The sequence below is a fragment of the Calidris pugnax genome, unplaced genomic scaffold (genome assembly GCF_001431845.1).
Source record: "Calidris pugnax isolate Ruff unplaced genomic scaffold, ASM143184v1 scaffold17, whole genome shotgun sequence".
Lineage (NCBI taxonomy): Eukaryota > Metazoa > Chordata > Aves > Charadriiformes > Scolopacidae > Calidris > Calidris pugnax.
In genome coordinates, this window is record NW_015090794.1 from 8,610,842 (window position 1) to 8,682,770 (window position 71,929).

The following is a 71,929-nucleotide window of genomic DNA, read 5'->3' on the forward strand; positions in this document are numbered from 1 at the left end:
TTAATGAACTCTACCAGTCAGAGCAATATGGTGAAGAAAATGGTAGCCCTAGGTCACTCATCAATGGGTAAAACTTGTAACTAAATGAAAAAAGGACAACCTATATGAGACTGAAGGTAAAACACAGCTGTTACTAAATCTAGGAGGTAGTTCTTGATGCACTTAGTTTTGTTCTATAAGTATCCTTTTGAAATCTGTGTTTCGTCTAACTTTGAAAGCATGGTTGACACAAGACCTTCCTATAGCCAGTGGAAAATCTAGCATCACATGCAAATGAGGCTGTAATTTGAAAAGTACTTCTCTAAAAGTCACCATGACAGAGATTCATATCCTTGCTGGAGAAGCTCACAGAAAGAAGCTTCTCTGGGTGTTTACCCACTAGGGCCATCCCGCTGGCAGGTGGCAAAACGCGCCTCTTGGCTTCATTTCAAGTTGTGATTCATTTTAACACCGGTGATACTAGTTATGTATCAGATATAACAACCAGAAAGCTGTTATGCTGATGTAAACACTGATTAAGTGAAATCTTTTATCTCTGGAGAAAGAATGTGTGCTGTGGACACAAACTGTGTACAACGTTCCCGGCTCCGGCAGCACCCGCTCCGAAACACACCCACGCTGACCTTCACCGCTCACAGCCACAGCGAAGTAGTGTAATGACAGGTTGATCCATTGACAGCTTTTAAAGACTGTTCATATGTGATCTTATTTTTAACAGATTTATCTCCGACTAGAGCCCCTACAGATCAAGAATGTTGATTCTTCTGGCTTTCATTATTGTGTTCCACATAACCTCAGCAGCGCTGCTGTTCATCTCAACTATTGACAATGTAAGTCTCCTTTATGCTCTTGTTCTCTCAAACATGCAGGTGTTTCTTTGCTTCATAAAAATGAAGTTGTTCTTCTCTAGTTGAAGACAACTTGCTTATTGAAAGCAGGTAACTTTGTTAGGCACACTAGTCTCCTTTTGTACCTTTTTGTAACAAAAATGCCTTGAGGAGGCATGTTGCTGGTATCTGTGGGTAAGACGACACAGGAACTTGCCACACATGTTCTAAGCCCGTGTTACGCAGCTCATCTTCCCCCCTGTGAGAAACTTGGCCAGGGAGTATATTTACAACTACGACCACGCTTTGCAGGGTGGGGCTGTAGGCTGGGTTCAGCCAGATATGAGGGAAAGGGCCGGGGGAAAAATCTGTCCTCCTTCTGTGTCAAGTCCATGAAGTCAAATAGCTCATCATTAACGCACGGGGATAATTTCAGTCAAGGTGTGCTTTGCCTCAGAAGTGGTTGTCCAAGATTCCCAATTAAATCATTAAAGAGACACCATGAATTTATCTGTTTCCATTCAGTTGAAGCAGTTTCAGCACAAAGTTTTAGAGTAATGAATGTTGCATCCTTTTCAAATTTCCTTTTTATTTTTGTGACTAGAAAGAATTTGCCTTTCATTATTTACATCGAGCTCTTAATTGAATTTTCCTCTTTCCAAAACAGCCTGCTAACCTGATTGGTACTTTTAACTGTATCTTTCTTTCCCTAAGAGGTATGGTGTATGTAGGCTTTTAGGATTAAAAAAATTGTCTGCTGAAAATACTTTACCATACTCAGTGAAGCTGGTTTGAATCCCATAGTCTGGTTTCCAAGACTGTGCTCCAAGTGAAATGATGTGTTACCCACAAAGTTATTGCAAAACTGTACAAACTCAGATGTTATCTCTCGGCTGGCTGGTTGATTTATTCCACTGAAGCAGGTCGTTAATTGAGCACTAAAGCAGGTTGTCTTACCCTGCTCCTTTGAATATTTAGAAAGCTGGGACAGTGGACAATGCCACTTATTCTTAGTTCCGAGCTGCTACATACAAACCAAATTACTATAGAAATAAAGCCCCCTGTACTCTGCTTTGTGTCATTAGCAACTTTTAAACAATTATGAATTTAAACTGTATAACCACCTTCTATTAGATTTTAACATCTTCAGGGGCATTTTATAGTCATGAAAATAACTCTGAAAGGTTTTTATAGTGCTCAGAGCTGAAAAGTAATATATTGAACTTGGACAGCAAAATCCAAATGAATGGCATCCTGAGCAAGTAATGCTTTTTCTTAAAACACAGTTACTTTTACACATGTGCCTGCTGTCATAATACGGCATAGTTTTTATTGCAGTATTGTTTGCAGAGCTGCACAGTGAGCTGTGAGGCTTCTGGAATGTCTGTTTAAGAAGCAGATGCTACCAGGAGTCATATTTAAAAGTCATATTTTTCCAGCGTTAGTCAAAACAAAGGCCTGGGTAGCTATCGGAACGGGAATGGGTTTCCTGAGGAAATGCCACTTGTGTGGAGTGCTTGCAGCATTTCCCAGGCTACTGTAACAGTCTGTGCAGACTCTGTGGTACTGGTTTGCAATAAACGTTAAAACATCCAAAAAGAAACACCACAGGAGGATCTTAATTCCTCTTCCAGCCAGATGCCATGGTGTGCATACTGCATTTGCACACTGACAGCACAATTACATTGAGATTGATTCAATTCAGTGTCAGGAACCAGAAAACTTAAATGGCTTCGGTTTCAGGGATGTATCCCCTGCTATTTCCTGCAAATTAAAAAATGCTGTGCCTTCAGAGTTGTGTGTCCTAAACAGGGTCAGGAAGAACAAAGCAGATCTTGTCTAGATATCTTAAGGAGTGAGCAATCACTGACTATCCGAAATTTCTGCCCACACAGTGGAAAATCCCTTGTGCTTTGGGATGTTTGAGATTGCCTTTTCTGCTTTACACAGGTCTAAAATGAAAATGACATAAGGAATAATGATACACCCTTTCTTCTAAAATGCCATTAGATCTCAAATTTAGTTTGAATAGTTAAGTATCAAAAATGAACAGAAATTTGTTCCAGCTGAAGTATCAGATCAGGAGACACTTGGAGAAGTCAGGAGTTTTGTGGTTTTGTGGTGTTTATTTTCCCTATAAGAGCCCTTTATTTTTATTTTGCAGGCCTGGTGGGTAGGAGATAATTTTTCTACAGATGTCTGGAGAGTGTGTGCCACCAACACTAGCACCTGTATGGCCATTACGGATCAATTCCAAGGTGAATGTCTCTCCCTGCCTTTGTCTCAGTTCCTTTAGCAGGAGATCTAGTGAAATCGCTACAAAATTTGCAGGGGCAATAATATATTTGTTCAAAAATCTGTGTGCTCTAACTACTGAGGTTTTCCCAAAACCTTAATACGGGCTTTTCATTTTGGAAAGGCAAACTGTTCCAACGGTTTCTGTAAGAGGAAAATGGAGAACTGTCAGGTGCACCTGAAAGCCCGAGTGTTTGTGTTGAATAAACAAATAACTAACAATGAGTGCTAGAGATTTCTTAAAAAAATAGGTCAGGTAAAAACAGTGGAGTCATCTGAAAGTGGAGCTGATGTGATAGAATTTGCTTCAGAATTGAACTTGAACTTTCAAAGAACCTAAAAATACTGGCTGTGCAGAGAAATGGGGGAAAAGCGGAAGAAAGTCGGACCACAAGCTGAAGTTTTAACAAAGAGGACTTAATCTACAGCACAGCCTAATGTCCTACTTTACAAATAATGAAATTATCAAATGTTACATTTATTTTATTTACACACTTTCAATCTTTGTGTATATCAAAGAGGTAGATGATTTGAAGAGCCGTGTGCCCATGAAGTACCTTTGCTTTCCAAGCGTCAGGTTGGTTTGGAGCGTGTCTGTGCTGCCCTGAGAGAATCGTGTGGCACAGGCCTGTCTAAGGTGACAAGAATTTAACAGATGATGATTTAACATTTGATGTCTGTATTACTGTGCAGTTACTGAAGTCAGGGCCCCGAACTAGGTAGGTTGTGAGTAGCTGGGGTATGCCTGCTGCTCAGGGCCCTGCTGACCCCAGTGCAGCTGTGCCAGAGGAGAGGTGCTGCGAGGAGCTGGCTGTGCAGCTTGGCTGTGCCAATGCAGCACTTACACAAAGCAGCTACGTGTAGTTACACCTCTGTTGGGTACTTCAGCTCCTAGTTACAGCACAGGAACTGACAGGATGACAAACCTCAGTCCAAGGAATCTTCTGTGCCAACGTTGATATCCCCTCTGCTCACATCCTGTCGGGTAGGGGTCTCCAGCTCTGGTGGGAGGCTCAGGTCAGCGTTTGTAAGCCCTTTGGGACACCTGGCAGTTTCACTGTGGTTTTGGTGTGTAGATGGTAGCAAGGGACGTGGTCTGGGAGAAACAGTCTCCTCAGCATTTTTATTTAGTTTTGCGAAAGGCTTTTAAAAGTCCATAAGCCCCTGGCTGTATTGCTAGGGAGGCTGCAGAGGAGAATGGCTGCTCAACTGCTCTGCTCCTTCAGCTGAGCTCCTGCTTACGGGACACGGCCCTGCCCCCCTGCTCGCAGCAGAAGTAGGCAAAGAGAGAAACTGTATTTCTAATCAAGGCTGCTTTTGTTTTTGCAGAGTATCAATCAATTCAGGCTGTTCAGGCTGCCATGACCCTATCTACTATTTTCTGTTGTGTGGCATTTCTGGTTTTCATTCTCCAGCTCTTCCGCCTAAAGCAAGGAGAAAGATTTGTGCTAACCTCTATTATCCAGCTCCTGTCATGTGAGTGATTTTTCAACACTTGTGGCTTTAATAATGTTTACATGAAAGTAGGAAAGGGAAGGGGAAAAAAGTTTCAAAAAGAATGAGCTGCATGAGAAATTTGTGGGGCATTTGAGGTCATAGCTTATCCTTCACATTTGGTTAAACAGTGAACTGCTCCCTTCTGTACTATTTAAGCAGTTAAAATGTGGACGATATCACTGCTCGGAATAAAGTCATTTGAACTTTGAAGGGAAAGAATCCGAGAGTCTGAACTGCTTGATCAAATTAAATAACTCTGTGATTGTTACAGGCAGGTACTTCCTTAATTTTTTATTATTCTTTAAAACTATCCAGATGTTTAGAATCATTTTTTGTTCATTGCAAATGCCATAAATACACGACAGCATTTGAAATGTAATCCGTGCCAAAGAAACTGAAAACGTGTCCTGAAATGCTCCGACTTTAGTTTGAGGATGGAAAACGAGTGTCTGCAACAAATGGACCTCGGTGGAAGAAGCTGACAGAAGGGAGACAGCGAGTAGTTGTTACGCACATTGATAGTATTTTAAGATGCTAAAATTTACTGTTTTCTTCCTCCTGCAGGTCTGTGCGTTATGATTGCAGCTTCCATTTATACAGATAGGCACGAAGAACTACACAAGAGCAATGAATATAGGATTGAAGTTACTCAAGGCCAATACGGCTACTCCTTCGTCTTAGCCTGGATTGCCTTTGCCTTCACCCTCATCAGCGGCGTGATGTACCTAGTATTAAGGAAGCGTAAATAAATGTCAGCAGCTAGTTATGTCTGTCACTACAGTACAAAACCAAACTCCAGTAACCATTTTGTATATAATCATTTACATGGTTTTGTAGTAAAGGTATTGTTTCTCTAAAAATGTACTGTGTTCTTGATACAAAACAGAATAAAAACCCCGGCAGGTTCACTGGGCTGCCTGGCACCTACAGGTCAGGGGCTGAGCAGGACAGAGCCACGCTCTTTTTTTTACATGTTTCATCGTCATAAATGGTTTTCCCTTTACTGGCCACTGGCAGTTTGTTCCTGGCCTCTAGCAGATTACAAACAAAGCCCGTGCAAATTAATTTGTAAGCAATATGCTAATGCATTCCTGGACCAGATGTATCCCTTTGGAATGGGTTAAATGTAGGGGGAGTAAAAAATGAGGCCCAGATCACAGTGAAAAGCAAACAATTATAAAAGCCCAAAGCTGCACTCGGTGCGTCTCTTCTGGCAGAGGACGAGTGTTCTGCTATTTATAATGTGCAGTAAGTGTCAGCAAGCTTTTATTAAAACCACTTGCTTTGCAAAAGTAAACAACTCCTTTTTGTACTCCAGCGAATGATTCTCTTGATTCTCTTTCCCATTTAATTTAAGCACACAGAGCCTTTGGCGGGAGAACTTAACAGCAAATTCACTGCTCCACTTGGGACTGGAGCAGTCTGGGCAGTCAGAAATACCCCAGCGGGAGTACCCATCAGAAATACCCATCAGAAATACCCATCAGAAACAGAGTTTCACATCGTGCATAGTCTTTCTGGAAGGAAGAAAAGGCTGAAAAAAATTAAAGCATTGCCTTCCCTACATCTGCAAATTTTTAAGCAAATTAGTGATCAAGCAATGTCAAATTTAGGTTTTTACAGCCAAACTCAACAGGTTTATTACACTGGGCTTGTATTATCTAGTGGTTTCATGGCTAATATATCATTTACAAAAGCATTCCCTGAGTCTGTCCATTAGGAAATTGGCCTTTAAAAAATTCATTCTAAATTCCTGTGTGGATTTTACTTGAACTAAACACTCCTACTAAATAAATCAGAGTGCAATTACGATGCTTATGAATTCCAGGATAGTTTTTCAAGATAAAATGACTTGGTGATTTTTATTTTTCAATAATTTTGTGAGAGAAATCTGTAGTGTAACACCAGGCTCGACTGCTCAGCAGTGTAATACTGGCTTTGGCTGACAGTGATTTTGGAGCTGGGAGATCAGCGTGGAGAATGAATGAAGTGGCTTTTTATGTTTAGTCACAGCTTTGATGCTTAAATATAGATTCGACTTTGTAAAAGCACTAACCACATATTTATTTCAATATATTCACTACAGCTGGCCCAATACACCAACAATAAAAAAAGTAATTAGGGTTTGAATGAGTTTTTGCGCTTAACGTAGAACAAATTCATGATTACAAAGTAGTGTAGCTCTCCCAAAGTCGATACTTCCTGCATTATCCATCAGCTGAGGGGCTGACCCGTTCCTTCAGAGAATTCATCCTCCATTAGTCACGAGGTACAAGTCCAGGTGCGTAACTGTATAGGAACGGTCTCCAACATGAGTAATGGGTCGTGTAGTTCCATCTCCATTCCTGGAACTGCTTTGGGACCTACTACTTGTCTTTTGGGAGCAAAGCAAGGCCAACACATTAAAAGTAATAATAATAGTAAGAAACCCAAATTGATCTGAGCAAAATGCATTCTCACCAGTCTAGCATGATGCTAGCATTTTGTCATTTTTTTTTTCTCTGAATTTTTTTGCTCTGAATTTCAGGAATTATTGCCCTACTTTTTAAAAAAGTGTTTCTACAGTTCAGTGGGAATGCTCTGAATTTCAGGAATTATTACCCTACTTTTTAAAAAAGTGTTTCTACAGTTTGCTGAATACATTTCAGATTCAAAACCTGAATTTTGCTAGCAAGCAGAATTGGTCTTAAAGAAGCAGATGTGGGTTTAAGGTTGAAAGTAGCTAGACTATTAGCTTGGCATTTTGCTAGTTTTATTCAAAAATGAAATATTAAGGGAAATTCTTAGGCAAATATGGATTTAAAACTATCTTACATCTAGAAGACAGTCCTGTAAAATCGTAAGTTAAGCTGTTATGCCACTGACTTGAAGAGATGCTTCTTCATTTTCTTGTCTTGATAATGCTCGGGTCATTTATAGAGCAAATATTTAAAATAAAGATGTATATATAGATGAACACACAGCTTAATTCCACAGTAAAAGCTCTGTCCCTTGAGTGAAAAGCGGAACGCACACACACCACGGTGTACAAACAGCAGTGTACGCGTGAGACCACATAGAACAGATAGGAATGTTCTGCATACCAAGAAAACAAATGCCAGAACAGTTTGAAATAGAGTTTTAACAGGACAAATATATTTTGGATATTCTTTCTACCTGATATGCCTTTAAAATATACCTTTTTCTATGCTCTATATATTCTGAAACTGTACATGAAAATAAAGTTAAAACAAATTCTTGTACTGTAATAGCAAGCTCGATACATTTAGCAATCTGGCGTTGTCTTTAAGCTTGGGATATATTTACACAATGTTGGATGAGAAATAGTTGAGTATTTGTGTGAACAGGTAAAATTAAATTTTTCCTGCCTGTACTAGAACCACAAGCTGGTTATTTTTGTCCTTTGTTGTCAAAGACCTTCCAGGGTAAGCAGAGAAAATATTAGTGTATGGAACATTTAAGTGTCTGGTGTCAAAAGAAAAGCTCCTGAGTAATGCAAGATCCGCAGATGCTCTGATCAGTAGTTACTTGTCAGGGTTTTTCTCCACCATTTGCAGAAAGAGCTGTGTATTTAAGATCAGGTCGAGCGCCTTGACCACGAGAGTAAAAAATGTTAGGGACAGGCCAGTGACTTCTCTATCTGCTGCAGTCCCAGCTTCAGGTTTGCACTGAGATGGTAACAACACAGATGGGTTTTTATAGATCGATCCAAAAAAAATGCCAACTTCCCAGAAACAATTTCGCAAACCCCATAAAACTTCTGCCTTCTGATCATAGTGAAGAAAAATGAAAAGTCCAAACTATTAAATCATTCACCAGCAGCTGTGACTCTACTTTTCTACCCAGCAAGAAACCATCTGAAAGGAAATATAGGAAACAGCCTTGGAAAACAAATCTAGAATATTTATGTCAACACACATTTTCTTTTTAAAAAATATGTATTTTTTGAATTATTCCATCCAGGACAAGAGAAAATGAAGTTCTGCACTACTTTGCTATGAGATAACTTTTTTAAAAAATGCATTGTAGGTGATGGGAACTGTGCTGCTTAGCCATTAACTATTTAATTACCCCAGGTACATCAACAATTCGTTTTATGTGCTTTTTAACTGTTTCAAAATAACAAAGGGACTACAGTAGTACTTTCTTAATCTTCAGCATTGTAGAAGCTTAGCTAAACAGACAAAACAAAAGAATCTTTCCTGTAATTTCTAAAAATAGGAGCAAGATGAGCCACTACCTTTCCAAACACTAAAGAGAGCTAAGATCCCTAAAATCCTGGTTCATCAATGCTGCTGAAATAAAGAAAATAGTGAAGCTGAAATTCTATTAAGTTTCTCATTTCTTTCATATGTGCCATAATACTCTCTGAAGTAATAAGAGGAAAGAGTGAAATGTGGAAGTAAATTAGTTTTAAAAACAAGCCTTCATTTTCAAGGCTGTAGAAACAAGATTACAGAATTAACGGAATAAAGTTCATAACAGACTGTAGCAAGTCGGAAACATAAGGAAATGAATTCTGACTGCTGTACAAATAAGGCTTTGATTTGGAACTCACCGCAAGTAACAATATAGTACCTCAGGGCAGAACAATAGCAGACCACTTGTTAAGGTACTATGGGTCTCCTAAAGAGTTTTTTTAATGAGTGATAGATTGCATGTTACCAAATGGTCTGTAACGTCCATGTATATCCTCTCACTCAGTGGCACAGTAGTGCTTCTTTGGGGCAATAACCTGGGATACACAGCGAGCTATTGAAAGTGGCAAAGCCTTTATTTTGCCTGGTTTCTTCCAATGTGATGCAAAATTGTTACTAAGGTTTTGATGAAACAGATACAAGTGGTAACTGTGTAGGGAAACATACTTGGGATCAGTTTCTGAAAGGTCCATGACAGCGCAATCCCGTTCGGATTTTGCACACCAGCCACTTAAGTTTCAGGATTCTGAGGAGAGTCTTTGAATTCTTCAGTGAGCTCTGGACAATGGGGGATCCTTGGCAGTGCAGGAAGATGTGGAAATTGCTTGAAAGTCTAGGCACCAAGACAAAAACAGTTGTTACTTAAACAACAGTAACATATAAGCCAGTTACACTACTTTTCATTCATACTAACTAACTTAGCTTCGTGTAATTATATACATTTCTGAATTGCTAGTGTCTCTATAGTTTCCAAAGTAACAGCAGTGTCACAGTGTAACTGATGTTCATGTATCAATATTTGGTATCTTGCCGACATCTATTTCCTCTCTGTCCAGTGACATTTTCCCCAAAGTAGAAAATACTCCTTACCCGCTAGTACTAACAGCTTAGAACAACTTGTGTGCTGTCCAAAGGAGTCCTGAAGAGGTGCAGATTGCATCTTGAGGGATATTTGTTTAGGCTGGATTATTACTGCGCTGGCTTAATTTCTAGATGGGGGGGGGGGGGGGGTTTGGTTTTTTTTCCCCCTCACTTAATAAATTTAGCCAAAAAGCCACAAACCTGTGCCTGTACCTAGTTGCTTAGTTTTAAAACAGGTGTACATTGCACAGATTATAAAATTTCATGTACCTTCATGAAATTCAGTTACTATAATAAATTTCAACAGATAGGAAACAATTCTGATAATATACAAACAATACCATGGTGCAGATTTTGGTCTATTTTACTGCTGCTATTTGGAGAAGACAGCTTGTGTTCTATTTCTTTTAAAAAAAGCCCACAAAAAATTGAAACTCAATTTCTAAAAAAGGCAGTGGTGTTGCTGTCATAAATGCTAAAGTTCAGAAAACTTCATTTAAACCAAATATGCACACATTGCTACAAAGGGTAGGAATATAATATGTGCGCACTGCTTCACAGACTCGACTTTCCTAATATATTATCAACAACAAATCAAGAAGGTTTTTCTTGAGACAGTTTCTTTAATATTAATTTAGAAATTTTAAATTATGTTTTAGTAAAATATTTTCAGCTGAAAAATCACAATTATGCTTAAAGTAACTGTATTGAAGAATTAAAAATGTTTAGGAACCTAAAAGCTCATAGGATAAAAGCTAAATCCTGTTAGCAAATAATGTTTTCACACACTTTTAGCCACGACAAATTTGGAGGGGGAGGGAGGGAAAGGAAAAACACAGGAAAAAGAAGATAAAGGGGAAAGGAGGGCGAATAAGTTCTGGGGATAGGGTTTTTATATGTTTATTTCTAAAGAGGGTGTGTCCTGGCATTATTTATTTGCGTACTTCTATAGAAAATGCTATACTGCTCCAATACTGTTCCAATAGAGCCTCCTGGTGGTGAAAGAGAAGCCTGCTCCTTCAAAGCCCAACTGTTTAAACACTGTGCCTTTCCCATTTGAAAAGGTCGTTAAAAAGCCTGGCTTTCCATCAAGTTCTAAACCATCCTGCAATATGAAAAGCCACAATTTAAAAATTAATGTCGTACAAAAGTTGAACAATAAAGTGCCTTATCTGATGTTTCTTCTCTCAGCTTCAGGAACCCTTAGTTGAGACACACTGGCTTTGAATTCCGTTTGTTTGATAAGTATTTCTGATCTTTTTCTGTTCTGCCCGCAAACAAGGTTCAAGCTTTAAATATTATTTTTCTACCTATCAAAAGATAGCTTTTTAAAAATCCTTACTTCATATATGAATGATATTTCTCTATACGCTGTGGGTTTTTTTCCTATTGCGAGACTTGTCAGTTCCAGGCTAGGACTCTTCCTTTACAAAACAATCCACCAAGTGAAAATTTATTGAAACTGGAAGATTGCTTCAGTTTAGTCCAGTTAGTTTATCATTAAGTGAAAATGGAACAGAATGAGTCCATCTTGAATCCTTGTAACCACTGATTTTCATCTTGCAATCACATAGACACTAGAAGGATCATACAGATACCAGAAGGATAATTCATCCCACACAGAGTTAGCAACAAATTTCTTCCACTAACCAAAGAGCTTTCAAATTTCTCTCAAAGCTATACACCTGTTACAAAACTGGGAAAACAACTGAATAGCACAGTAACGATGGGGCAGTATACAAAAATGATATTTCAATTAATACAGTAATCGTCAAACAGATTTCGTAAGACATTCCTTCAAATCAATTTTCACATCCCTGGATTTAACAATTATTCTAATAAGAAAAAACCAGTAGTAATTACAAAGAATCAGGACTCAATTTTAAGGTTAGCACAAACACAAACTCACCAAACACTAGGCCTAACTCCACCAGAACTATTTATCTGATACACAGTCATAGCAAGAATAAGAATCTACTTAAATACCTGCAAACAAGTGTAGAGGAAGATACCAAATTTTTTATTTTCCCTTGCATTTAGATGCAACTTAGATTACAGGAGCTAAGGAGTATTTAAACAACTTTTATTTGTCCAGACTAGGAATATACAAGAGAAGTTCTTCAAACATGCTTGCAAAGAAGGGCAGTTATAGAGATTGCAAATATTTCCTCTCCATCCTAAAGCCATTCTTAATCTGTGTAACTAGACATCACCACCCACACATCCACTACTCCTAAAACGGCTCAGGATCCCCCCACCCTGGTTAGCATTTGTTTTTCAAGTGTTTTCCAATTCAGATTGATCAGCAAAACTACTCTGTAAACGTAGTAAAGAACACATGAAATATCAAGGGAATTCTTATAATTATGACTTCATCATTACTGATTTGTTTCTTTAAATTGTCCCTGACATAAATTAAAATGCATAATCACCTTCGAGGAGGAAAGCTCATAGACAGAATTTCGAGATTAAGCCAGGTCCAAGGGAAAAACAAACAAAACAAAGGCAAATAGGAACACAGTGATATTTATGTGAAACTCATTAAGCAAAAATCAAATTCAAAACTTGTCTGACATACTTGACAAAGACTGTGGTTTTACATTAGTCCCAACAAGTCCACCTAATAATACATGGTTTTGTAACATTTTAACATTCCATTCTCATAGAGTAAAATTTAACTTTACCCTTTTGTAGCAGTCAGTATAAGAAAACTCAATGCCAGACCATACAGAAGGCAAAGGTAATATTTTATTTATCTTCCTGCAGAAGGTGACTCTGCCCACTTGCACTCACATAAACACATTCACTGAGATACAAATCTAAACAGTCCAGTTGGGATTACTTGTGTGCAACAACAGATGAGGGAACACCAGCGATCATATCCTCAGTGTATCTCCCGGACTCCTTTTGCTGCTAACAGTGAACTGGTCCTTTATACCCTTTTAAAAATGAAAAGTTAATGTCATCTTTCGTTTCTGTATCTTATTTCACTCTTTGTGAGTCTTCAACAAAACTGCTTAGTCAGTTTTACTGTCTCCCCTTTTCTTTGTCTAGGTTTCCTATGGCTCTACTTGTTGTCTTCCTGTCATTTTATTTTACGGCTTCAGTTTTTGTCTTCCTGCTCTCTGGGCGCTGAATGGCATTGCACACATCATGCATACACAGAGGTGGAGGGCCAGGAGATGCTAAGTTCTGCTGACAACCCATGCTATCTTTTGACCCCTTCTGTTTCTTTCTCTCTCTTGCTCTTTCTTCTGGTACTTTTGCGCACACAAATTTCTATTCATGTTTCTTTCATACCAATCTTGATACCTCTATAAAATACTTCTATAAAGTTCTATAATCTGATTCTCCCAAACCTCTAGAACGCTATGTCTTACCTCAACATGAACCTCTGAGGAACTAAGAAAGCAACGGCTCTTTTAAGTATGAGTAAGACACATCTGGGTGGTTCCTATCATTCTGAGAACAAGTCTCCACTTAGCTGGATGAAGAACAGGAGTCTTCTGTGTTTGTACTCAGTGCTGTCCTTTACAAGCACATGGTGTGACTAGCTTTATTACCAGGCAGTTAACCAGACTGTTCCATGTAATGGCTTGTTTTAGTGACCAAGTATAAATTGGTAACTTTTCCTTGGAGGAGTAAGGGTTGTGACAGCAATAGACAGAATCTGTAGCCAGTAAACACATCCCTTGTGAGAAGAAAAATTCTTTAAATACTGCCTTTTAAATAATATTTGCTACTCCTTCCTCCTCATGCTGTTTCCCTGCTCCAGCACGGGGTCCCTCTCATGGGATACAGCCCTTCACAAACTGCTCCAACATGGATCCTCTCCATGTACAGTCCATGAGGAACAGATTGTTCCAGCATGTGTTGCCCTTGGGCCACAGGTCCTGCCACAAAACCTGCTCCTGCCTGAGCTTCTCTCCAGGGTCACAGCTCCTGCCAGGAGCCTGCTCCAGCTGTGGGCTCTCCATGGGGTGCAGCTTCCTTCAGGGCACATCCACCAGCTCCAGGGTGAGGTCCTCCTTAGACTCTGACATGGTCCTCTATAGGCTGCAGGGAATCTCTGCTCTGGCTCTTGGAGCACCTCCTCCCTCTCCTTCCTCACTGACCTTGGTGTCTGCAGGGATTTTCCTCTCACATTTTTCTCACTTCTCCCTCTTAAAGCTGCTGTGCAGCATTTTTTGCCTTTTCTTAAATATTTTATTGCAAAGGCACCACCAGAATTACTGATTGGCTCAGCTTTGGCCAGTGGAAGGTTGGTTTTGGAGCTGGCTAGAAATGGCTCTGTCCAGCATGATGCAACTGACTCATCTGATCCAACTCCAAATCTGTTCTAACGGAAGCCATCCCCCACTACCAAAACCTTGTCAGGTAAACCCAATACAGAAATAGATACAGTTCAATGATTGTACAGAATTCTCTCATCCTTAGTTACCTAAATTAAGTTACACAGTTACATCTTAGGCATTAAGTTTAGGGAGATACTGAAAAGTAAATGAAAATATTTTTCTCTTTTACCTTTGCTACAGTTGTGGTTTACTTCTGTTAGTTTGATCACTTTGCGTTTTCTTTCCTTCTTTTCACTCTGATTAAAAACATAGAATTTCATTGGAAGGCTTCTCTGTTATCTCCAAGACTACTTAACAATTAGCAGAATGGAACACTATCTGTTAACTAAGGTTTCTTACAACAAAAGAAAATTGATGTAAAAATGCAAAGCTATAGAACCAGTCATAATATATATTCAGAAATTAAATGTTTTTGTAGCAGTTTTATAACAAGTTTACACCAACAACATTTTATCTACTCCCCGCACCCATAGAAAAAATCCCAACATTAACTTTTTCCCATTGACTGAGCTGCTGTCACTGATATAACTGAACTGGCTTAGCACACTGGGAAGAAAGAGGTTATGAAAATCACTCCAGTCCCAACACAATCTCTACATTTTCTGAGGATGTATAGATTACCATGGTAAAAGACATGCTCCTCAGGGTTTGGATTTTTGCAATTATCTATGATTATTTTCCCCAAGCAATCAAAAAATTACAGAAACTGAGTACTCAGAATCAAAACTCCTCAAAAAGCATTCTCAACATGTACTAACACAAATGTGTTTCCCCCCTTTCAAATGGGAGAGCATTAGCTTAGTTTTGTTTAAGGGATCAAAAAGCAAGCTTGACTGAGCTGTCAATACTGGGAGAGACAGACTTAATTTTTCTTTAAATATTCACCTTCTACCAAAAAAGAAGAATAAATAAAGCTGAATAAGTGCTTAAAAAATAATACAGTTCAAGACTGACCAACAGCTCAACTTTCTGTGCCCTGCAATTTAACTGTTTCTGTAGCTTCCATGCAATACAATCATCCAGGAGACAAGGTCTCCAGTTCCAAAGGAAAAGCAGCATGGCACGTCAACATCACTTTTCACTTCATTCTTTTTCCTATAAATTCACCTTTAAGAAGGTGATAGAACAATAATAAAAGCAAGAGGTATGACAGTCCATATACCTACATTCTGTGTTCATATGTTTGACCCAAATCTAAGCACCTATAACAGTAAATCAAAAGCCAGGATATTGAAGCAGTCTATGTAGTCAATGATTGGCTTTATTTGAAGAAAACATGAAAAATATACTGTCTATTTCTTTTTACCTGAACTGTTGCTGATATTTCTGCTTGAGTAGACATTTGGTTATTTGGAATAGCTGTAACACAATTTTCACAGAAGTTTACAATGCGTAAATGTGTTTTATCTAAAAGTCTTAATTTACACTGTGACAATAATATGTTTTAATCCTTGTTAGAACAGCAGAATATTATCAATCCCCCCTCCCAAAACACACGGGACATTAATCTTATGGGAATGACAGACTCACCAAGAATGCTCAGTATTGCCTCTGTCGAAGAAGCAACTATCTAGCAAGCCAACTCAACTTGCCCAGAATTGTCTTAGAGCTGTTCTAACTATCAAAGACCTCTCTGTAAGGAAGCAGTGTGGGAAAGTGTGCATTCTGAGACCCTATTCAAGATTTTGTGGGCTAGCATTTCTCTAGAAATTTTTTCCCCGGTAAATTATTCCAATTGCAATGAACAAAACACATGGGTAGAGAGGGCAAAGAGCCTACTGTGTACTACTTTTGATTAAAGGGTGATACTTGTTTCCTTTAAGCAGCAACCGCGATCAGAATGAAGAAAGATCTGCTTAGAATCTCACTTTGCCACTAGATTACTTATATGACAGAGTCAAGCTTGGTAAAGAAATATAGTGCTTCTGCTGTTTTAAAATATCTATTAAGTTACAATAATTCGATTTCTAAAAAATTATATCCATCCCCTCCTCTTTCTATGCTATTTCCTGAAAAGAATGTTGTAATAGTAGAACAGTGGGTTGGAGGTTTAAAAGTTTTCATTACTGCACTTCATACTGGACTTTGAATTGTTTTAACTGAAACATTTTAAAAATAATGCAAGTCTACGAGCTGCCATCTTGATAAACCAAAAGCATGCTAATGTATCAATTAAAAAATACACACAAAAACCTGGCACATCTGTAAGCATTTCAGAATCACAATTGGATTTTGACATTTTAAAAAAGAAAAAACACGAGTAGCTGGCAATATTCTAGATGTACTTTGTAATGTAATGTAGTAAATTCATTAGCATGCATGGATTCAACATTAAATTTCAATACCTGAATTATTTTCAGTTGCTGAATTTTTATTTTCCACGGAGACCAGTATGACTTCATCAGAACTGATAAAGCAAAAAATAGATAAAACTTGTTTGGAGATATACAAGAATGAATTCTTCCCCCCCCCCCCCCAAAAAAAAAAAAAAGCATTAAAGCCACACAAATATATCAACCATTAAAAGTTGAACTTATTGATTAAGATATAATTAAAGTAACTTGTGCACTGCTACATTTTACTAAGAGTGGAATATGCTGTGCATCAGGAACATTCATATTCTAGGTGTCTTTTATAGAAATAAACACTATTTGCTTCTGTCTTAGTAAAACAACAGAGTTACTCTGTTCATTTTAGGAAAATAAGTGGACACATAAACTGTACTACATTTCTAGGCTCCCTAAACTAACCATCAATTACTCACATTACCTAAAACCTGGCAATTTTGTGATTTCAGACTGTACAACTGAGGTACATTTTGAGATCTATTTACATACATTTTGTTATCTCAGATGCAGGATCATCAATACTCAAAACCATCAATAGATGTCATCAGGCATAATGAAACACATACATGCTCATAAGTCAATTTTATAGCATAGATGGTAAATTAATTTTCTTAAAAATGCTTTAAACCAATATAAGAACATTAACTACTATCTCGAATTTTACTATTCAACTCTAGATACATACCTTATATATTCTGAAACATATGCTGAAGTGAAACCAGTGTTAGGTGACAGCGAAAGTGCACTTGAGGAATTTATTGGTGTATTTATGACCTCAGGACAGAAAGCAGAAGGTCCAAGCTGGTTTAGTACTGGTTTTTCATAGTCTGGACTTGGAAGGATTGTCTGACAAAGGAGGAAACAAATACTGCATTGTCATAAAACCTACAGCATAAACGTGGTCATATTTTCAAGAAGTGCGAAAATAATTAAGGTGTACTTAAGCACAACAACAAAATAAAATCTTATTAAATCCACTGTAATACAAAATAACTTTTTTTTTTTCCTTGGAGCTTAACTTGTTTTTAAAAACCCCAAACACTTACTTTAATACTGAGGCTTTTAAGCATCTTACTAGACCTTATCCAGTTTTATGCTTTGTTGAAAGCTTTTGGGAAAAGGCCAAGAAGATATGAAGCTGATTTTGTAAAGCCTTTAATAAAAAGACAAGACTGCATGTTTGTCACATGCAATTCTTTTATACTTTTAGATGTGAAAGAACAAAAAGAGTCTTTTCAATTTCATTGTCTAAAAGGAAGTGGTTTTCAACTTGCAGTCCATAGCCCCTATGCAGCTGCTGGACTAAAGGTAAATGGCTGATGAAAGGTAAGTCGAAGAGGCAAGTACGCTGTAAGAAGCTTTAACTTTTGGAATAAAGAGGTCCAACCCTTCACTAGAAAAATTCCAGTGGCTCTCCAACAGGACAGCATCAAAGCAAGTCGTCAACACATATAGTTTCTACACCCTTATTTTGAGTTTGCTTAATCACGATGACTGAAAAGAACTATGTTGTAGTCAAAAACTGAAAACACCAAAAACTGAAAAAACCAAAAGATCAATCAACTTAAGAGCTCTACATAATTTTTTCTGTTCTTAATGTAAGCAACAGCAACGTAGCTGGCAAAGTTACCAGGTTTCAGGGTAAACACCCACAGTCACCTATTAGTTTACAACTAGGCATTACTGCCTATATTAGCGTATGCATCGGCATCATACCTGATGAGCAGCCACTTTCTCCTGAAAGGCTATTGCAGCATTAATATGTCTCTCAAGTTTTGATACTTTCTTCTGCAACAGAAAAGAAACACAGGTTAAGAAACAGAGTTCACCTGAAATAAGGAAGTTATGTACTATTATCATACAAAGTGAAGTCAGTGACATATCATAAGACAGTGAAACAATTGCAATGAACATGAACAAAGGCTAAAAATTGAACTATCATTAACTTATCTTTATGTCACACAAGATGAAAAGATTGCATACTTTTGGGGTCTTTCTCTAATAGTCATATGTGATACACATGCAAAATATTCACAGCCATTCAAAGAAACTTACTAGGAATGCTTTAGCTATTTCTTCATGGTTTTTTTTGCATTGTACTTGTTCAACTCTTCTGCTTAAACTTTCTAGTTTTGTATTAAAGATGTCATCATTTAAAATATCCATCTGCTCATCAATCATAAGTTTGATCTAAAATAAAGAAAAGTTGTGTTTCAAATGTAAAAATTTAAAAACACTGAAAAGACTACATGAACACTGTGCTAAATTTAAAATTTAGCTAAGTTTCAGAAGAGTAGGGCAATTTTCTATTGTTTATATGGCATTTCTGGCAGATACAAAACATAGAATTTTGTACCTTGGCACTCTCCATTGGACTTAACTCCCTTCTAAAACTTAAAGAGATAAAATTAGTATGTTTATATGAATCACTATTAGTGCACTAGTACAGCTTTAAACTTTTAAAAAATGTTTATAATTTCTCTATGTACAAAATTTAGGATTTTACTTTCTACAGGACTGATGATCAAAAATTGCTGAGAAACAAGATCTCTGCTTTCAAGCACAGAGCACTCATGAACAAGTGAAGTTCGTTCAGCTGATAAAGAAATATTCCCCTAAAGTGGAAAGGAACTAGAGTATTTTCAGATATTCTCCACAAATGGAAAAGGAAATCATCAACCCTCTGAGTAATTCCTCCTGCTTGTACCTTCTGGAAGGAACATAAGTGCATATTGTCTAAAGCAAATTATCAAATGCAGGAGAACACTTGCAGTCTGACAAACCTTCAAAAAGTTATAGTAAGGTCCACTCACAAAGCAAATGTTATTTCACCCAAAACATACAAGAATTGGATGTATTTATATGTAAATTTTGTCTTATATAGCAATTGAAATATTTTAAATTTTGTATAAGTAGAGAATGCATTCAAAATAACTTCAGTATTTTCTCCCCTCCGAGCACCCATTTGTATTCTCTCTAGAAAGACAGTTACCAACATTACTAATCTAAATCATCAGTTCTCCACACAAATATACCTCAAGTTACAAACACGGTGATCCAATCTGATTTAAAAAACACATATATAACAACAATCCAAACATTTAAGTCACTGCATGTTACCTTTCCTGAAAGACTTTCTTCTTTTTTTGACCTTGTACGAATACTCTTTTTTCTTGATTTCATCGGAAATCTTAATACATTTACACTGGGTATTTTCTTTGCTTATTGAGCCCTTCCTCTCAGTGCTCCCTGAGGGGAAAAAAAACCCAAAACCCCACCATTAACCTTTCAAACTTCTTTCTATATTACAATATAAATAATTACAAGTGAAAGCAGTGGAGGGAGTAGTTCTATTATTCAAATCAGTGATGTTCCTCCTTAAATATGCTGCAGCAGTTTGATCTTGAAATAGAGGTGGGACATAGTATTTTGTGGAAAAAAACCCCAGAAACCAAAAACTTAGGCAAAAGCACGGGGAAGAGGGGGACAGAAATAAGATGAGGCTGCTGCTATTAATTTCCTCACTACTAAACTTTATTGCTTATTTTAGCCTCTTTTTTTTTTTTTTTTTTTCAGTGACAACAACATGCTGTCTACCTTGAGACAAGCAAATAAAAGATGGCAATGCTTTTTCTGCAGAAATAGCACTGAGGTATGTCTTAAGGCTTTTGCTACCCTATTCTGTGCCAGTGCATCTCATCTCTCGCTTACCTAAGAGCTTTTTGGCATATCATAGAAAAACTCTGCCCAGGATTAGTGATCCTTTAAGCCTTATCAGCTGAGAAAACAGCCTCAGAGGCATGTCAGAACCATCATCATTTTAGAAACACTCTTTCTTACTACCAACAAATTTGATGTCTCTCCTCCTACCCCTCTTTTTATTGAAATGAAAAATGACATAAAGGAAATTATTCTCTAGCCATTCTAATGAAGTAATACTTTGTAGTCAAGGAAGAATCTTGCGCCTGCAACTTGAAGACTGTATCTTGCCAAAAAGAACAGTATCCCTGACTCATTACTTGACTGTGATGCTATGTAAACTTAGCAAGTCTTTTTATGACTCTACAAGAGGTGTTTTGCACCACAACTTAGCAGAACAGGGTATTTCTGTTTCACTCCACTGATTATTACTCAAGGAGTAGCACCAGCAGCAGATGCAGTCACTGAAGTAACAGACAGGGCTGTCCTATCTACCTACCCCTGAACAATGTAAATGCCAATGAACTGAATATGAATAGGCTGAGGACATTGGCCTCCAATAAAGTTTGAATTTCTACTCATTTAGAAAAGTAACTGAGCTACCATCACAATGCCAAATGTGAAAAACTTACTTATCTTTTTCTAAATAGAACATTAAGATACTGATTACTATTAAGCAAACACAATCAAAACAAAGTAATTAGGACTGCATATAACAAATACCTTTCAAATGACATGCCAAGGGGTTATGAGGAGGTTGTTGGACTAGGTGACCTCCCGAGGCTATTCCAATCTGAATTATTCTATGATTCTATTCTACGTGCTTAAGTCCTATTCTATATAGTCTGTATTCATACTATGTTTAGACCAGGCCTGCAAAGAAACCATTATGTGCTCAATGTGAACAAGGCAAAGTAAATCAGGGTTTGGGAATGGGTGTGCAGACAAGCCAAACTGATCATGTTAATTACTTTTTCTACAACTGCAACTGATATCACAGCATTGCAGCCAACCACCTTCCCTAGACTCGTTCTCCCCGCGCTCCTTCATTCATTTCCTTTCTGCTGTGTAGTCAGCCAGATTTTACTAAAATCATCTGGACAGTTCAGTCTCTGAAGCAAATACCATAACTTCTGACAAGGAAAAGCAAAATAAGTGGGTTGCACACTTTGACAATTTTTTCACCACCCTGCTGTCACCATTTCACCAGTTTTCCAGTGGTCAGAGGCTCTTGTCTTCTCAACCTGTGTCTGAAATTCACATTTAGAGTTAGCTATTTCAGTTACAGGTATTTCATTTTTTATGAAAATCACACATAACACTTACAGACTAGTACATTATTCACCTTCCATACAGAAATAGCTACGCATCCTCATGCCAATGTGACCACATCCACTTCGGGAGTTTGTTACAAGTCAGTTACAACAAAAAGTCTGGGTATTCACAAGAGCTTACTGGTATAAAGTAGATCTCAAGCCATAATCTTTTTTGACAGCGTGGGTCACGGCTCTCCATAATGCAGCAAACCATGCCTGTGCTCTCTGCTCGCGCTCCCCATCTCACTGCCCCCAGAGTCCCCTGCCCCAGTGTCTCGGCAGGACCCTACAGCTTCTGAAATCTCTCCTTGGCTCAGGCGAGGTGGGAGATGCTTCTCCTCTTCACCTTTGCTCATGGAGCACACGGGTGGCAGGCCTGGGGCAGGAGGCCTGGGGCAGGAGGCCCGGCCCAGCCCCAGCAGAGAGGCGGGCTGGGGAGGAAGGGCCGAGCCAGCAGCCGGCTCCAAGCGCTGCCCCATGGCGCTGGGGACACCAGCCCGACTCCGTGGATGTGACGGGAAACCAGGGACTCGCTCTCCTCCGCTATTCCCCGGCCCTTCACTGCCCGAGGAAGCCCACTGGGGCCGGGCCGGGCCGGGCCGCACCGACCACTCACCGGCGGGAGATGCGGCGCTTCTCCTCGGCCGCCCACGGGACAGCCGGCGCTAAGGAGGGGACAGGCGGCCAAGGCAGAGAGGTCTGTGCCGGGCCTTCCCTATCCCGCGGGAGGGATGCTGCCGGCTCCGGCTGAGGCGCCCAACCGGCCTCGAGCGACCGTTGGAGCGCGAGGGCCGGGCGCCGCCTGAGGGGGCGCGCGCCGCCTGAGGGGGCACGCGCGGGGCTCCCCGCCCGGTCTCTGCCCTGGTCCCTTCCCGCCACCGGGACGTGTGGCGACTCTGCCCGTTTCCCCGGGAGGCCCTGTGAGCTTTAATTACTGAATTACCGTGAGAATTAATTACTGAAGTGGCGATGCATCCAAGGCAGGGCTGGTGGTGAGGCGGCTTCATCCCGGAAAGGTGAGCGCCTGCTCCACCCTGTCACGTGCTGGAAGCAAAATGGAGTCCCCTTCGCGCCTGTTTTCTGTCACCTCTGGTCAGCAACGCGGGTGTCGTGGAGGCTCGCCCTGCCAGCCCCTGAGGGAGCGGGGACAGGGACTGGCCGTTCACCGGCGCCGAGGGCCAAACTTCACGCTTTGGGCCCCGGCTGTGTCAATCCGGGAGAAAGGACCCAGGCCTTGGAAGGAAGTTTTCTGAGATACTTAGAGGAGGATACACTAGAAGAGGAATTAGGAGAACATAATTTTCTTATGACGAAGCCCAATGGTAGGAACAATTCCTTTCCTTAGTAATTGTCCTAGAAATGAGTGTTACAAAAAGGCTGATGTGTATATGAAAAATGGCACTTTTCTTGCTGTGTACAACAAGTCAGAATACATTTTTTCATAAACTTTGTATGCTTTCTTTCTAAAATAATGTTTATTGCCCCTTGGAAATAAAGATATGCAATTGTTATATGCTATTATTCAGTTCAAGTTGGGCATTTCTTTATTCTAGTGCAGCAAATCAGCCAATCCTATCCCATGAACAACCTCCTATAATAAATATAGGTCTGTTAGCTCACAAGCAGCTTGTGAAGCTTTTTTGAAAAGAAAATTATTTGAGATTCTCAAATGTAGTCTGCTGTGAGTAGTGTTGATGAATAAAGCTGGAGTGAAAGGCTGTTTGGACACTTACAAAACTAATATTTTGTGTTCAGAGGTTTTTTTTTGTTTTATCCTGAGGTGAAAGTAGCAGCACAGAAGAATGATGGATGACCTCTGTTAAGTTATAATCTTTTGTCGTGCTGGGATTAGTCACAAACTCACAGTTAGAAATACAGAGGAGGTTGGGGTTTCATTTTTATTTTTCTCTGAATGGTCTATAACATGCATGATTTTTATTAATCAAAATGATTTATTAGGTTTCCAGTTTCTCTAGTTGCTCCATCATTGCTGTCCTGGTTTGACTACAATTTTACATGGCAATTTTCATTTCCCAGGGAAGTGTATTTAGAGCGTAAAATGTCATGTATTTTTCCTCAGTGACTATTAAACAAAACTACTCCCACATGCAAAGAAACCCATGTGACTTTAGCTTGGCTATTCCTGTGTAAAAAATAACTACAAAATAAAACTAACTACAAAAAAGGGCATTGTTTCTGCTCTGCTACGTATGGTAGAGGTTTAGAAATTCCTTAGACAGATAGGTTATCAGTAGGCTGGATGAGCAAATGATTAGGAACTACATATATCTCGGATGGTCTAATAACTCCAGGTAATAAAATAAGTTGTTTTCAGGCTGCCTGGACTTTAGCTTAAAATACATTAAGTACACATCCCACAGTTTCTTTCTATTCCTGTAATCCCTTCCTTCTTCATCAAGTTGCTTGAACATAGACACTAGTTTTTATGTTCAGGCTAAACGTAAGACAAATAAAATCATTAACTAGGCTTGTTCTTTTCTCACAATCACTGTTTCTTACTAGGATTGGGTAGCAAACCATTAACATCAACATTGTTACATATGGTCTTGAGCCTTATCAGGGTCACACACCAAAGTGTGCTTCTGGGATCACCAAGGCCATCTGAGTCTGCTTGATTTGTTTTCAGCATATAACTTTTGTAGAAGCAAATCTGTCTATAGAAAAGTTGCTCAGAAGCTATATTGCTATGTGATTAATATTACTGGAACCTACAAATAAAAGGAAAAAAAGTCGTATCAGTGAAACATAAACCAATTCAGCCTAAGAATTCTTAATGTGATTTACAGCTTTTCTCTAGGAAGGGAAGCTGAGAAGTTGGCATTTTTAGCAAACAGGGAATGAACACTGGAATAGAACATATAGAGGTGTTTTAGCTCTACCTAAGAAGAAAATGTCTTTAGAAAGGATTTGTAAGCAGCAGAAGAGTAACTCTGCTTGCTAAGCTGATGAGCCAGTATTTGGACTTGTTCAATTTAGGTATACAGTAGACTGACTAGGGCATCAGTCTCTAAGAAACAGGCTATGCTTTGAACACCTGCCAGTTTTCAATATTACTACTAGCCTTGCAAAATAAACTTTGTCTTGCTAAAATTTACTTTGCAAGGCACAGTTTATGCTGTATTTTTTTTCTCCTGGATTGAACAACAATACTCTTTTACTTGCTATTTTGATTTACAAATTTGAATAGAACAGGCAAGAATATTCAAGTTGCTGCTTTCAGAACTTATTTCTTTTTATGTATACAAGCTTACAGACTAGCAACCTCATATGCTATATTACATTTGTGTTGCGCCCAATGCATGGTAAACCTGTGTAATTCACTATATTACATTGAATTACATTATTTGAGTGGCTGTTTTAAAGATTTTTAAAAAATCAAATAGAAGTTTTATAAGCATATATCTGTTGAAGCTGGATTGGCTTTTCATCTTAATCTGTTACACAGTCGTTTCCTCTTCCCTGCCCTCTGGAGGGACATAAAAGCATTTGTGTCTTCTCAGCGTACCTACTTCAGTTCAGACTTTGACTTCTATCTGCATTAGCCATCAAGTTCAGAGCAGTAGTGCAGTTTTGAAGGGAATGCCCTGATTATTTCAATTTGGTTCATGTTGGTTCAGTTCTTAAAGAAGTGTTTGCATGTATAGATTAGATTCCTTTCAAAGGAAAGGAAACCAGAAGCTCTGCTCCAAATGGATTTTGAAGCCTGATGAGACCGTTAGGTTCTGAATCTGCCCATAGAAGCTCCAGAGAGGTGATAGGAGTAGTTGGAGCTCTTACTGGAGATTCTTCATTACTTTCTAGAGTTACCATATCCCTATGTCTAGGAAGCATTCGTTGGGGGAGCTGTATGAAGAATCAGAAAAGAAGGAAGCACCCTGCGCACTCCACAGTGCCAAAAGTTGGCTGGAAAGACAAGGTGTGACCAAGGCTTGGACCAGTTCGAGCACTGCCAGGCCCTCTTCTTTTCTCCCAGTACTTGCCCCATAGGCCATATTCACTTCAGCAGAAGTGAAGCAGGCAAAGTTATATGGGATAATGTTACATTTTTCTGAAGTTCACTTATGCTTTTTGGTTTGTAATATTTTAGCATGATGCTCCATCTTCTGGAGAAGAAGTGACATTTAACAAGCTTAGAAAGTCTCATTGGCTTCTTTCTATTTAACTAAAAATTATGAGTACTGTTGAACATGTTCTTAGGGGTTTCTGTTGAGAAATTTTTTCACAAGTAATCCACAGTATCTTGCCTCCTTTCCTACTATATGTGTTTTTGATCCTCATTAGCCAAACACTTTGTTTGTTTGCTTGTTTTTAGAGGTCCTAAAAAATAGCAATGGATTCTTTTTTCTTTATATGATCTTTCTACCCGAGTGTTATACTGATTGCAAGGTTTTAAAAGTGGCAGAGAATTTTGAATTTGCATTAGTAGGAAAGCAGATGTTTGTCAGTTTCCAGTCAGTTCAACCAGTCACAAAATGTGAAAGAGGAAGAATGATATAAAGAAAACATAAGCATAATTGAAAATGTAGGAGTAGGCTATCAATAAATGAGTCAGTGTTACCACTCTCTCCAGCTTCAGGGACCAAATCCCTGATCCCAAAGTTTTTACCATTTTTGTAGTGAAAATTTCAGCTCTGACCACATTTCAAACCTAGGTCTTGAGGTTAGGATTTAAAGTAATTTTTGTGAAGTTAGGCTGGTCCTCAGAGGCCCCAACACCATCCATTCATTTCAGAATTCTGACACATTTATAATGGTCTGCCATTTCACTCTATAGAGAAAAATAGAAACAATAACAAGGTCAACTCTTAGTACATGAATTTGATGGAAAGAACATTTTAAATAAAATTGAATGCAGTTCCTGAATGCTACTATAATTCACCTACACTGCAAAAAAAAAATATCCTGAAGCAAAGAAAATTAATTTTACAACAGTAGTCACAGGTAGTTCTTACCGTTTTCCAAATCAATATTAAAAGTATGAAATAGTACTCAAGGTCATATTCAATTACTTTTCATCCAGAAAGACACTTGCAGGTTGCCTGCAGAGCAAACAGATTTAGGTAGAAGGAAAGAATCGGACTCTTGTTCCCAGTCTTTGGCAGCAGTGGTGTTTGACAGTGGGTGATTCTGAATGGCCACTGAAAACAGCAAGTTATGGATGACTACTAAATGACTTAAGCAAAATAACTAAAATTTCTAATGTAAATAAATTTTCTTTTTATTAAATCTTGCAAATTTGGCTGTCCTGTCATGCGCTGGCTAATGCTGGCTGTGGTACTGCCACTTTTTGGATTAAGTTCTTTGCCTTTGTCAGAAAAAAGGAATTTTCATCCTCCCCCCTCCCCCAATTGCTTACCAACTGTAATGAGTAGCGGGACATCAAGAAAATAAGCAATACCTAGTACATGCTATTCTGTACTTACACTTCTATTCTTAAATTGAGTTTAGCTTGAAAGTATTCTGAAGCCATGTGTAGCCAGGCTAGTAATTGGAGGTAAATTCTGACCTGCTGTTGGGAAAAATCTGCAGAACAATTGGGTTTCCACTAGTAGCTCCATCAGGTGGTGCAATTGCTGCATGGGCTAGATACAAGATTTTTCTGCAAAGGCTGGGAGCAGGAACTAAATGGAGTCATCCTCTTGTTTTACTGAAAAACATCTCAAAAGAGATGCCACCCTGCAATAAATAAATTAAATTTAATCTCTCGTATCAGGAGCACTAGTTATGAAACAATATAAACAGCAAAAGATGATCTTAACATTCAAGAATGAACTAGCAGAATTGCCCAAAGAATGAAGGTGCTAGTAAGTACTCTCTATAGCAGGACTGAAGACAGCATTCAGCATCCTGAAAGAAATGCAATCACTCAAATGAACCTATCTTACTTTTCCCAATTCTTTTGTTGGAATTAAAAGTACTGAGGTATTTTCTTGTGTGGGAGGAAAGGGATAAAATGATAATGGAATAGTTTTGTATAGAAGTTATAATTTTGTGTAGCTTTTATTTAAAAAAGACACTCAAAAGGATGTATGAATTAGCCTAGTAACATGTGAGACTTTTCTCAAAATTATCCTTCAGAGATTTTCAGAGGTACGTTATGCTAGAGTTTGTCATTGTCCAAAATATTTAAATAACCTATGGAGTTAAGGAAAATATCCCTAAGACTTAGAGAAAAACTTGTTTCTCTACAGCATAGGACAATAAAAAAACAAGGGAAAATAAAAGCCTTTCATGCAGAAAATCAGATAACTCTTCTCCCCCTCAACTCCACATCTCTAAAAGAGGGTATAACATGCACTTCTGTTTTTAACTGCCATCAGTTGGAGACTTTGGTATAGTAGTAGAAAGGGTGATCAGTCATTGTTTCTGAGTGCTACTACATGAGCTGCACAAGTGTGGATGAGACACAAATCAGATTGACCCCATGTATTTATGGGTTGTGTGTTTTAGCACTTTATTGTGTAGTGTCTGTAGGAAGAGTCTCTGTATGGCTGCCAGCATCTATATGTCAGAGCAAAAGTGGATGCTGAAAATCTGACTGATTATTGTGAATCTACCCAAACTGTAAAAATATACTTTCCAGATAAAGAGCTGTCAGATACAAGACAAATATATGAGGATTTATTTGGGAATATAGTCTTGTTCTAAAATTAGGAGGCATTTGAAGTATTACTAAAAAGAAAATATCCAGCTGTTCTCCTTAACTGTAACAAATTGCACTAACTGCAAAAGTCCAGTTCAGTGTAGTGTGAATCTTTGATAAGAAAATGTATTTGATTTTTTCCTCCTTACCTCTTGGGGGTAGGAAGGTGGAGAAAGAAAGTAAACTTTAAATGTTAAGTAGAAAAGTACAACTTGAATTGTACAGCAGCCCGGTACAGATCTTTACATAATGCCTTTGCCTATCAAACATCTCAGTTAGAATTAGTGCTGTTGGCTTTTAACAAGCAGCAAGTGTTAGGTAGTAAGCTGAGAGATGGGAAATGAAAGGGGAATAAGTCAAGATATAGTGGCGGAGTGCTGATAAATATTTTAACTGTTTTCTCCTGACTCTTAACTTTTTTGTCTAAATTCTTAATATAGATCTGGAATATGCTATTTGAAAAAAACCCCAAAACAAACCCCAGTTCATTGATTAAGCACAGTATTGGACAACTACCTGTATCTTCTGGGGAAAATAATCCCCAAACTTCCTTCATACGGGAACTCCCAAATTTGAAAAAGTTGCAGCTCAAGTATATGTGCAAGGAGGAAAATAAGTTCAGCAAAATGTAATACAAATTGTAACTATTCATCCCAGTTTATATTTAAATGCACATAGGATGGCACACAGAAGGTTCACGGCATCCCTAAAGGCTAGTATTTTCTTGCAAAGTCAGCAACAAATGTAGATGCCACATTTTCCTGAACAAAAGGCATTATACTGGGTTCCTGCATTACAGCATACGGTGGACATACTTTCATTCTTTTGTACTTATGAGAGACAAAGAAAACTATCCTTTCTGACCTATTATAGTAAAAGTGTGTGTTTGTTAGTTTTTAATGCCAGGAGTCAAATTATTATGGAAGGTGCACTTTGGAACTGCAGAATTAACTGTGCCTTAAAATCAGCACTGTCTGGATCACAAACCTGGGATTTCAGTATAAAAATCATTGTGCTGTTTTTGTTGACCGAGTGCCCTTCCTTGAACTGCAGTAATGAACTGCACTGTGCCAAGACTGAATGACCACTGAGAATACTAATGAAAAATGGTACGAGTACCTCATGATGCTTTTATGCCAATTTAAAATAATGAGTTATGTTCTCTCTGTGTAATTCTGACTCCTTCGTGTTCTATTTGGGCACTCCTAGCTTATAATATGAAAAGTTATTTTTCTCATCTGTGTAAGTGCACTTACATCACTTTTCCTACATCTTCCCAAAGGGAAACCTCAAGAGTTGTTGTTATACTGGTTATGGATGCTGGCACGCTCTAAGGTACGCTTGTCTCTACAGATCTGTCATTCTTCTAGGGACCAGCTTCCAAGCTTTTCCATATGTTTTGTTCATTTTTTTTGTCTTCTTGCAACATCTCTTAGTGTTGTGATAGAAGCAAATGAGAGCATGTTTGCCTTCATTTTGCAAGTACCAGTAAGCTGTGATAAAGACACATGCTACTCAGGTGCATAAATGTCAAAATAACTATACCTTTTCCATCTACATTACAGTATAAGCAGTAAAAGTCTTTTAAATGATAAAGTTTGGGATTTTTTGAACGCCTTCAATTGGAGGTTAGGTAGGTTATCTTTATGCAGTAGAGATGAGAACTAACCACTGGGAAGTGGCAGCTTTATTAAGTGGAGGACTTGACAGTGTTCTTCAAAACCACATGCCCAGTGTCTTGCTTAAACATGTTGGTTCATAAGGATGCTGTCAGACTGGGGAGAAGGCACTAGCTTTTGAGGTCCTAGCGAGTCTTCAAGCTGTTTTGGCATACATGGCCACAGTGAGAAAATGAGTCTCATGGTCTCTGTCTCAGGTTTTTATGGCTGCCTTCCTTTGGAAAGCCTAGCACTATCTGATGTACTCCAGGTGGAAAAACTTCTGACTCTCCCATAATTTTTTCAAGTTTTCATATCTTTCTTTGATTTATTGTTGTAGTTGTTTCCTCCAGGTCATCTAATCTTTCAGCCATTAACTTGCTTCCTCTGGCAATAATACCCGATAGCCATTTAAAACTTGGGGCTTCTGGCTTGGGAAATAGCAGTGGATGACACACTTTTCTTTAAAATAAAGGCCTGAACTGAAAGACTTGTGTTTCATCTAGAAAGCACGGTGTAGCTTGTCCTTAATACCATAAGTTAGGTAACATTAAAGATCAAGCCTGAGGGTAGCCTAAGTGCGTATTGAGATCATCTGTGCAATTTTTACGTATGCATCCTGTCTGACAGAATCTGATTCATTCAAGTCTTTATTTTCTAATCACTTTAAGCTACTAAATAAGTAGTTATACATGCCATTACACAACAGCTTAAACTAATTCAAGTCAACACTGCTGCAGTTCCACCTTTCCCCTTCCCTCCATATGACGCAGTCTCATAGTCTCTTTACCAGGCACCTGTATAATCTTTCAGGGAGCTGACTAACAGGATGTGCATTGTGCTTTTTTTTTCCAAGTCAGCTTTGTTGGGTTATTGTAGAGCCAGCACCTGTGTGATGGACAGACTGATAATTTAGGCTGTGGTAATGCTGACTTACATTATCATAGCTGTTTTGGAAACGCATGAGTGGCTAAGCTGATCTAATAGTTTGCTGCTGCTGGGAGGAAGGAAGGAGTAGTAGTTCTCCTCCCCTATCCCCCAACTAGACAAAAACTTGGCAATGTTCCCTCCCTGCTTTCATTGTCAGTTCTGGAGTTGGTCTGAAGCTGTGATGTGCTGATGAATTTGTTAACAAGGCAGAAAAATAAACCTAAGATGTTAAGTAGTTTGCTCTGTGTTAGCAGGGTGACATGGTTTGCCATACATTCAAATTAACTCCTGAGGCAGTGCAAAAGGGGAGGAAGAAAAGGAGGTAACAGGATTGTACCTCTGAATGACAGTGAACTAACAGATAGAGTGTAGTTAAGAAATGTGTACTCATAGCTTGAGTATGGCTACTCTGATCAGGGCTGTTTGTCTGTGGCTTTATAGAGCAGTTCAGAGTAAGTCTCAAGGTGAGTGAAAAGATCTGTTAAGCAACACGAGCAAAACCCATGAGTTGCTGTGAAGTCAAATCTCAAGGCAATAGTGTCACACAGCAATACTATATGGGACTACTTGCTGCTCCAAAAAAAGACACTCTGGCCTTTGAAGGATAAATGGGATTTATGCTGTTTTTCTTGATTGCCTTATTTGCTTTAAACTTGTGCAATTTGGTAGGTAATGAATTTCTGGCATCTGAAGGCTGGTCCTTGCATGATGGAGAAAAGGCAACACATGATTCTAGAACAGTTAACTTGGCACTTTATATGGTGTGTTCAATTGGGTTCAGACTTGTATTCTGCCTGTTTAGTATGTTTAGGGTGTCCCATTGCCCATATCTTCATTCCTGCATGGTTTTCTCTCGACTAGGCATTCATGCCAGAAGTTGCATGATGTGGAGATGCCAGTCCATCTTGCCTAGCGTAGGCTTCATTAGCAAAGTGGAATCACTTTGTGTGTGTTATCTGTCTTAAGGTAAATGTTATTAAGGGTACTGTTGTGCCGTTGCAGTTGAGACGTGTCTTTGTGAAAGCAGGGAAGACGTTATGGGCATGGCCCCCAGGTCTTATGCTGATTTGCATATTATTTTTTACAGTGGAAAAATGGTGTTGAATGCTTTTTGATTTATAGGTATTTCCCGATCCCTTCTAAGGATGCTAAACAGTACAAGTACTTTAACTGCTTTTTAAAAAAGTTTTACCTTCAAAAGTTGAGATGTATTAAAGTAAAAAAAAGTGGGGTGGTTTTGTCTAAATTGGTGATCAAAAGGTAGTACTCCACTCAAAACGTTGATAGAAAGACTCATGCCTCTTTTTAAAGATTGAGGAGGTACTGTGACTGTTTGATGAAAATTCTCATCTCCCACTAACACCTACATCAAAAAACTTTGATCTTCTACTAGAAAAATACTAAGCAAGTTTCATGAGAAAGATATCCTTGAATCAGCTCGGTATGATTGGCCTGTTCACACAGGGAACCCTGGGATCAGAGCTGCTTGCTTTTGAGAGCGTATGCCCTCCTTTGTCTGCAAAAGTCAGAGTCTGTGCTGTAATCCTTCCTGCAAGGGACTCAGTGTCTCCCAGTCATGTAGTTGTCAAAGCACGCATTCCTGTTGGGCACAGGGGGCTAAATAAGGCAAGCACTTACATATGGTGCCAAATATAAAGCTTTCTTGGGAGATACTGTGGAACAATCAAGAAAATGGATATGTGGGTGGGATCATATGCGTCTGTATCTTCAGTCTCAAGCCACTGTTTTGAGTTGAGGGCACTGTATGCTTTGGGGTGTTATGTGTATGTTGTTTCACCGGAAGTTGTCAAAATAAAGACACGGAAACACACTGGCTAATGGGCTAAGCAGGAGTCTGGGAATAGAGGTCTTGACTTCTAATCCCTGAGCTGCTTCTGTGGCTGAGGGAGAAAAGCCTTTTCGATTGCTTTAGATAAATTACCACTGCACAGTACAATTCGTTTTAGTGTTAGTGCTTTCTGCATTCAGTGATTGAGATTTGATCACTCAGAAGAGAAATAAAATACAAAGGCTAGTATGCGTGACTATCCATATTTGTGAAGAAGATTTATGTTCTTAGGAAAACACTTGCTGCCTGTAGCAAAGCTCTGGAGTCTGCCTTGGGTATCATTTCAACCCATTCAAACTAGGATGCTATTATATGAGATAGTTGCCAAATTATGTCTGTTGAAGTATATGGACTGAAATAGCATTGGGGCTTTCAAAACTGCTTGAACAGTAAGTTTAAGAAAAGGTGAAATGTGAATTCACTCAGTTACTATTTAGCAACGTCTTTAATGTCTTGAAATATAGTATAATGTATCTCAGACTTGGAAGTGGGAGAAACTAACTTGTATTAACAATTGGTTATTTAAAATAGTTAGAAAAAAATCCACCTACTGCATCATTTAGCATCTGAATTGATATTCAGAACTAAGATCAGTGGTGCAGGTTGCTCTTAGGGGTATTATTAAGAGTATCCCTGAAAAGGGCTATTTTTAAGAAGAGGCAAAACAGAAGTGTATTTCACTGGTGTATTAAGAAGTTCCTATTCCTATTCAGCATATGTATTATTAGGGAGGATGGGGTAAGAAAATAAAGGAACACTTAGGGCAGAAGGTGGTTGAGTATGGCTGTAGGCAACAACAGCAATGGATAAAAATATATGTGTAGGCAAAACTGGAAGATCAGAAAAGGTTAACAGATTTTGATAAATGAAGAGTAAGTAAATTATAGGCAAATAAAGTGCAAAGTGGAGCAAGCAAACTGTATCCAGGACAAACTTAAATGCAGATGAGTCAGAACAAGCTGACACACCAGCCTATGCCATAGCTGTAATATCAAAAGCAAAATGAGATTCCTGTCTTTGCCTTATTTTAGAAGGCAGGCAGTCTTTAAAGAGAAACAAGTAAACCAGTAAAGAGGAAAGGGCAGGTTTTAGAATTGCTGATTTGACTGCTGTTTTCAGGGCCCTGAGGTTGCTAATAGGCCTTGATGGCCCTGATCAGCCTCACCTGGGCCCAGGCTCTATTTAATTCAGCCTTCAGCCCAGGTGTGCTGTTGGGAGTGCTGGTCTCTACCCTTGCTATGGCTGTGTCCTGTTTGGTTATCGGTCCTATGAAGCTGGACCCTGACTAACCAGCTGATGTCCTGGCCTTAGCCTGACCCTGTGAACCTGGCTGTCACTGGGCCTGATGCTGATGTGCAGACTGACTTCTTGGTTTGACCACAGACCTGTGTTGTCATCCTGGATTTGCCTGATTATTTGGGCTCTTGGCTGAACCTGCCCTGCTCCCTTGCTTGGGTTCTGGTGTTGGTTAGCAAGGACATTGCCCTGATGGCTGTGCTTGACTCCTTGTCCTTTGGGGAGCAACTGTCCTTTGCTGTGCCTTGATAATTGCCTTATTGGGTGGAACGTGGTAGGCTCAAGGAGAATAAAAAATTTACATTTTATTTATTCTTCTGAAGTATTAGGTTGACAGAGGAGAATCTATCTCTTTCTAGAAATGAATAACTTTAACTGATTTTTATCTTTCTGATTATTTCAGAATAATATTTATAATATAGCCCTTCTAGGTCTACAGTTCTGCTAAAATAAGCTGGGTTTTAATGACAATATATGTGACTTGGTACGTTGCTGTAATAGCTGGGGGACTCTAAGGGTAGATGTTTGTAGTAAGTAGTAATGGTACTATAGTCCATGGTGTCAGATCAGAGTTTGTAAGTATTGAGCTTTATGACAGCTTATCTGGTGTTTGAAAATGTATTTGTAATATCCTTAGAGATTTCAGATGAAACTATATAATTATACATTATTATATACATATTTATAATATTTATTATTATATACATATATACATATTGCATAAAATTATTAATGTATTAACTCTTTAAGCACAAATTACACTAATTTGGGATAACTTTAGTTCTTGAGACATAGTTCATTTGACAGTTAACAGTTACACAGAAATCTTCTTGCCAATGATTCACTTCTATAGCCTGTTCTATTCTTTTAGTAATGTATGACTTTTCAGCAAAATAGACTTCAGCCTTTGTAAATGTTATTACCTTGCAAAAAAACTTATTGTATTCATTTGTTCTTTCTTTTGTTAGAAGAGCTAGCCTTGATATTACATCCAGTTTCCCTCCCTGTGCCTACAGTATATCTACTTTCTAAAATAAGTGTGCCTGACTTTAGGTTAAATGCTTAATGAAATACTTCTTCAATTGATTAAGATATGTTCAATATCGTTTCTATTGCTTTTAATTATACAATGCAAAAAACCACTTCCATTCCCCAGAATAGATTTTTCTGCTCAGCCTTTTATGTCCAAATGATATATCAAACAGTCCTATTAACTACCCTACATTAAAGTGAAGATAAATGCAAAAGCAATAGCAGAGGCATCAACCATGACCCTAGTCTTTTGCTGGGTATGCAGTCTGTGCCTTGCAAGTCCTCTATTTGTGTGACTAAGATAGGGCATGGGATTACAAATATTACTTAAGCATTTGTTTTATGTGTAGGTATTGGTTGAATTTCTTTCATTAATTGCTACTGTTTCTGACATTGCAAGTACCAGTACTTCAGAATATCACTTCTAGACTTCAGTTTTTCTCACTCAGTAGCTATTGTTTGGCTCTAATGGTAGCTTTATCTGTAGTCTGACCTTGGCAGTTGATCCTGCCCATCCTACGTTTTCAGAGGTGCAGTGCATGCTTCAGCTATGTTATGAGCACACTACAGAAATGAGCAATTACTTAAATTATTTCTTGGCTCTAGCTATGTGCTTGCTCACAAAAGTAGATGCTTTACTCATCTCCCTGTGAGATAGGGGAGGGTGGTTTGAGGGATTATATAGCACTTCAAATCTCCAATAGAGAATGTAAGAAAGTGAACACTGTAAACAACTCAGTCTTGTGCTGGTTTGATAGGCCCTTTAAAAAAAATAAGCCATTGCAAGGGTTCATTTTCTTTCAGTTGTGTAAATGCAACAAACATTTCCACTTTCCAAACTTCTTTGCTTAGTTTTGTTTTCTGGATAATAAATCATATATGCTCATATTTACCAACAAGTTTTACAATGGAGAGGGGGAAAGGGTAGGGCAATAACAAGATTATCAGCTGTAGCAGAAGAAGCAGCTTGCCTTATGCAAGTTAGAATTAGCTGGAAGTGATGAATAAAGTACGTTATCAAAACCACAGTTCAAAAAGTCAATATGGAAGCAAACTACCTGGGACCCATGCTATGACTTGGGGACTCTCACCTTAGGGATTCTGCAGGAAGCAGCAGCAAAGACAGTCTAGTTAATTTACTTCTGGGTTGACAACCTACAGAAGAAAACCAGAAGCAGACTAATCTACTATATTTTGTTGTGAACTGCTCTTAGTATTATTTTGGAATTACTGTCCCAGTACAGGACCTTGTGCTCAGATTGGCTTTCCTTATATATGCCTTAGGAGATTGAAGTAACTTTCCAGACTTGTTTGCTTGGGCTTCCTCTGCTTCTTGCTTTTATTCACTGCCCTTTTTGAAGTACAGGTGTTTCTTAAACCCTTAGCTTAATAGTAAAGAGTTTGAGTAAGTTTGCAAGCTTGCTCTTTTGTGCTGCTCAGGGATAGGGAGCCTTTTGTGTTGCTCTCTACCCTTCTAGATTTTCAATTAGTACTGGGTCATGGTCTTTTGTGGGAAGTTACCATTGTAAAGTCTTTTTGCAATACGCTACTATTATATTGCAGAAAATTGAAAGTCATAAGCAGAGTTACGTTATACGATAATTTCAGTCACTTGAGTAAACAGATCCTAAAGATCTATGTGGAGTGAAGGATAGAAAATGTTTTCAAAAATGGGTCTTTTGGTCATTTGCAATGGAGACATAACCATACTGAGATTACTGTAAAAAAATTACCATATGTCTCCCCACGAGATGCAGCATAGGAAAGACTGAAAACCCGGTCCCAATTTTACTGAAACGTCATAACATTGATAATATAACTTAAAAACTTGACAAGTCATTTCATCACATAGCATCTGATAAATAAAGCTACTTTAGATGTGATTACAGGGATATAGTGACTTGCCACTGAATAGTTTGCTGATTATAACCTCTCTAAAATACCTAAATTAACTTGTTCATGAATTATTGAGAGTATATGATAGTGGAACAGATATCTCAGTAATATTTTCAATGTTCTTTCCTCCTCTCATTTAATCATGTCACCTTTCTACTGTGACTGTTCTCCATAGAGCAGGGGAATAATGCAATTTGGTCATCTTGTAGATCTCAAAGGGTGAAGTATTCCATTATCACAACAGCTGATCTAAAAGCTCGATGTCCCTGACAAAAGGATGTTCCCCCTCCACCCACCAACTCTTCCAGGTCTGCAGTTCCTTCCTCTTCTTCAGTGTTGTGCTGTCAGAGCCCTTGCTGAGCCAATCTGAAGTTGCCGCAGGGGAGGTTTAGATTAGATATTAGGAAGAATTAGTTTACTGAGAGGGTGGTCAGGCACTGGAACATCCTGCCCAGGGAGGTGGTGGAGTCACCATCCCTGGAGGTATTTAAGAAATGTGTAGAGGTGGCTCTTCAGGGCATGCTTTAGTGCCCAAGATTATTGGTTTGTGGGTGGGTGTGATGTGGTGGGGTGTTGTGTTTTTTGTTTTGCTGTTGGTGTTGGTTTTTTTGTTTGTTTGTTTGGGGTTTTTGGGGGTTTTTTTGTTGTGTTTTTTTTTTTTTTTTTAAGGTTGGACTTGATGATCTCAGAGGTCCCTTCCAACCATGGTGATTCTGTAATGCAGCAAACTGAGCTGCACAGCCAAGAGAAAATAATTTTTTTTTTTGCTGGGGTAGGGAGTTGTATCAATTCAGCAAAGAGTCTCAGGAGCAGGAACAGGAGGAGCTGGACCACTTGCTTTTGGCTGTGATGAGGTTAGTTTCATCATCAGTCTCCAGAGTCCTTGTGTGATTTGCAGTTGTAAAGAGCATCTGGCTGGCTTGCTTTGTTGAGTAGTACAGTTTTCCTACTTTTTAAAATAGTCTTAATCAATATTGGTGTTGTGTTATTTGGAGTGAGAATTCAACAGTACGGAAGCTGGCAGCTTCAAAGCCAGTGAGCAAAACTATATTTTTTTTATCTTCAAAGTAGGGATTTAATTGTTCCTGCTTATTCCTCAAATCATTATGAGCCAAGAGCTGCTGCCATGGCCAGCTGTGAGATGTTACGTTGCTGATCAGCTAGTGGGCAGCACCTTCTTTGTAAGGGATGGTGGCTCCTGGTTCCTCTGTTCTGTGAAGCTTGGAATTCGGGGGGAACAGAAAGCAAGAAGCAGCTGTCACTCTCAAAAAGATGTGGCTTCCAACTTCTGGCACTGTTACATGGGTGTTGTTCTCTAATTCTGTCCTGTTCCCCCAAGTTTTAGCAGCCATGTTCTGGGTTTTTTTTGTCTATACCTTCCTCATTAATCATTCTTCAGTACTTTCCTGGTCTTTTTTTTTTTTCCTATTAGTCATGTTTTCATTTATTGCTTTCCATTTTTACTTATCATTCCTTTTCCCAGAGCTTTGGTGGCAGAAAAATATTGTCTATAAGTTGTCATGTTACTAAAAATACAGTTTTTCTCTCCTGCTTAATGGTTGGAGCTTTTGGAGAATGTGCAGTGTTTTCCAGAGGTTCAAGTGAAACTTAGCAGTTATTCTGTTAACTTCAAATTATAAAGAAGTTCAACGGACTCTTTATTTCTGCATCTTATGTGGTTTAGTAGATGAAACATATTTGCAGACAGTGAAGATGATTTTGACCGTGCTACTCAGGTAAAATTCCTCTGTGATGACAGTTAAAATAAAAAGGGTTAATAAAATTCCATTAGTATGGATTTGTCACAGCCCTCCTTTCCATGAATGTAAGACACAGCACAGAGTAATCTAGTTCTTTACATAAATAATGCAGTTGTCTTGAGCAAAGATTTATGAATCCTTCTGTAATACACAACATATAAAATCGGCATGGTACTTTTTCTGTCAAAATAGTTCAGCCTGTCCTAAATTTGGATTTAATGACTGTGGGGGAAGAAGGTAGAGCCCTCCTTCCTTTATCAATACCTCAGGCCATGTGACAGCCTCTGTATCATAAGACAGCACTGTGCAGTCCGTTATTCATATTGTGGCTGTATTTGCACTGGTTTGCTGTGTTTTTCAGCAGGTTAAACTTTAATCTTAATTTGTGTCAGGAGAAATTAAAGGTGATTGCCTTCTCATCCTACTTTCAGATACTTACAGTTACATATACTTATTGTTCTAAGCAAAAAAAAAAAAAATGCTTTTCTATATAGAACAGTTACAGAGCTATGGGATGTGTCAGAATGTTCTTAAGGCTTCAGGTGATTTTTTTTTTTTCTGTTTCTGTTCAAATTATCTCATAGCATCATGATAGTGAATACTTTAAAAGTATTTGTTCAAATGTATTAATGGTGCTAACTTGCCTACAGTTGCTGTACCTTGGGTATTTATGCTGCAGTAGCATCAAAACAAGAAAATCATTCTGTACTTAGAAGATTTACTCTTTTATTTCAGAATTTTTCTCTGGGCTTAATTGAATATAGTAAGGAACAGGATTTCCTGAAATATAATTGGACTCAGTACCTTGCTTGGACAGTGTCCTACTTGCAGGCAGTGAAGATATGAAACAGCATTGTGGCATGTGAGCAAAAAATTGAGTAAACAGAAATAAATATAAGGATTCATTTCTGCAATAAGGAAACATCTTGGACACTGGTAGAATCTCTGCTACTTTGGGTATTAGGTATTATGATATTTAAATTTTTGTATAATTCAGAGCTAAAAACAAAAAAACCAAACAAAAACCCAGAACAAACCAGATGAATATAATTTAAACTTTATATATCTTTTCTAGCCTCCTCTATTTTCCCCCTTTTCCTTGCCTTACCATTCAATAATTGATCAAAAATAGGTAAGGTTTCTGGAAAAAGAATCACTGAATTGCGGAACACTTGCATCTTAATCAGAGGGTAAATAGGTTAAGGAATCTCTGTGATCAGGAATCCTTAACTGCAGGATTCTCACTGTAGACTATCCAACCATGTTCTGAAGTCAGGCTTTAATGGTGCTAGCAGGGGGCAGGTACAGCAAGAGTTCACTTGTTACTGACTATTCAATGACTTATACAGGAAAGAGATCTGCTATGGTCATCCAGTAGTTCTATCCAAGTGATTTTGGGGATAGGGAGTATCTCGACTCTGTCAGTAGCTTCCATGGACTACATCCTTCTTGCATTTGACAGTAGCTACTGTTTTAGATAAATCTGTATAGTTTTTCTGGCCTGTTTTTCTCTGCTGTGGTCTTGTGAGTGTCTAAAATGAGATTAGAGCTTGCTTTTCCTGGAGAATTTGAAAGGCTACATTGCACAAAGAATGCTCCTCTGATGCATAAGAAGCACTGAAGCTTCAACTTTGGGCACACTAGAGGTAGATGGGAAGCAAAATATCAGGGAAGTTGAGTGTTCATGTCTGTAGTTGTGAAACCACTGGAATTGTGCATTCATCCCACTTTTGATCCAAACATAAAAACCATAATTTTGGTCTGTGGAAGTTGTATTTTAAAAAAAGCATTTTGGAAGTGGTTCCTGAAATTCAATGATACTGAATACTTCACAAGATTATGCTTGTAATTAAGTGGGTCCCAACTTTTTGGTAGCCAGACCTTACAGACCCAGTGTACTGGGTACCCAGTGGGTGACTAGATCCCGCTCTGAATGGAGATTGCTGTAAGAGGGAGCACAACACAAGTTTCCCACAGATGTGTATGCATATACAAGGCATATATTAGCAAATACAGTTTTCAGTATTACTCTTCTGAATTTTCCAAACATAATTGTCTGTCCTAAGATGATCTCCTTACATACATTACTATTTTTTTTGTTTATGATTTCATTACAGAAATATATTAGGAAGAACTATGTAGTGCTCACGTATGCTGCATTCAAGTCATGTCTAAATTGCTGTGGAGCTAATGAAGGCACTGGTCTTACTGTTTATTTGTTATCCTGTTCTACTGCCCATACTCTCTGCACATATTAAAATATCTTAACCTCTGGCAATCATGTTGAAGCTACTTTCTATGTGCAGTGTTATTTGACCTGAAGGAATGTTTAAGTAGCTGAGTAACTGGATAAACAAACTCTGAGGTTCTGGAACAAAACTTACTTGTGGAGAAAATAGATGTGCCTGTGAAAACAGAAGCCCATTAGCTCTACCACTGTGGGGGAAAAAAAATAATAAATCCACGAACCTAAAAACTATTTTGACTAATCTCTGTTATTCAGGTAGTGTTTGTTACTGCTATTTGAATAGCATAAGGGAAACATAAAATGTGTTTATCATTCTTGTATTTCATTTTTGTACTTGATAGTATAAATACTATAAATACTTGTGTCAGCACAAACTTATATCTATGCTAATCACTTAATAATATACATCAAACAGTAGGAATACCTACTTGAAGACAGAATAATTTTGCTAGGTATTTCCACAAAAGTCCCATCTATTGTTTCAAGGATGATGTTTCTAGTCATCATCCACTTTTCAGATATCAGTAAGTCACTAGTTTTCTGGAGAACATTTTGGGAGGGTAAGAAAATTGAGTTACTTAAGCATATCTCCAAAATGAGTACTTTATAGACATATGGCTAGGGAAGTAAACTAACTGTAGTTTTTTAGTAAGTGTATTAATTTCTTTGCTGCACAGCTGGTATAAAATTTTCTTTTTCATTTAGAGATAAATAAGTGTTAAGTCAGTTTAATTCTGGTGATAATAAGCAGCTTGTGTAATTGTTCTTAAGTAATAAAAATAGAACTTTTAATGTGATTTTTTAACTACGTTTAGATACCTCATTCATATGCAGAAAAACCTTAACATTAAAACATTTATTATCAGCGATACAACTGTTTACAAAGTTATCTCTTTTTTATTTATGACTGCTAAACTTGACATTTATGAGCAGGCTTTAAAATAGGAGCTGGCACTCAGGATTTCCCCTTTTGATATTGATACACCCTCCCTCTGGCTACATGAATTGTTGCACTGCACCTTATGGGCTGAAGAAGCACTTCATATGCAAAGGCAAAGCCAGGAGTTTGTTAGTCTAATTAAAGTCTTAACAGTCTAATTGAAGAGCTACTATTAGTCTAGGAATCATTATTGCAGCGAAAGGACAGTACTGTTGTAAAAAAAGTCGCAGTCATAATACAGTTAAATTAGTTATTCACATGCACTGTAGTATCTATTCCTTTTTCCCTGGTGTTAACTCATCCATGTGCTACCCTTCTGTGCCTGAAGGTCAACAGTCACAGCCTTCCTCAGCAAGGAATATGGAGGGAGTTACAGCCTGGCAGTTTTTCATAAGGAGGGCACTGGTGTTTATTCTAGAGCACCCTTGGGGCTCTATTTGTTTTCTAACACGTGTTTGCACCTTGGTCTTTCCACTTTTACACAGCTGAATTTCCCAAATGTACAATATACTGTATACATATGTATATTGTCTGCTTACTCTTTGTTCTCTGTTATATCTGATTTTACCCAGCTCCCAAATTTGCATGCATTTAATGACCAGTAATCAACTATTCATGACTTGAATATAGCTGAGAGCTCTCTTTCCTCATGTACTTTCAAGCCCTTTGCTGTTAACAACAGGACAGAACAAACAGGAGGAACTGGAGCTTTGTGCCCGGTCAGAAAGTTATGATATCATAGGAATAACTGAAACGCTGTGGGACAACTTGCATGACTGGAGAATCATAATAGATGGCTGAAGGCTGTTTAATAAAGATAGTCAGGGAGAAGAGGAGGAGTGGTTGCAGAAGGGTTCTTCAGGTATATAAACAAGCAGTAACAGAAAGAATCGATGGGCCCCGACAATATCCACCCGAGGGTGTTAGGAGGAATAACTGCTTGTTATTACACTGCATTAGTCACAGAAGTATCTCACAATTACTGTAACAATAGGTCTTGCACCACACAGAGCTGAGCTAAAACTAAACTGAGGTGAGCAATAGGACCTCCAGTTGGATCTCCAGATAGGCTCAAGACAAGTCCAGACAGACTGACAGAGTTAGTACAAAGCCTGTGACTAGTAATGGCAATAGTGTGCTACTTTTACTACAGACTTAGAGAATCTTGCTGAATGTTATTTTGAGTTCAGACCAGCCTACAGCCTGGTAGAGAGGAGCTCCCATGGCAGGGAGAAGATTTGGACTTCATCCTCACAGCTCCTATTTGCTGGCTGACTGCTCTGGTGGGGTCCTTTTCTCTACCTGTCTGGGGCTGGTTGAAAAGAAAGCACCTGGATTTAAAGTTGATTTCAGTTTTGGTGCCTTTTTCAATAACAGGAAAAAGAAAAACCAAAACCGAGACAATACCGAGGGTGCAAGGATAGTTGTGTTCTCTAATGTGAGATACAGGAGGTGGTAAGAGTACCTTTTCCCTCAAATTCTGCAGGGAAGAGAGAGTCCATAAATGTTTTTTTTGCATCCTCTTGTTTATGTGTTTGGTTTCCTTGACATCTCTGTTCTGATCTCCCTGTTCATTTAATCTGGACATGTTAGGAGCTTTTTGAAATATAAGTCATGATTCTTCAGTGTGTTCATTTTTTATAGCCTGTTTGGAAGTGCACTAAAAGTGTATTTTAGGAAAAATCTCAAATATGTTATTTTCCATATCTCATTGCAAAAATGCTAATAACTTTTGAAGGTCTTGGCTGTGCTTTTGATACAAAGTTAATTATATGTTTTATTAATACACTGTGAGGCGAACAATGCTTTAATGTTTATGGAAGAATGCAGATATTGTCTGAAAAACTACTAGTGAGGCGGTTTCCCAAAAATGTTCATTGCTACAGCTTGGTGTTTGTAATAGGCTATTATAATAAAAGATAAACTTCCTTATAGGATTTGAATCTGTAATTAGTAAGTGTGCTGTTGAGGATACGGTCAGTTAAAAGAGTAAAGTGGTTATTAAAATTCCTGTTGTGCTTACAGGCCAGTGAGAAACTGACTGCCTGCCAACCTCCTTGACTCATCTTAATGCCTCAGAATTAACATAAAGCAGTTCGCTTATAGACTAACTTGCTCAAAGATTGAAGCTAAGGATGAGGTGATTGATGCGAGATTAAACTGGAGTTTTGTGGTGTAAATAGAGAATTCCCATGTATCAGGAATAACAAGTTCATGTTTCCATAGTTCTAGAAGGAAATTATGGACTTGAGTGTACTTCAGATGGGGTTGGCTGCTATAGGTACTTCAGAGCATGGGGAGTTACCAATGAAACTTCCTCAGCAGCTTTTTTCCATCCAATTTCTTTTCTGGGCAGAAGGGTTCAAAGCATTCAGACATCAATCTCAAGTGTTTTTTTACACTTGTAAATTGTTAAAAGCGTCAAGGGTTCAGCTTTGGCCACTTTTTTCCTACTGCTTTGTCCTTTACCTGACTTCTGATTTTGCTATGAAGATGTAAATGTTGTTTCCAGTGGTTGTGGAGTCAACCATTTAAATAGAAGTGCTTTAGAAATTAAGTAACCATCGAGACTTTACTGTTGCACAACTTATGATGGTTTTGTTGAGGATTCTCTATACCAGATTCCTGAAGTTGCTGTAGCATGTCACGTGGATGCTGCTGAGGCATTTTTACCTCTGGCTACACTATTCAGCTGTTGGAAGCTTACGAGAAGCATCTGGGGTTTTTTTGGCATTTCTCCAGTTATTTAAAAAAATAAAAAGTACCAAGGAAATTTCCCCTATCGAGGTAAAGGAAATCTAATCCCCAAAATCTGTGTGATGCACCTTTTAGCTCGGATAAGAGAGCTGCTTTTTACGCAAGACTCCAGAGAGTCCTTTGAAACTGTGGGTTTATGGGCACAGGGGCAAGAGCAAGAGACTTGTGAAAATTGTCCTTTTCTACCCTTTGGTAAATATAACTAAATTTCAGAGCAATTTGTCCCTTTTCATAATAATATACAGCATCTGATTTAACTCTGTTATACAGAAATCCATTGCTTTTACATCTTGTGTAAATCTCATCTCATGAATGCTTTAGATGAAACACTCACTTCTGACATGCTTCTTAAAGGTCTCTAGATACAGCATTTGGAAGAATGTCAATTTATAATTAATACTTAAATGTTGAAAATAGCTAAGCTGTAACTTGCAACAGAATGAAGCATGTGGAAAAAAGTAGTACACGGTAGAATGAGGCAAACTACTAAATTTATATCAGCCCTTAAATATGAGGGCCTAGCCATAAATATGAATTATTACTTAATTTCTTCAACTTTGCATGAGTATATAATCAGGATCTCTTGAATATCGGAGTTCTCAACTGATGGTGAGTCTAAGCTTTCCTAATTCTTGAATATGTGGTGATGGAAGTCTTCACTGTTCCCTGTATTGGAACAGGTGAAGGTCAAAACTCCAAACCACATACCTGGTCAAAAATTATAATAAAAAAATAAATCACAAATCTAATCATGAGGCAAGTAAGGTATAGGCTGAAAAATACATAAAAGCCCATCTAGTGAAAATACAAGTTATTTTTCCTAGAAAGAGTGTATAGAAATCTCAGTGTGTCACATTTCAATTGTTACTACTTCAAGTGAAATTTATATTGAATTTGAGAAGAAGCTTTGATTTGGAATGTTGAGTTCTACAGCTTCAAATTCTACATACCAAAATGTAAATGCTGTCTTAAGTGCATATATTTTTGTCTGGATGGGTATGGGGCTGAGATGCATACTTGGGTGTCTTTTGGTTTATCAGTTACCGCAGAGCAGTGTGACTGTGGAAGCTATAAAATTCATTAACTTTTTTTAGTGAGCTTTCTTTATTGGTACCTCTCCGTATAGGTAGCCATATCCAAGTAAGAGGGAGAGTTAGCTAGGGAGTAAAATCCTTGGGCAATGCAAATTAATTCCCTTTGCTTTATTACTTGTCCAGCAAATAAAATAGAGAAACTGCCCATTAGGCAGTGGGAGTTTACTACATGTGTCCCTAGCATCTCAAGAAAGTAACGTAAATTTAGCTGGAGCATGGTCTGTGATGTAAATCATGCACAACTGCAATGCTCAGTATCATCATTCATTGAAGGTCATTATCCAACTTTTAATTTAAAACATTATTTCAGCTATGACCGTAAGGACAGGATATTGAGTGTAGGCTGGAAATTACCTTTTAAATGAATTTAGAAAAGCTAAAGAAACCATTAAAAATGAACTCATACAGAGCTGGAAAATAAACATTGAAAATGCTTTATCTACCTTGTAGTGATGAATAAGTGTTAATTAAAAAGGTTCACTATACCTGTTCGACAACTGCTTTAGTGGTAAATAAATGTTTTTTAGTGCTGCTGAATAAGTACCTGATCAAGAATGTTTAAAGCAGCCACGATTGTCTGAATTGACTTCTAACCATGACATTCGTGCTCTGCAGTTCTGAAGAACTGTGCATTTAAATTTTCAGTAGAATAATCAATGCGGAGAGACAAGATTATTTTTTTTATAACAGAACAGTAACCTTTTGCTTTGTTACACAGAACTGTTGAAGGTAAAATACTTGACTTTTTCCTCAAACAATTAAGCAGAACAATCAGGCTCATGGTTTGCAATATGAAGTATTACCATTGATCTCAAATCAAAATTCGGCCAGGATTCCTTTCTTCTTGAAGGGCATTAGTCTGCGAGTCTGAGTTTATTGGTCTAATGCCATTGTTGGTGGTGTGAATGAATGTGTTCTGGCTATTTTTAAGCTTAGTTAGTCTTAAGGGGTTTAGTTGCGTGTCATTTAATTTTGCATGGAATTGGGCTGACAGCCCAAACCGATGACAGTAATGACTTTGGTTCTAAGTGCATGACAGGTTTGTTTGAGGGCAGCTTCTGATGTGAAGTGCTAGAATTGGGAAGCAAACATGGAAATTGTGGTTTGAAGTTTGTTTCATACATTTTATATATTTGTTTATATTTTATATAAATGTTATAGATGTGAGTTAGAAAATAAATTTCTAAAGAAAATTAATGAAATACGTAGGACAAATATAGTGCATAGAACAATAGGAGAACAAACTAGGGAAGAGTGGGTTTATTGGGAGGCTTATGAGAGTCATTAGTGAAGACTAAATTACTCATTGCTGTGTTGATTATGAAGAATGTGGATTTTGATTACATCACACCACTACCCAGCCCTGCTCCTCCTTTTCTCTTTTCTTTTTTAATGACTGTTAACTGTAACTGTTAGTATAGCAAGACAGGAAGCTTTTTTCATTTTGCATAATCTGGTTTTGATCCTTACTTTTTTCCTGTTCTGCATGGACATAAATTAACTTCTTCCGAAGCTCTTGAATTGGGAGCCAGTCTCTTCAGCATTATGTGAATTGAGACTTTGAGTCCGGGATTTTGTATTCCAGGTTAGTGTTGGTAAACAGTTTTCTTTTCTGGGCCTCTTTCTGTGGAAGTTCAGTAGTGGATTCTTTATTGGAGCTGCTAGTCCCTGTGGAAACATTTATTTTCTAGAATAGCAGCTTATTTACAAATTTCTGATGTGTTCTCTCTGTTATGAAGTGAGAGGGTAGGTAGATACTGAGAATACCTAGGAGAGGAAAACAAACCAGAAGGGAAATGAATTTGTGATTAGCTCGTAATGAAAACAAGTAGAGGAAAGTGGTGTTAGAGAGTTTGAAAGAAGTGCATTTAAAAAAACATAACAAAAAAGATGATGGTCAAGTGGCAGATGAGGTATTTGAAGAAGCTGGACTGATGAATTATGAGGTTGCAAATCTTGAGAGGAAGAAGTTATTTCACCCGCATCTGCAAAGAAGGTGCAAGTGGTTGGAATAAAAGAAATACAGAAACATAGAAATGGCTCTTGGTAGATAGTGCTGGCTGGTTTTCTGCGTTGTGAAAGAATATTACCTCTTGGCTTTTGTTGCTGGACAGTGCAGCTGTGGGACCTGCATAGCTGAGTGAGCTTCTTGAATCACATCTGTGTTCAGTGGCAGAAATCTCTTCCTCTCCTCTGATTGCCTGTGCTCAGTGGATTTCAGGGGCTCTCTTGCTTAATGTTCCTAAATTTCCGAAAGACATGAGTTGGTTGGAACTGAATAAATGATGAAATTCTAGTGACTCCTGAGAGAGCAGGTTGCATTACCAGCTTGCTTGTGTCCACAACAGAAGGCCACAGTCGCCTTTGGCAGGTCTACCAGAAGTTATCCATCATCTTACCCCAGAGGAAGGCTCCTATGGGTTTTTGTTGAGAAGGAACGAATGAATTGGCCAGAGTCACTCTCCAAATATTTTTTTGCAGCATGACATTTTCTGACTTAAACAGATTTAAAAAGCAAAACAAGTAACATGTAGTAGAATAAAAATGCGTACTTGGAGGATAAGTAGCAGCTCCATAGTGATTTCTGTGAAATTCCTGGAAGGGGAATCTGTAAAATAAAAATAAAAACCCAACATCAATTCCCACAGTGTGTTAATTTGGGAGATGGTGAGTAGTTTTCAGGCAAGTGAATGGATGGCACCTGCTGTTTGCCAGTTGTGCTGAGGCTGCAGTGGCAGAATATGCATTGTCTTGGCAAGGGAAAAGTTTTATTGTTTAATTCTGTTTTATCCCTTTTTATCCTTATCCATAATGAACGAGATGAAAGTAGAAGAGAATAGAGGCATTTCTATTGCATTGCCAAGAAGCAGGTGTCCCTACTCAGTTATTTATAGACCACAAGAACGCATATCATGGAAATGGGCTGTGAATGGCCAGTTACCCATCTGTTTTATCTGCTGGGTATCATAACTGATTGTGTGGAAACTGACTTATTTTAGCTGATGAAAATTGGGGTTCTGAACAAACCATTATACAGCTGACTTCTTGCTTCTGCTATCCCGTTAGCCCTGGAAATTTGTCATACGTGATTTAGGTTTTAAACAAAGAAAGGCTTTCATTGCAGATCTTTTCTCATTCCTGCTGAGCAAACAGATTTCTTTTATCTGGCCTTGAATGCAGCATTCTAGCTTGTAGCTATTTAGTACATTTGGTTTACTAGCTGATTTTGCCCATTTCTTTATTATGGGTTTATTGGTTTCTATGTTTGCTTGTTGTCTCTCTTGGTTTCAGACACTTAGCTGAAAGAAATGTCAATACCCTCTTTCCAGTACTTCTTCCTCTCCCCACATTAATCTAAGCCTGTGTCCCAGAATTGTGGCTGTCACTGAGAATATGTAAGCTCTGAATTCTAGCTTGGAAACATCCTGTTACTTAAGATCTAGGTCAGAAGCCAATTCAAACGTAATAATTTATAATAATGAAACTAGGGCAAAACAAAAAAATAAATGCAGCTTTTTCAAGTATGGAGAGAGAGGAATAATCCATTACAAACAAAATAGCCAGCACCTCATGAGTTGAGAGAACATATTACTGCTCTTTAGCAACTGAAGCTGCACAGACCCACTCAAGCAGTTTTCTTTAGTAACCGTTGTTAGTTCCTTATTGCTTAGTTTGTCCCTTTCAATTTGTGAAGAACTGTGACATCTACAAATACTGCTCTAGCTTTCAAAGAGAAACTATCTGACCTCCTTTAATGCACAGTGGTCTACTCTATGAACAGTGAAAATCTGCTTATTGGTAGATTAATTTCTTATGATTATGCATTAAAACGGGCAAATATTTTTAAATGTGTTGCTAGTATCCATGCTGATGTTATAAATAAACCAGTCCTGTGCCCCCTCTGTGATGATGAGATTATTACATCTTGGAGTTGCTAATATTGTCAGGTCTGCATTTAAAGTGTAGCTATTCTGGGTAAAATAAAATGTTGAAGAATTTCTTTTCAGTTTGTGTACTTGTTTAAAAATTTGAGCATGTAACAATGATGTTGCTTCTGTTGCTCTGAAGTTATAACATAGAGTTTGTCTTTTATTGAAATTTTGTACAAATAATGCATTCCCCTGTGGAACACGGGATCTGTCATATTAATCTGAATTGAATTTATTGGGGAATATTTTTATAACTCAAAGTTTAAGTTCCTTCTACAATGTATCTATGTGCAATTTTGTTGATTTACCCTCTCTGATATCAGAGGCAGTGTTCATAGAGCATGTTATGGGTTAACATTCCCGATAGTGCCCTGGTGGAGAAAGGCTTATTTAATAGTCAGTGAATGAAAAGGTTGCCCTCCTGGGGAGTAAGGCTGCAAGGTAGATACTCTGGTGTATTTTCAGTGGTTAACAGCAACTAATTCTCTCTGAACTGCTCAAAATATTTCATGAGGAAGGCAGAGGAGCCTTCACTGGAGGCACTGAGATCCTACAGGATCAGCGGTTCTTTTGATGGGTAAGGACAGATAAAGGGGCACACAAAGTGGGAAGCCTCTAATGTGTTCTACTTATGCGTAGAACTGGGCTGTATTTTTCTGGCCACTTATTTATTCTGTAGAAAATACAGATTTGGGTCAGCCAAAGGTATGCTGTTGCTATGTAATCCTATTGAATTTGTCCATTTGTTACAGAAATAATTTTGGCCTGGTGTTTTTGAGACAATGTTATCTTGCTTAGATATCCATTTAAAAGGTTAATATCCCAGCCTTTCCTTCAAAGTAAGGTTTTGATTTAAAGCGAACAAAATTATTTTCTTGTCTTGCCTTAACCAGTGAACTGAAAATATCCTTCATTTACATAGCAATATTTGTGGTGCTTCTGTTGGGGGAAGCTGCAAACAATTCAAAGCTTCAAAGCAAGTCTGCTTTAATGTGTTTAAAAAACATGCGAGATATTCCTTGATGGGAAACAGAACACTTCTATATTATTATGTAATATTATGTAAAGATAAAGGAGCTGAGGAAAAAAGATTAAATGACTCATCACCAAGAAAGCTGATGGAAAAACATCTACCCCTTTTCTCTATCACAAGAGTCCTGTGGATAAACATATTAAGAGATTTCAAGATGCTGAAATACAAGTGGGGAACATATCTCTACTTAGAGGAAAATCTCACACATTACACTTTCTCTTCCATCCTGACTTTTACTGACTTTACGCAGAGATGACTTAGCTGCTTTCAGCCATAATTTTTTAAAGTTTTTGCAAAGGCAGTACAGATTTGGTTCACAATGATTACACATACAGAAATGCTAGTATGCTGGGAAAAGAAAGATGTGATGTGGAAGAGCCAGGATCCATAGGCAGGTTAAGTTCCTGGCTGTCCTGCAGCATCTCTTTCCCTTCCATTTAGTGCCTTTTCACCTATTTAAAGTGATAGGAATATTGGGACTGAGGTACAAACTCAGACCTGTTGAAGTGAATCCGTGGTCTCAGTGCTGAAGCAGTGGAAGGAATGTTGGGATAAAAACGTTCTTCTGTCTGTCCTGGTATACAAAGCAGACAGAAGTTCTTCACAACTTCTTGCTTCTTCACAACACTTCACATAAAAATGTGAAATAGTTGAAGCCTGTCCTTCAATGAAACCCAGCTTGCTTTGGCTCTACCTTAGATTCCCTTTCAAGTCTTTCTTTAAAACCTTATAAAGGAAAAAAAAACCTGAATATAAAACTTCTCTAGTGGAATAGAAGTACAAACTCAGTCATAACTTAGGAATGGCTGCCAAAACCTGAATGATCTGATCTGAGCTCTGTGTGTGTAGAGGATGGAAAAGGGATACAGAGAGAGTGGTATCTGCTTTCTGTTCTTTTTCTCCCCTCCAGACATTTCCAGGCAGGTCATGGCAGCCAGGTAAGCTGTAAACTTTTAAAGGGAAAGAAGCTACGGTTCTACTTACAAACTTGGCATGATGTTATATACCAGGGTCAGAGTATATGCCCAGAGCCTTCACAAACTGATTAGAAGAACAATAAATAATAGAAGAATAATAGAAGAAATAAAGCAATCCTAGTTGCTGCATTTGAGAAAGGAAAACCCCTCAAATCTCCAGGCAGCGAACTGAAATGTTGGTCTTTATTCAGAAAGGTCTTGAGACTCATTTTTTACGAGGGTCTGGGAATAAAGGAAGCATCATCTGTAATTTGTTTTGCTTGTGTGTATACTCCAGGGTACTTGACGGCACTTCATGTGCACACATACTGTGACTGCATGCTTGTTGTGTTCTACAAATGTTCCCATGCCCCAAGCACATTAGTCTGGTGAAGAGCTAAATAAGGTGATTCCTCCAACCAATAAAAAAAAAAAAAGCTGTGCTTTTGCTATTTGATGTGACCATCTCTGAAGAGTTAAATGTGCTATTCTTAGGTCTATCTCTTTCTTTGCTTGCTTGTTTCACCTCTGATGCAATGCAGTGCTGGAACTGCAATGCATTGTCAGTTTATATCACGTTACACCAGTAACACTTTTTAAATCAGCACAAGGTTACATGATTTGTTTTCCTTTCCTGTGGTTAGGTGCCTACTAAGTAATCAGGGCTGCAAGGTAATGACTCGAGTAGTTACAGATCATACCTTGACAAAGTAATTTGATGTGGACAGTATGTGGATAGCTTCTCAAAGAGTTTTTGTGTAAACAATATAAATATAGCTGTGCACTGGAAATCTTCAACCCAATTTTGAATGTAGTTTCCATGCAGAAGCAAACTAAAATAACTTGCTTATGCTGAACGCTCACTTTGGGCTGTTTCATGCAGGATAGACTTTATTTTGCAAAACAACGTAGTGTGACTAGAATCAACTGATTTACTCGGTGTTCTGTCCAACTAATACTCTGTAAATATTGGTGCAGACTGGGGAAATTCTACACGGTAGCTACAATTTTGCTCTGAGAGCAAATATGCCCAATCACATGGCAACCCAGTCTTAGGGTGGTGAGACGCTGGCACGGGTTACCCAGAGAAGTTGTAGAGGTCCCATTCTTGGAGGTGTTCAAGGCCAGGTTGAATGGGGCTGTTAGCAACCTTGTCTAGTGGGAGGTGTCCCTGCCCATGGCAGGGGGCGTTTGGAACTAGATGATCTTTAAGGTCCCTTCCAACTCTAACCGTTCTATGATATATTTGGTATCATTCTGGCCTTGACTTTTTGGAGAGTTGGACAGAACCATAGAGAAACTTTTCATTAGCTTGTGCAACAGGAAGTGTTGAACCAAGAAGCTGTAAGGACTAGTTCTCTAGATGCAACTGAGTGAACTGCAGTATAGTTGCAGGTCTCCATTTTAAACCTAGTCTGAGGCAACTTTAAGCATTTGATTTGGGCCCAGTTTCTTTTGATATTTCATTTCAGTGCTGCCTGTGAAAGTGTAAGAAACTTGAAGACTGACATTCACACCACACAGGAACAGAGGAGTTCTCACTAGATGGAATTAGTACCGATGACTCTACAAGCAGCCTGAATGGTACACAGTTTTAACAAGCTTAGTCATTCTTCTGCTGCAGTTGGAAGGCATGGTAACTGCTGAAGTAGCTGTTTTCATGTTCTAAGTTTACCTTTTCTATAGAACAACATGCAGCATGCAGTTGCTTTGTGCTTATGCAAGGCTGCTCTACTCTGGTGACATGCAGCATATTTTAGGTAATTGCTATTCAAGATAATGTATGGAGTTGCTTTTTGTCTCCTTGAGTCGTTCTAATGTCCCTTGACTTTTAGACCATCTTTCCATCCATTTTAGGGAGTGGATTATATCCTGCGGTTCCCTTTCCTTTCTCAGAGGGAGGTCGAACACTGGGATGCTGTTCAGCTTGATAAGAGTAGTCATAGTGGAACTTTGGGATTTAGCCAGAGCTTTAACTATTCAGAAGCCCTTGTGAACGAAGTGAAGTGTCATATGCTCAGAATAATTGAAGAGGAGCATTTTATACAGTGACGTACTCAATACTAAAAATAGACATGATTTCATGTACTTAGATTAACAATCGCATGCTCCAAAGGTGACACATATACAATCTGTTTCAGTCTGCATGTGCTTCTTGAAGATGAGGTGTGGTGGGCTCTCAGCTTTCTCTGTAGTCACTAGAATGTATCTTTGTGTGATGCTTGTGAATGTGTTTATTTAGCTGCAGGAAGGCATGGTTTGTTGAGATACGGCTATATAGGCTGCATCTTGGGACAAGTGAAAAACTATCAGGTTGGACCTAATTTTAAATGGTAAATCAGGTTATTATGGTCCATAGCCCTTTTCTACAGGAACACACAAAAATAATTTGAATATAAGAAATCTAAGGGAAACAATTTCTTTCTGCAGCAATCCCCTTGGTGCAGGTTCTCAGTAAAATACCTACTGGGTTTATAGAGGATTAATCACTTGCCCTCTAGAGAAGAAATTATTGATTACCTTTTTAGCCTTGCTTTTAGGCATTGAGTGCTTCATACTATAATGTTTATGAGTTCAGTTAGAATTTTGACTTAATGTTGCCTCCTATCATACGCTAGTGTCTTTTATGGATCTATATATAGAATCAAAGGTTCTGGATCTGTGCTGATTTGCCAGATCAAGCGTGTGTTTATTCTTTATACTTATAAAATGAATTTATTTGCAAAACAGTCTAAATGAGAAGATGGTATTCATTTATCCCTAGAAACTGAGGTTCATTCCTCCACATGCTCTTCTCACTCAGCAGTCTAAGTGCCTTAATTGATCATCTTGAGATAAGGTTTAACTCAGCAGTTAATTGAACTTCAGGGAGCAAAATACACTTTTGTTTACAAAAGTGCTATTGTACCTGTGAAGACCTGCCACTACTCTCCTGTATTGAGTTAACAATTTGCAGACAAAACATATGATGAGATCAAGGTAAAAAGCAGATTATCTCAAAGTTTACAAGAAGAAAGAAATAATAAAAGCTTAACAAGTTCAAAGTACCAAACCTTCATGGATTTATTATGATTGCTTGGAGAAAAGAAAAATTGTCAAAGTTATTCAGTAATCTTGCCTGATGTGTTATATTTACAACATATACGTTATACTGTGTGCATGAAAAGCCCTATTTTGAAATAGTAAATGTATAGTAGTTTTGTATATAGATTTAGATGATTTCTCAATGAACTTAAAGTCTCTGTCATTAAACGGATAGCTGAGTGTTGGGTTTGTTTATTTTTCTTCAGAATATGCCCAACCAAGATTCTTGGAAGATGTATCTTTTGGGTCAAAACTGTACATTTCCCTTCCCAAAGGGGAAAAAAAAAACTTTTCTTGGCTACTTTCTTACTCAATTGTACAGTAATTATTGGTTTTCTGTATCATCATGTACATTGATCTGTTTTTTGATTTTTCAAACTGACCTCAGACTTTATAAAGGAGATGTAATAGAAGGCAAACCTGTCTCTTGCCTTGCCCTGGAAAGGTGACTTATTGTGCAAAGATAGTCAGATGGTCTTCAGATTTTCATTGCTTCTCTTAAGTAACATACTTGCTAATAAGTTGTGTGGAGGAATGAGTGGAAGGCTGTATTTTTTTTAATTTTAAGCTAAATTTGGTTGTCCTTCTACAGATACACAAATGACAGTGTCCACTTTTTAGAGTTGTTAAGAGCTATTAGTCCTCTGAAGAACAGAAAACTGGAGAGAGAGTGCAGGCTTGAGGCACCACTTCAACATGTGAAGGAGTGATAGTGGTTTGAAGTTACAGCAAGATATTAGTGAGAATGTTTATGACACTTCTGTATTTGGCATAGTCTAAATTGAAATTGAGTGAAACAAATGAAGATGGGAGGGAAGGGTGGAAGTTGGAGTGGTAGTAGGTAAAAACCAGGATGTTTGGCTTACGTTACAAACCATATTGAAACATGCTTTCTCCTCCCTGTTACCTTTGAAATGGTTTTTATCACTGATATTAAAAACCTTTGTTCTGGAAAGTCAGTCTCTCCATCATCCTGCACTCTCTTCAATAACACTGCTCTTGTAAGTGCTATCTTTAACTTTCTGGGTGCTTGTGTGTGGATGTTTTAATCATTCTAAATCTAGAGGAACTGGCTATGCCAAACATCAAGGCTTTCAGGATTGTCAACATCAGGAAATTGTCAGCTGTGAGCATGTTTCAAAGGTCATCATGTTAGCAAGGGCAAAGCAACTCTAGTTAAAGTGAAACATGTTCTAGCTGAGTTAAGATGAACATCTGTAAATCTGTCCTTGTGCATGTATACATGCTGATGGCTAGTAGAGCTGATGAAGGTTTGAAGAAGGTAAAAGACCCCAAACACTTGTAAATGGTATGAAGACATTTTCATACTAACAAAAGGTTAAAATTAATTGCTTAAACCCCATTCCATGTGTCCTATTTAAAATCTGAGACAACTCCTACTTCAAAGCATTAAGATATCCTTGTCCCAGCACCTAAATGGGGTAACTGAGGAAAAAATTCCACCCTCTCAACTTCATAATTCACTTCTGGAGTAAACAGCCGGTTTAGGAATTAGTGTTATTAAAAACATTGTTTTGTTCAACTTGGGTAAAAATGAAGGTTGGAAAATCTGCAAAGACTAAACACAGTGTCTATTTTTCATTTTGTTTTTGAACCTTGAAGTGTTTGTCTAGGATGAACAGCTCTTATACCTGTATTCAAGGATGAATGTTGATAACCAGCAAAGACGAAAAGTCAATTGGTAAAATATACGATGTTTAAAGTTTTTCAGACTTACATCAAGGAGAACTCAGAACCATGAAATAAATCTGTGATGGAATAGGACAACAGTGAGATCAGTGAGGTCAAGCAGTTATTACTTCAACACTTGTATGGGAGTGAATATAAGCCCAGTATGTTTTGAAATTTCTTAAATAATATAGCTGGTTTTATATTAAGTATCTTTAACTTGGTATACTGCAGAAGCACATACTGTTTCTCCTGCAAACGCTCACATATTCTGTAGATTTTGATATGGGAATATAATCAGTATATAAAGATAAACACAACAGAAGGTAAATACAGATGGAGTAGCTCATGAACCCTTGCCCAGTGTTCTGTGCCTTGGAAGAGCTCATTTTTCCGCATTAAGCAAGAAGGTCTAAGAAGAAAGTCTTACCTTTTGGTTATCATCTTCCATCATTTTAGCTTTCTGTCTAAAATCAAGAAAGCAAGAAATCTGTCTGATTTTTGCAGATGAAAGATAAGATCTGGCAGGCTTAAGCTAGAAAAATATTCTTGTTCCTACATATATCACAGTTATTTTGGAATCCGTGTTACAGTAAGGACTGGTGGGAACAGAAATAGTTGTGTGAAGGTAGATAGCATACAACTGTCTGCCAAGCAAGATCCCAGTTAATTGGCTTATAAAAATTAAGTGATTGTATATTAATTCCAGAAAGCAGGTCTGGGACCTTTTTTTTTCAATAGGTTGTTGAAATACCTTCAGATGTTTAGATGATTCTGCATTTGTAATTGTTGTCTAAAAAAAACCCACCCCCAACCCTGCATGTATTTTAATGTGATTGAATGTGTGCACAGTATATAGATTGTCAGGTAAAACAAAACTGAGGATATTTGCAATTTAAAATATATACGTGAGCATATACTTGAGTTGGTCTTATGAGTTTAAAAAGAGGTTTAATACTTGTTGATATATTAGTGCTATTGTTTAGCAGATGGTATTTCAGAGTAGTTGAGCTCAATTTAAAGAATGTCAGTAGTGTAAGGAAAGATTTCATTCGTATCCATTTAAGTTGCTATAATGAGGTCATGATCATGAAGACACTCTAGTGAATCATAGAAGCCTCCTTATTTAGAAAAAGTTGCTTTTTGTTTTGCTTTCAGTTTCTGTATTTCTTAATGGCTATTACAATAAAGTTTAGCAGAGAGCACGCACCCATGTGTATTTTAAATATAAAATGCATTTGGATGTCTATGTTCAAATAAGAAAAAACCTTTGTGCAAGTGATTCACATCATTGAATGTGAACAGAACTGTGTCTTGAGCACCGAGCCACCTTGGAAAGATCCTCTCATAGCAATACTGCAAGCAAAGTCTGCAGTCAGCAGTATCTTCCCTGGTGTAACTGAGGCTCCCAAGTATAGTATTCATATAAATCTCAACCTCTGAACTTGACTTCCTTTTCAAAGCAGCATAGAACTGTATTGTGTAAAACCTGGAGAACTAGGAGTTTCCCATCTCCAGTCAAGTGTTTAAAGCTATAGTGTGACCTTTGAGGTTTAGAAGTAATGATGTATAAAAGCTAGAAATGAGCCTGTACAGTCCTTGACCTCTCTTTGCAGAATTCACACAGGAATGATTTATTTTCTGTTGTCCCCTTAGGGTGGGAGAGGAGGAAAGACTAGGGTTGTCAACAGTAACTTTTGACAGTATGGAAACCACCACAAGCAGAAGTTATTTTTCCTCCTAAGGGTTAATTCCATATGAGTTACTGTGAAGGTAGTCAAGAGAGCAAACAATTCCTGTATTTCTTGCAATGTGAAAAAATTCCTTGAATCCTCCCTTCTTCCATCCAACTTGACCTCCCCTAACATAAGAAGCAGAAGCCAGTTCTTTCAGGCTTAAGAGCTACTGTCAGACAAAAAGTTTAGAGGCAGGTGAAATAGCATGTGCTTTTTTGGGGGGCAGATTCCAGAACTGTAGGAATAATTGATTTGGATATTAGTTCCTAGAAGAACGTGGTCATCTGGGTAAGTTAAGCCTGCTTTTTAGGTAGGAGACAACTGTGTTTTAATATGTTATTTTACTTGAAGTCCTTTTGTATCTTTCATTTTTCCCACCAGTGAGATTAAGCTATGCAAGGTTGGAAAATGCAATAGAATGAAACTAATTAGATCTACTAATAATCACAGTTAGTGTAGAGAGCACTGCAGCCTAGAATTTTGCTTGATTAGGGAAAAGCAAGAGGCTTTGTTTCTGTAGGAAGCAAAGAATGGGGTTATTTAGACTGGGGCAATAGCAGACTAAATGCAAAACCTGGAAGAACCATGACAATTGCACTTTAAAGGAAAGCAATACTCAGTTCGCTCAATAGCATTCCTGTATATGAACAAAAGCCACATAACATGTATGGCAGAAATAGGTAACAGAAGGCTCTGACTCATCATGTGGAACTGTAATTTAAATCCGATGGGGATTTTTCTATCTTGGATCTATTCCTACTGGCTCAGATGCCTCATAAGCCTTTAGCACCTAGTTTTAATAGAGCTAGTGCCTACAATTGGGAAATGGGTTGGATGCAAGGAGCAAAATGCTACTTATCTTAAAAATATCTTCCAGCTAGAGCTGAGGTAACTTTGTGTTGATAGGAAGCTTCTATCGACCTTTACTAAACTTGGTTTTCTGGATTTAGAAAAGTCTCAACTCCCTAAGCAAAAATTTGCTTAGTGAAGCACTGAGAAGCAGATGCAGTGTAGGCAACTTGGTGCTTCCCACTCAGTACAGCTTTCTTTTAACAACAAGTACCACCAATGCACAATGTGTGAGAGGTCGCTGCTGTCTCTTACCAGTCATAAGTAGTAATTTTGTGTTGAATCAAATTTTAAGTGAAATAAGTTCAGAATATTCTGTGAAAGTTTGTTTTACAAGTAATACTAATATCGGTAAGACTAGTAGCTCGCCTGTCTTCGAGATTCATAAAGTGTTTTTCTGATTAGTATTTTCAATGTAACAAGTCTGTCCAGCCCCTTGAACATCTTATACTTATTCAAGGGACTAGGCTTTGGAACTCAGTATTGTGGTGTTTCCTCAAAAGGTCAAAATTATAGTAATCTCTGACTGAAAACAAATTGTTGGTAAAACTGAAAAATATAATCAGCTATATACATAGGGGCTTTTTTAGGTATATAAAATCTATATAAACATAGACCATCACAAATATGGAGACACAGAGACTGTTCCATGTGAGGCAGGAGCAAAACTATTCCTGTCATTATTCCAAGCATCCTGTAGATAGACTAATACAAGCTAGTAATGACTTTGGCTACGAGGCCCATCGTGCTGTCCAGAAATAGATACAGAAGAGACAGATGTATATGGTTCAGGGGGTGAGTGAAAAGAAGACTTAAAATAGTATTTAAAATTCTGATTCATAAAGGGTTGTCACTTTTACTGAATTCAGTGAGCATTCAGAGATCGTGTGTTGGCCCTAAATAAATGGCGGCAATCTTTGGCTGCTCCTCTACTACTGTTCTAGGTATTAATGAACAAGCTGTACCAGTACTCAGATGTTTTCTGGGGTGTTCTCAGCAGGTTTTATTAGAGATATACTGATATTTCACAATTTCTGTGGGGGGAGAGAAGGAAGGGGAAAAGAGCAGCAGTCTTAAACTAGGTATTTACTTCTGATTTGATTCCCTGAAGCCCAGACCTTGTGCAGGCAGTTGAATGTGTAATGGGATTGTTACTGACACAGTCTTCACAGGACTGCATTGCTGAGACACAGATTTCCTTGTTAATAGAGCAGCTTTAATTAAAAAGTACAGAGTTCATAATGAAATTCTGGCTTGACCCTCAGAGTTAGATTTGACTAATTCAGTGATTTCCCAGAGAAAGAGAATTTGTCTTGGGAACTGCATAGCAGAGTTTGGAAATAAAACTAAAGATTAATTTGATGTAGAAAATTGATTACAGAAGAGGCAAAGACACAATCCTGGTGAATCCCGAATAACGCTGATAATCAGAGGTGAGGTGGGAAGGAGGAACTCCAACTGAACCGTCCCTGGGGTGTTCCTTCCCTGCTTGAAGTTGTTTGCAGAGAAGCTGAAGTGCTGTAACAGCCTCAAGCTCCATTCAGTGATGTTGCCTGCTATTTTTCCGTGGCAGCCAGCTCATGTCCTTTGCAAAACTGAGAGTAGCTTAAGGCCATCATTTCATGCATGACTTGGTAAATTGTGCAAGAAAGGACACTGCCAAATGAGGAGCGAAGCCAGTTTTCAATAAGAGGGCCATCTGTGACCAAATGTTTTAGCAAGTTTGAAAACAATTGAGTTCTTTCCCATTTTTACTTTGGGTTCATTTAGCATGTATGTAACTCTGCTGCCCCTCAAGAGTAAGCGTATGTTACTGTATCCTTGTTTGCTATGCATTAAACTCTTGTTGAGGCAAGTGGTTTCATTTCAGACTTCATCTTACCTGGTACTGAAAAATGGCTTTGCATCAATGTTGCTTTCAATTCTTGCTTGAGAGTTATCTCGGGGGTAGGTGAATTCAGATCTTTGTGGCGGATAAGGTAGATGCATGTAAATATATTGTTACATCAAAGTTCTCTAAATGTAAGGTGAGTTTATTGCTGGAACTAGAAACATTTTTAAAGTTGGAATTAATTCTAAGTAAGCCTCTCTCCCCTAACCTTGCCAGTTACCTCTAGTCTCTCGTTACCATTTTGTTTCACAAAACACAAAGTCTTGTGTAATGGTGTTGCCATGTAGCAAGGATTACTGAGTAGGTCTGCAATTTGTTTTAGAGATCTCTTGAACCATGGCTTAAACCCTTACAACAAAGACTACTTCTATTGAAAATACAGTGGCAGTAATTTGATATTTAGTGTGTTGAAGTATTTTTCTTGGCTAACTTTAGCATCATTGCATGAGAACAAATTCTTCTTTAAAAGGGTTACTGTGCTTCCCTTCCTTAACACTGCTCTTTCTAAGAGCAAGAGGAAAATGATGGAGTTGTTTTCCTGAATCTGGGGGATAAATCTGGCTTTCAATTTAGCTGTCTAACATGTCTGAGGTAAGCATTCTATACCTGGTAAAGTAAAGCAAATGGAGAGAAAGTAATAGACACAGTGTCACCGAGTCAGCAACAGGGACAGAAATGTGCCTTGTGCCAGACCATTAGACCCCGCCGCCTTTGGAAACATTACTTGTACCTGATAATTTGGCTGCTTGTTTCTGTTGACGAGTGCAACGGGAAATTTTCGGAAAAGGGAAACCTTTTTGTAATTTAATGTTGATTTGGAAGGGACTGAGTAAAAAGAAAGTTTCTGACCTTTAAATACGGGTTTCTGTAGCAGGAGGAGGTATAGGAAAACCCCTGCTGGAAAGTATCCTCAGAAGTGCAGGGTTCCAAGCTTCTTGAAGTTACGGTGTAGCTTCTTTTAGATAGCTGCACAGCTGTTTGTGTAGAGAAGGTGATCACTTATGTATCAATCCATCTGCTTTTCAGAATAAATGTTCTCCATGAAAATACTAAATTTGTAACTTAATCTGCCAAGCGCAGAGATGTTAGTGTTTGTTACACTGCTTTTGAAGTACGTGTTCCTTTTTTACACGCAAATTACAAGCCTAAATTCAAGACACTTAAATGCAAATTTTGTTTTCTGAGTGAAGTTGATTTCTTACCATGTTTGCAGGTCTTTCTTTTAATCTTAAATTAAACTGTGCAAATATACCTAGAAATGGACTACAGGTGTCTATTAAAATAGCAGTCTAATTTTGCAGCATGTACTCCAGTCTGTAGGCAGTAATCTGCTTGGCTTTGAGGCTTTTGGGCAGTCTGCACATGTACTGCCAAGATTGGTCCTGATGCGTTTGGGCAAACTTTTAAGATGTTTTATTTTAATTCTAATTTGAGAACTAATTTGAGCTAGGTTTTAATGTGATATTTCACAAACGTTTATAAGAGTAATTGAGGAAAAATATTTGAAATAATGCTAAAGTATGTCTAAATTTAGATTAATGAAAATCACATGGGTCTGTTAAATTAGAAAACTTGGCTATTTCTTGTATTGGTCTTTCAAATGACTAAGTTCAGTCACTGTATTGTGCACAGCATATTGTACACTAAGTATTTTCCAAAGACACCGTGTCACTTCTAGTAGTTTGTATACTTGTGTTAGAACCACATTTTTTTACCATTCATTTGAGGATCTTGAATCCCTGGTTTTGCTGCTATTTCAATAAATCTGCTGAACAATAACAGTGAAATAGCCCTCGTGCAAGGATGGAGATGCAACCTCATCTCCAGTAAATGCCACAAACTCCTCTGTAATATTTACAGGAGAAAAGTGTGCATCAAGGGTGAAGTGCAAAGGTGCCATGAAACAGCAAACTTATACAAGGCACAATTTTAGCTGCTTAATTGCTTTGCTTAGAAAGACTAATGCGATGTCTAAGGAAGTGATCTCTAAATAAGTTAGGAGGTGAGAGCTTTCAAAGGAGAAATAAAAAGGCATAGACCTATTGGGCAATTTTATGAAGAGACTGTCAAAAGCAGTAAAGCTGATGCATTGTTAAATGTCTTTGGGAGCGAGTTCTCAGTGTTCTGTGTCTTAATGTGGTGAAAAACAAACTTTGGTGAGTGGACAGGTGGCATTATCCCATTTGAACCCAAAGGTTTCCTCTGGCATAGGTGTCTCGTTGAGTGGGTCTGTCAAAATGCGTGAGTTGGCCTTACTCTGTGAAGTATTCAGCTTAGAAATATAGATGGTTGTAAAGGATGGAGCACAGAAGAGGACATCACCTATGCAGTAGTTGGCCAGTATGTTCATTCATGCAAAACCAAAGAAGTTGTGGCAGCTGGAGCAGGATGGTGGCAAAGGGAAAGCAGAAGAGCAATGGGAGAAGGGAGGAGGTTGGGGTAGTGGTGCTCCGGGGTCTGGGCAAGGAGGAAAGAGCTGCTCAGCAGCAAGGTGGGTCTGACACCAGAGCTGTGCTAGATGAGTGGGAGATGGAGAAACGGGCACAATGCTTTGAAGGGGGGCATGGAGCAGCGGGGATGCCCAGATGGAGCCAGCTTCTACAGAGCATTTTTGTGATATTTGGCTGCGGTCTGGAGCTTTTAGGGCTGCTTTTAGTGTTGAAGCTGCTGCTCCACATTCGTTCCCCTGAGCCCATGGCAGGGATTTCTGGTTGACAGCCCCTGCATCAAGGGAAAGGAGAACACTCTGGGGTTTCCTGGGCTACCGATCTTTCGCTGGGGCTGCTAACGTGGGAAGCGTGCTCAAGTTTCCCACTCCTCTGCCCCAAACCTGGCGTTTTCGCTTCTCCCCCAGATCTGACACCCCCTCCCCCGATCGCCTGGCTCTGATTCATTCGCTGGTGCTTGTGGAAGCGGAACGGGGCGGGAGGGAGCCTTCAAAGTAGCGGCGATTGGTCTCGGTTTGACAAGGCGCCCGTGAGTTTCAGCCCCTGCAAGGGCGGCGGTGCCGGGGGCGGCGGAGCGGAGCGGAACGGAGCGGAGCGGGCCGGCGCTGCCAGTCCCCGCAGCGGCGCGCAGGCGGCCCCCGCGCCCGCCGCCGGCTGGATCCCGCCGCGCCTTCAGCAACCGGCGCCGCCGGTCCCCGCCGCTTCCAGGGAGCTGAGGGCAGCGCGGGGGGCTCCGAGGCTGCCGTCCTGGGGAACTGCTGCACCAATATTGCAATTGCCCTTTAAACAGCAAAAAAAAAAAAAGGGGGGGGAAAAAAGAAAGAAAGAAAAAAAAAAAAAGATGAAGACGCTTAAATGCCGCCTCCTGCCAAAAGTAAAGAGCAAATCTCAGTTGCGATGGCTCTGCTAAAACTTGATCATGCGGGATTTCAAGCGATAAAGAGCTGCCGGGCTTGTATTTACTGCGGTGGGAACAAGTTGCAGGATGAAATCCAGGCATTGAGGGACCTATTTTCCACTTCGTTGTTTCCAAGGGAATCTACTGAAATGACTTTGAGGATCTTTAAACTGGAACTATGTGGAGGGAGAATGCAGTAAGTATCGCCTTTCTGGCCGGCGCTAATACGCGCCCGGGAGTTGGGAAGGGGCTGGGAGCCCCGGCGCGGCGCAGGGATGCCCGCGGTACCGGCCCCGGCCGCTCCGGGCTGGGCTCTTAGTTCCCCGTCCGCACCGGGGAGCGCTTGGGGAACGCCGGGCGCCTTTGCCTGGCGCCCCGGTGTCCTACATTTAACTGAGGTTGCTTGAAGAAGTATATTTGCTAGAAATAGTGAATGAAAAAATCAAAGCAACCCGAGCTTTTGGTGGAGGGTCTGCTAATGTGCGGCTCCCTGCGTTTGTTTATGATAAACTGAGGATGAATTTGTTCCGTCACAAGATCAAAAATAGCTTTATCCCACAGCGATTCAGCTGTTTTCAGAATATGCTTGTTTTGAACCTGTCGAGAAAACTCCTGGCCTTGAGCATGTGAATTAGTTTGCTTCTAGCTGCCCTTTCCAGGTTGGATGCCTCTGCCCTTAGAGCTCAAACCCGTGCATTTCTCTTGGAAGCAGAGGAGCGGTCGGGAGCCCGGGATTCTCCTGACCTGGATAGGATGAGGCACATTGCCCGGACGGCTGGGGGCTCACGGGCGCTGCTCTTGGGAGAGAGCTTACATTTATTTCTAAGTGAAGCGGGGAAGAGCGGGGGGGAGGGAAACTTTGGAGTCTCGTCACTTTATTTCAGTTCACATGCCACAAGAGATTGAATTATTTACATATGTATTTTTCCCCCTCCGTCAAATCTCCATCCTGATTAATGGCTTTTCCGTCGTCTCCTCCTCTCCCCACGTTGTCCCGTCCCGTCTCCAGCCCGCCTTTGCCTGTCTCCCTGTCCGCCTAGCTCTCCTCCCGGGATGCCATGTCGCTCGCAGGCTGCGGCGGGGATCACGCGTGCCGCCAGCAGCGCGGAGGCCGCCCCTGAGCCCGGGCACCGAGGGGCGCGACATGCCCGCGGCCGCGGCATGCCCTGCACCAGCACCGGCACCACCGGCACCGGCACCACCAGCACCCGCCGCCGCTCCGTCTCCTGAGGCGCTGGGTACGTGGGACGGCGTCTCGCCGCCGCCAGGGGGCGCCATCGCGCCGCCGCGGGAGCCGGGGGCGCTTCCCGGTGCGGGGCGGTTGGTTACGGGGAGCGGAGCTGTGCCCGAGGCGGGCAAAGAGGGGTTCTGTGGGTGGTGGTTGTTGTTATCATTAGTATTTCTCGGGGTCTGAAGGAAGCTGAAGCGGCTTCGTGTCTGCGGGCATTTAGGTTGGTTTATTTCTCCCGCTTTCCGTGCTGCCTCTGGTGCTGCGGCGGCGGGAAGCTGCCCCGCAGCGCAATGACTTAGGAAGCACCGTGGCACTGATTTGCAATTAAATGGTCTCTCAAGTGCTCATCTCCTCGTCTGGCCCGAAAGGAGGTGATGATACAGCAAGCCCTTGTCTCGGTGTCTGTTACAGCAGCAGATGACTCTGATTGATGCTGGAGATAGGGCTGGCAGGATGAGAGGGGAGATGTGAAAAATGCCACCCCTGATTGGACAGCCCTGTTACTGTTTTCTGCGTGGCACTTTGCAAGAAGCTCGGCTTTATGTGGCACAGGGACTCCCTTCTTGCAGCTAGCAGAGAGCCAGTTATGGGGGTGGAAATCCCTCGGGGTACAGAAACAGAGGGAGATCTTGCAGAGTCAGACCTGCTCTCCCTCTTCTCCCTCCTTCAGATAGTTCAGATCACTTCTATGGCTCATCTCTCTTCCCGTCCTACTCTGACTATATTCAGCCCCCTACAGAGATTCAGTGAGGACATGAAGTAAGCCAATGCAGTGATGCTCATTTATGGAACACCCTCCCCTTCAACACCAGTGACAACTTTGTGTCTGAGATCAGCAGTTCTGAGATGCTCAAGTGAATGCCATATAAGAGGAGGGAGAAGAATTAAGATAGAATATTGTACTTCTGAACCTGTTCCAGAAATGCAGTAGACGGTGCTTGAGCAGCAGCTGTCTAGGAGAGATCTTCAGAAATAAAACATCATGGTTCTGGGATGCTGTGAAATGTATGGAGTATATGGACTGGGGTTTCCAGCAGACCTCTGACTTGCTTCTCTCATTTTGAGCTAAAGCACCTTTTCCTGTTAGACTGACTAAATTTTAAACAGAACGTTCAGGACAAAGGAAAATAGATTTCTGTGCTTTACCTGTTTTAGGACGGCAAGGATGTCTTTTTTAAATTATGTCAGTCATTTTAATTTTGTTGGGCATCCAGGAATAGTTTTAATGAGCCTTTCCTCTGAACTTCTGCTACATTTTTTGCCTTGCTTGTGGGAGACCAGTTGTAATACTGTCATTGGCAAGCCAACTTTTTGAGGGGATATAAGAGGCTTGAATTGAAACTAAGGTGAAGAATGTCTTATGAAAAGCTGCTAAAGTTTGCGTTGTGTCCAGAAGCTTTCTGTTTAAAACCTTCATTGGAGATATACAGTATATATTTTTTTCCTCTCTGTTTTTCTCATACAATGTGATCACTTTTGCAGGGGATAAAGCTGGCAAAGATGAGGAAAATTGGCTGTGCTCTCCTGGTACTCCAAGCTCTTCTGGCGCCTCTGGATCTTGTTCATGGAGCGGAGAAAAGTTATCCCATCCTGAACATTGCAGTGATTCTGGGAAGGACCAAGGATATCACAGAGAGAGATATCAGAGCTCTCTGGACCAGGGAAATGTCAGCAGACCTGACTGTTGATGTCAATGTAGTGACCCTTCTGGTGAACCAGACTGACCCTAAGAGCATCATAACACATGTTTGCGACTTGATGTCAGGCACCAAGATCCATGGAGTGGTTTTTGGAGATGATACTGATCAGGAGGCAGTAGCTCAGATTTTGGATTTTATTTCATCTCAGACTTCTATTCCAATTCTTGGAATTCATGGCGGAGCCTCCATGATAATGGCAGATAAGGTAGGAAAATTTATTTAAAGCTTTTGCTAGTCTAATGTACTTCACTGTTGGTCTCTATCATGAATAATCCCTACAAGCAGTTGTAAAAGGATGCTTCTAATTGCCTCTCTGTACTTTAAAATGGAAAAAAATAGAGTAGTGTCCTCATTGATCACTCATCAAATATCCTGAAGTATTTTGGGGTTCGCTCCTGGAACTCAACTTTTCATTAGGACTGCTTTTACAATGGAATCTTACTCTCCAGCACACTGAGTGCTGGTCAGTTTAGTAATTTTGCTAGCAAATATGACATAGGGCTGTAAAAACAACCTCAAAATAGTAGATCCATAAAATGATTTCAGGGGTAAGATGTAAAATTATAAGCAGATATTCTGCAGTGCTTATAAGAAAGAGCAAGCAATAGACCTGAATGTATTTGAGGACAATAGCAGTAATAGGACAATCGTATCAAGCTGGATTGTTGTGATCCACTACAGTCTATAAATTGGCTTGCAAACTTGAACCAACTCTTGTATTCACTATATTTATTAAATTAGATTTTTGCTAACCAGATATTTCTAATTTCCTACTGTAGTTCATGAAAATCCACAGTGGGGTTGTCCGAACTCCAGAGATAATGAGAAATTGCTTTGCTGGAAAACATCTCTTTATGTAATCTGTTGTGAGGCTGTGGAATGACAGAAGTGACTGGTACCCGCTTTATGTTCCTTAACATTGTAACAGCTCTAGAAAAAATTTTTGCTAGCACTGCAGCATCGATCTTGTAAAGTGATCACTGCTGTTTCTGAAACAGGTGCTTAGCACTGCACAGGACTAAGCTCTCTGGCCTGGACTGCTGCTTGGCTCGGAAGTCCAAGAGGAGCTCCCACCCTGGTGTAGAAGAGGGCAGCTGAAGAGGGAGTTTTAGTGTGGGAAGTCACTTACTGGTTTTCCAGCACACAAGGGTTTTCAATGTTAATTGCAACTTATTTCCTGATATTTGCACCATTTAGGATTTCTTATTCATTAAATATTGTTATTCCCTACAAGTGGATTTTCAATAGTACTTGAACAGTAAAGAGCTCTCTGAATCCATCTAAAAATTAAGTGGTCCAGATATGCTATTTCATAATTTGAGGGGGAAAAAGAAGCAGGAAAGATGCAATGATTAATTACAATTGAGGAATCGGCTTTGAACTTATGAAACTTTTCACCTCTGGGAAAGACTTTTTTCATTGGGATAAGAGATCTGTCTCTCTTGCTGTTTTGAATGGCCTTCCTTTAAAAATTACGTCATGCAAGGGGAGGACAGTAAGTGCTGAATTATAGCAGAGATTCTATAACAATGGCTCTGACATCTTGATTTATATGGAAAGATCATTACAGTCAATGCTACTATCTTAAATGTAATTGTAGTGACCAAGTCAGAGGCAGTTATTTCACGTGCTTTTAAATTACGTACAGATTTACCCATCTTTATAAAGCTGGCTTTATCTGTATTTAGGAATTTTGTTTGACACACATTTCACTCAACTTTCTATGCCAGTATAAGAACATTTGAAGATCCCAGCCAGTGCTGAATGATGAAACACTGGCAAAAATCCTTATGGAATCAACTTCACGCTCGGTAGCAGATGCAGGATGTTACTGATCTATTTTTTACTTTTATGTAGGAGTCTCTAGAAAATGAAATAGATTGCATTTTTCTTGTTTCAGTAAGTTAATATATTTTTCATTGCATGTTAACATTGTCATTATTATATCACTGTCTTTGATTTTAGGGGTTATCACAGTTTGCTAATAAAACATTTTTGTGCTGAAACTTGGCTTCTAAGATTTCCACTTGGGAAATCAAAATTGTTCTTCTGTGCATTAAGACAGTCTAACAGACCTGTCTTCAGTAGCTTGAATTGGCTGAAGGAATTGTTTGTTCATGTAACTAGAATTGCCTTAATTTTTGACTTGCCTTTTGCAATGTGCAATGTCTTGCAACTGGGTTTGGGACATCACAGTAATGAGACTCAATTAACCATTTAGGAATGAATTCCTGGGAGTTGACGGTGAAATGCACATTTCTGTCATAAAGGCAGAGGAGATGAAGTCTGAGGGAGAAGGGCTGCAAATGTAAAATCTGTCTTCCAAGTCAGTGTCAGGATTTTAGCTGAAACACATGGGTGTTGGCTAAATTGTGAAGTTGATCAACGTTTAAAATCTTCTGTTTTGTCTCATACATTGAGATGCTGCATATGCAAAAAAGATGCTTGGTCCTAATCCTGCTTGTGGATGTAGCTCTCTGGCACTCTAATAAGGCCATTTCATTTATGTCCTTATTGTGTGGCTCAGACAGATACTTTCCTCCTCTGTGGCATTATGTTGGTACTGTGTTTTAGATTACTTTTACTGAAAAATATGTCTGTAGTACCTGCTTCTTTGTAGTCTACCAAGCACAGCTGGTGCAAAGGCTGCACAGTAGTTCAGTGAATTCTGTGCCAGGGGGTTGTTATATGATGCTTAACATCCTTAACAGTCCTAAACGTGAACTAAGGTGAATGCACAGAAATGAGCAGTCATCTATAATGCTCTATACTGCTAAAGACTTCACTGGAATGACTCAGAGTAGACAAGCTTACTATATTCTCTATGGCTAATAAATGCTAGGTCAATATGATCTCGCATGAAGAGCCGTGTCTTTAACAAAGAAAAAAGTTTCAAGGCTTCTAAATATGAGATACGCCCACATTTGGAGTATGCAGTGATTAATGCAGAACATACAGCTTTTGAAGTACTGAGTCCCTGTGTGAACATCTGCTGTGAACGGTGCGTAGTTTAGACTGCCTCCACCAGCGGCCCAGCTGGCTGTACTCTGCTTCAGTTTGGTTAAAGTTTGCCTGCACCAGCTGAGGAGATATGTTGCTTGATATAGACTATGAAAATTGACAGGCATGTGAAGCCAACAAAACTGGAATGTGTTCTGAACCTGGCTGATCTGCCTTCACCTGACATCTGCTGTCAAAACTCTACCAACAAACCAAGGCGACACATAAGGATGCACGGTACCTATTTGATCCCAACCGCGCTGTAGAGATACCCTTTGGACAGTGTCACATGCTCTTTCTCCAGCTGATTTTATCACCTGCTGTTGGCAGGAATTCTCCTGCCAGTGAACTGCTCCTTGGCTTTGGTCCCCAGTTCTGCCACAGGCTAAAAACATATTCAGATGTGGGATAGTCACTGAAACAAGATGAGAACTGTGTCTGGGGCATCTATGCCAACCTACTGTGCATCAGCATCCCTTGGAGGATGCTGAAAACAGACTGGGTGTTTATTTATCTTCTATCTGTTGACATTTGAGGGATCTCAAACCAAACATTACTTAGGAACTATTTCCTGACTTGAGCATTTGGTTTTAAACGTAGTTATGTGTGTTTTACCACACCACCACTATAATGATAGTATTTGGGATACAACAGAACATCATGGTTAGTTCTGTGACAATAATAAAAAGATTTGTTTCCTTCACAAGTGGGGAAAAAGCCCCTGTATATTATAAATACATCCGGGAGTACTCAGTATCTTTGAACCTTGCTGCTTTTGCGTATTGCAAAATTAATTCTTTCTAACTTCTCATTATAAATCTTTCTGAAAGGCGTAACTTGAAGCATTTTATTGTTGTGGAAGTACTGACAGTTATAATGCATGGCCAATCAGAATTAAAGGTGAGGCTAATTTTCCAGAAGGGCTATTACAAAGCTTCTTGAAACAGTTCTGGAAATGTTACACAGAATAAATCTTTGCTTTTCCAAAAAATAAGTACTATATATGGTTAAATTATCATTCTTCATTATTTTTTCTACTGATAATATTGACAATAAGCACTTTTAATCTGGTTTGGTATAAACCCCCGTTTGCATCTACCATCACCTTCAGCTTTCATTTTTTACCCACATCCTCCTCCAAAATAGCAAACAGAGGATCATAGAGCGATGGAAGTTAGAAGGGATCACTGGAGGTTGTCTAACTCAATCCTAACTCAGTGACGAGCTGATATCAAAGTCAGATCGGAATGTCCAGACAAGTTTTGAATGTCTCCATGGATGTATATACCACAGTGTCTCTAGGCAATCGGTTCCAGTACCTAACCTTTCTCACCATGCAAATATTTTTGTTATATCTCATTAGAATTTCCCTCTATATCATGACCATAGGCTCTTGTTCTTTTGATGCGAGTCTCTGAGTCCAGCTCTCTCCATGTGTAACTGTGGGCTGCAGTTATACCTCTCCTTTCCTGTCCCTTTTCTGGGGAAAAGAGTTCTATCAGCCCTTTCTTGCACTTCCTGTGCTCCAGTCCTTTGGAGGTGCACGAATATTGAAGTCTTGTGTTGGGGAACCTAAAACTGGACAGAGGAGTGCAGCCGTGGCCTTAGGAGTAGCAAAGAGGGGAATAATCCCTGCCCTGGAGCGGCTGGTGGTGCTGGTGCAGCCTGGTTCGGCTTCCTCACCGGAAGGGTGCACTGCTGACTCATGTTCAACTCCTCCGCTGGGCCCCCCGCCTCCTCTGGCGC

The 71,929-nt window shown here is 39.1% G+C and overlaps 3 protein-coding genes across 6 annotated transcripts in view; 2 read left to right on the forward strand and 1 right to left on the reverse strand.

The window, feature by feature from the left end:
• Positions 1–5,571, forward strand: part of EMP2 (epithelial membrane protein 2) — a 20,523-nt gene extending 14,952 nt beyond the window's left edge. The window contains exons 2-5 of the mRNA XM_014936569.1: positions 719–830; positions 2,992–3,085; positions 4,452–4,598; positions 5,184–5,571. Coding sequence (XP_014792055.1) covers positions 753–830; positions 2,992–3,085; positions 4,452–4,598; positions 5,184–5,368 — 504 coding nt within the window. The 5' untranslated portion in view covers positions 719–752 and the 3' untranslated portion in view covers positions 5,369–5,571. The remainder of the gene's footprint in view (positions 1–718; positions 831–2,991; positions 3,086–4,451; positions 4,599–5,183) is intronic.
• Positions 5,572–9,476: 3,905 nt separating this feature from the next.
• On the reverse strand, positions 9,477–22,355 carry ATF7IP2 (activating transcription factor 7 interacting protein 2). 2 transcript variants are annotated; one of them, XR_001411279.1, is made up of 10 exons: positions 22,233–22,355; positions 19,722–19,850; positions 18,657–18,791; positions 18,318–18,389; positions 17,287–17,447; positions 16,599–16,660; positions 15,560–15,612; positions 14,423–14,489; positions 12,741–12,837; positions 9,563–9,650 (listed from the first exon to the last, which is right to left on the reverse strand). XR_001411279.1 is itself a non-coding variant. In XM_014936288.1 (9 exons), exons 2-9 carry the CDS (start codon positions 19,782–19,784, stop codon positions 9,586–9,588), a joined length of 678 nt encoding a protein of 225 aa, XP_014791774.1. In that variant the 5' UTR covers positions 19,785–19,850; positions 22,233–22,355; the 3' UTR covers positions 9,477–9,585. The 2 variants fall into 2 exon arrangements, 1 of the variants encoding a protein (XP_014791774.1); XM_014936288.1 differs by lacking the exon at positions 12,741–12,837 and having other exon boundaries at positions 9,477–9,650.
• Positions 22,356–63,942: 41,587 nt separating this feature from the next.
• GRIN2A (glutamate receptor, ionotropic, N-methyl D-aspartate 2A) overlaps positions 63,943–71,929 on the forward strand; it is a 186,375-nt gene continuing 178,388 nt past the window's right edge. For all 3 annotated transcript variants that reach the window (XR_001411311.1, XM_014936570.1, XM_014936571.1), the window contains exons 1-3: positions 63,943–64,448; positions 65,262–65,490; positions 66,966–67,388. Coding sequence is in view for 2 of the 3 variants with exons in the window: in XM_014936570.1 (XP_014792056.1) it covers positions 66,984–67,388 (405 nt within the window). In the remaining variant the exon portion in view is untranslated. The remainder of the gene's footprint in view (positions 64,449–65,261; positions 65,491–66,965; positions 67,389–71,929) is intronic.

Coding starts and splice junctions, on each gene's coding strand:
- ATF7IP2 (XM_014936288.1), bottom strand. CDS start 19,784: ATGAAATCAAGAAAAAAGAGTATTCGTACAAGGTCAAAAAAAGAAGAA. Junction 16,661..17,286: donor TATGTTTCAGAATATATAAG/GTATGTATCTAG, acceptor TTGCTTTATCAG/TTCTGATGAAGTCATACTGG. Junction 15,613..16,598: donor AGCAACTGAAAATAATTCAG/GTATTGAAATTT, acceptor ATTGTGTTACAG/CTATTCCAAATAACCAAATG.